Genomic DNA, 72,089 nt, shown 5'->3' on the forward strand with positions numbered 1-72,089 from the left:
GTACATAACACTTGTGTTGAAATTCTTTGCGTTACTTTTGCTGAATTACTTCAAATAAAATATAAACTGAATATTTTTTCTAATTCTGAATGATCTGGTCAAGAATGTATCGTACATGGTCTTGCCAATGTAACAACAGTTTCTGAAGTTCATGTAGTCCTGGATTTTACTTGAATATTTATGAGTCATTTTCTTCGGACAGTTTTTCTTGGAAGTTTAGGAACTATACACTCGGGGCAGTCCTGGCACAAAGCACATACCAAACTGTGATTGCCACGGGGTCAAAAGTAGGGTAATCCAACAGTAGCAACTATTAAAAATCATCCTTAAAGCTGTCTTATCACTGCGGAGGGAATAGTTGAATGCAGACAAGGTGAGAGAACAGCACCATGTGGAGGCCCTACATTGGAGGTCCTGAGGAAAATGACTCTCTTTCTAAGTGTGGGCTAGCCTCCAATATGGAGCAGCTAGATCGCAGACAAAGACAGTGAATTCTGTTTCACCTGTGGCTCAAACTTGGCAGCAGGTGAGCAAGAGATTTGCTAGGCTATTTACAAGGCTGCCAAGGTAACTGTGCTGACATGTGGCTTGATTTTATGATCTTAACTGCACTTCACAACTACATTTCATAACGGCAGTTCATTCTAAATTTTGTGTACCAGAGGGAGGATGGAACTGCATATTGCCAACTGTTTCTTCAATGCATTGACATAGTAGTCATATCCTGTGGCCAAATAAATGTAACAACCACAAGTACACAAGGTACTGAATGCTGCATGGTCACACAATCACATAAGGTGGTCTGAGCACTTCGATGGCACAAATCGCCTCTTATATTCCTCTTTCCAACATAATTCCCTTTTATATCTGTCAAGTATCAACACAGGTAGATCCACTCCAGCGGGGAGGGAGGGTTCAGTTAATCAGTTTCAAGAGTGAGCATTTAGTAGAGAGCATGTCTGAGGAAGAGCAACTGCAGGTGGAATGGAGGAGACACAATCTATTGACAAGAGGGCCACCTCTGGGGCACCGTGAACTGCTAAACTCAGGGATTCCGTCCGATCTCATAAAGCCTTCTCACAAACACAGTTTAGTATTCAGTATCAGTACTTCAGCGAGTCATTTGAGACTCCAGTTTGGGGAGACTGTGAAAAAGCCACAATTGCATTTGTATATTGCTGCATGACCACGGTGGAGAACTGGGCCACTCCAGGGCCCTCTGCAGCGGAACCCCCCTTGGCTGAGACATAAGTTCAGACACTGCTGTCATCACTTTGACTGGGGCTGTACAATTTTGCATTTCAATCTGCAGCAATATTTTGCCTGGATTCACCATATTGATGAATGAGAGTCAGACAGCAGTAATGCAGGACTTCGGCAACTTCATAGCTGTCTGAAAGTCTGCCCCCACACAAATCTCCAGGATTTCCCCACAGTAGGAAATTACAGGAGCTGGCACAGATGTTGGAGATGCCTGAAAGGGTGACCTCACATTCGTAACACTTCCTCCTCCCATAGGGGAACCACTTAGAAGGAAAAGCCATTTAGGAAATAGAAAATGCACTTTCAATAAAAGAAAGCATTGGGAAAAAAGCACACTCTACCACACACTGTTATGATTAATAATATTCAATTCAAATACTACTGTAAGATGTCGGAAAATTAATTTGAGATGGTGCAGAATATGATAGTTGTGCACAAATGCTATGACATTCTTGAGTGCTTATAGTCATATCATAGGCGGTCCCTCGAACAAGGATGACTTGCTTCCACACCAAAAGGGATGAGTTCACAGATGTTTCAATGAAGGACCCGATATTCCAGTCCTGAACTCCAATTGAAGGGGTGGAAGATGCCTGTGCATGGATTTTTTTAACGTGTGGTGACTGTTGCACAACAGCCACCACACGGGCTTGACAGAGCTAGGCCTTTATCCAGTGGCAAGGGTTAACCAGGACGACTGGAGACCTGCTCTGCTGCATGAACCTAGTGTGCACATATGTCACAGTGCGGGCTGGCCCGTGCTACCCCATGGCCTTTGGCTCTTCTGGGCCCCGTACCCTCATTTGCCGCGCCTCCGCCACGATCTCTCGCCGCTCCTCCACCACAAACATTCGCCGCATCTTCGCCACGATTCCTCGCTGCTCCTCCACCACAAAACATTTGCCGCACCTCCGCCACGATCTCTCACCGTACCTCCGCACCTAACATTCACCACACCTCCGCCACGATCACGCGCTGAATCTCATCCACGATTTCTCATCGCTCCTCTGCCCCAAACATTGTATAGTGCACTGTACATGGTATAGTGCACATAGTTTAGTGCACATGGTTTATTGTACATGATATGGTGTACATGGTATGGTGTAGGTTGTGAACAATGACAGGAATGGTTCAGATGTGCAGTGCAATGAGCATGGTGACTCCTATGGTCACACCATCTTCACAGAAGCACTGGGGGTTCAGGCTCATTTGGCACGAGCATTACCAATAGTGTCATGCACTTTAGAGAATCCCAAAAGGTAGTTCTCCCATTTCTAACTGCTTCCCATTAGGAAATAGGTGAATTGACTGGCTCTAATAAACAAAACATCTATAAGCAGCATCATGCAAATGTAACTGTGCTGTACAACTTAGGAAATTTAGCAGATATCTCCAAAGATTGTTTGAAAGGGTGTAATGATGCATAAATTCAAGGTTAGCTGTCACATTGAATTCCTGTCGTGGAATTGCATTCTAGGTCTGGTTGTTGGAATGTGTATAGTTTTGCAGTCGTCTCCTTCAGGACTCATAGGGGTGATTTTCATTCCCATTTTCAGATGGGAACAGGATCATAGTGAACCTAAAATAGCAGTGCACCACTTACCGCCCCATTCTTACCACCATCCAGAGCACCGTGATCTTGGAGCAGGCTGTAAGACAGGCACGTACTGCTCTTGCCGAAACAAGCAGGACTGTACTCAAATGTGCAAATTGGGGTCTGACGCCAGTTGTAGGACCCCAAATGCAATTTTCAGGTAGCAATGGGCAGAGTGAGATGGCCTTCCCACATTAACTTCCAGGCGGAGCTGCAGGGTTTCCTACTTTCCCCACTGTCCCCCATCAGTGAGCTGCCTGTGAGTGCTGGTTCAGCAATATACAAATGAGGTCAGACCATGATAACTGGTTGGGTCAGGCCTGCCACTGTGCTATCAGGTGGACAGCACAATCATTCCATCCACCCGCTGAGTACCAAAACTGAAAATCGGCCCCACACTATTCGCATGCAGGGGTTTTCTTATATGTCCAGTGAAATTGTCTTGTGCCAAGTGGCGGTGTAAGGACATGACTTAGCTGCCTAAGGTGCCTATTGGGCACCCTACATCTTAACTTCTATTTCTTTAGACTCCGGGAGACTGCCTAAGAAGAAGATCCAAAGGGGCCCAGTAGCTATTATCACTGGAAAAATGAGCAAATCTCGCAAATATAATACTTTTAAGAAGCTGACTGTAAACAATTTCTGTGCCATAAAGCAGCTAAATAGCAAAACACTTCAACTTAGGTCAAATAAATACAACCGGTACAGCCAGTACTTCAGAAACCCTGAGGCCCTTTAAGAGCGAAGAACCAACATAAGGAATGGAGTTCCTTGCCAGCGCCCATTTAGCTGAGCGTCTGATATGCTGTTTAGGCATTACGTGCGCATTATGGAGTGTGCTCATTAAACTATTTTCTGAGGGTATAGTCAGAAATAACACATGTACAGAATACAAGCTATTCTGGGCACATTATCATGCACAGTGCCCATTGGGCACTCTGTTGGCTTCAGGTCTTCTTCTTCTCCTCCTTCTTAGGCAGTCCCTTGGAGTTGAGAATGACTTGCTTCCACACCAAAAATGAGTTCTCAGGTGACTGAATAGTCCGATGTGGAACCTACAGTCTCTGTCATAGGTGGGGCAGACGGTGGTTGAGGGGACGTTAGTTGAAAGGGCGGGTGGGTGGCGTGCTTGGGTTGTCGAGCGCTCTTTTTGCTGTTTGCGCTTGGCCTCCGCTTGCTCCCAGCGAAGAGACTCGAGGTGTTCGGCGCCTTCCCCGATGTTTCTCTCCACTTTGAGCAGTCTTGGGCCAGGGATTCCCAGGTGTCAGTGGGGATGTTGCACTTTTTCAAGGACCGAGATGAGGAGAAACTTCTTCACTCAGAGAATTGTGAACCTGTGGAATTCTCTACCACAGAACGTTGTTGAGGCCAGTGAATTAGATATGTTCAAAAGTGAGTTAGATGTGGCCCTTACAGCTAAAGGGATCAAGGGGTATGGCGAGAAAGCAGGAATGGGGTCCTGAAGTTGCATGATCAGCCATGATCATATTGAATGGTGGTGCAGGCTCGAAGAGCCAAATAGCCTACTCCTGCACCTATTTTCTATGTTTCTATGTTAATACACATACGGCACCATGACAGGTCCTAATGAGAACATTATATGCTTCTCCATCATTTCTGTTAATAAATGTCAGTGTCTGTGAACGAAAAATGTACCCATAAGATGGATAAATACAATTGAGTCTCTATGTAATACATTAATTCTGCATGTTTACAGACAATCATCCATGCAACACGTTTTTCTGTGCATTACGGATATTTCATAGTTTTCAGTTTTCATTAAGAAAAACAGTCTGGTCAGCAACTGAATTATTAAGAATGAAATATGTGCAACACTAAATACAATTTAGTACAAGATCTCCACAGTGGCACAGCTGGTTAAGGCAGTGAGTAGTTAGCTGATTTTACCCGGGGTGGAAGGAGGTATATAACAATAGGCCTCAGATTTAGAAGGGGAAAATAAGCCAGTGTGGATATTGGTGGAGGACAGGTAAGGGTTTGACTGTAAAGCTCTTTATAGCTAAATAGCACACTGATACTATCTTGACTTATACATGTTGAATGGCCAAATGGTGAATTACCAAAAAACAACTATTGGCTGTGAGATCATATCCCAGCAAAGAATTAACAGCTTTAGCAGGGGTGGGGGGTGGTGGAGCAGAGAAAATTGGCAAAATAACAAAGGGGCATAAATAATTAAGGAACACATATTTTTGAGTTACAAGCTTTTAGAAAATTAGGTAGGTCATGATTGCCCTGAATTCCACACAGCTACCACAAGTCTACCTTCCCGACTCTGGAGGAAACCCCAGAGAAATGGTACAAATAGTTGAAAATGGTAATTTACGTTGTGTCTCCCAGGGTTCCACTGTCTCTTGCCAAAGTTTCAGTGGGAAACCGTGAAAACTGCATGATATTTCTGGACCGATTGTTTATAATTGGTAACAGAACCTTCACAGCAAATTTTTAGAACTGGAAGCCTGATTCTATGAAATCCTGCAATTAAGCTTTTGCCAATAAATTTACAAAAATTTGATTTTAGCAGATCAGCAAAACTGTTTTGAATGGGACTGGGTGGCGGGGTGGGGGGGACTTAAAACAAACATATATCTCCATAAAGTGGACTAAATAAAATTTGGGTGAAATAACTATTGTTTGGGAGGGCTTCCTCTACAGTTTTCACTCCTTATTACGATGATATCCAAGATAACACAAATTAGAGCATATTTGTCCTGTGTGCAAAGCAAAACACACAAAAAGGTATAAACACATGGTAAATACTCAAAGGATCACAGACATCTTAACCAAATATGTAATTCATAGTTAGTTTCCAGTGATATACTTATATAAATACATTTATTGTGATTTGCCCATATTGTTTGATTCTTGCTTAAAATAACTAAAAACACAAAAGTCTGTGAGTATGTCATGTATGGAACAGTATCAAAGCTTATTTTCTTCAATTATTCTAGATACATCACAAAATATCTTCTGTAACTGAAGGTTCCAGGATATGTTTACTTTTTAGATTTACCATTTTGTAAGTGTCCTGCATACTTATGTGCCATCTCGGTTTTTTTTGGTTATAAGGGCAGTCGAGGCTTAGCCGGCTTGTGTTGCCATGTCTGATAATAAGATGGATGGTGTGTCACTTCTTCCATAGTGAGATTCCTACTCCACAAAATCAGAGGCATGGCGGAAAGCCGGCAAGAAATGAACTTCTGAACACTCAGACTGGTCAAATCTAAATCTTTTCCGAAAATCATGAATATATTTATTGTAGAACTAACCAAAAGACACCATCACGGATTCAATGACGAATGAGTGAAAATGTAAATGTTTGTAGATCATATCAGGGAATGAAGCCCAAACAAACAATGGGCCTGTCTAACCATTTCTGGAACTGGGATTGAATCTTGTTGGAAAATAACATTAAAAATATATTAATGTTGGTAGTTTAGTTATATTTACAGAGTTTATCTTGTGTTGTCAGGGTTAGGACTATAATGTAAATGTGTCCATATCACACAAACAAAACACAAATCAAATAGGTTCCAGGTTTGTACGTCATGAAATGCATGCTCCAGTCATTGAATGTGCAACTTGGGGTTTGCTTGTAAAAAAACCCAAAAATGTTAGGCTGCTGTTGTTAGTTATTGGATGCAGCTGTGTTAGGTTTTCACTCTGCTCTCTTATCGCATTCACACCAAGTGTCTGGACAATGGGAGCACGTCTGCTGCTGCTACTCCTGGGGGTAAGTTAACACTCACTCAGAGGATAGAAGAGTCACACAGTTGAACATTGTAAAAATGAAGTAAATGCACAGAAAGCTGAATGAGTAAATTTAGAATTTTTTCTTTAATTTTCCTCTTTATCTTAAGAAAAGTTCTGGATTTTTGGTACTGCTATTAAATATCAGTTGACCGAATTTAGAATTTTTAGCACTGGGCTAAAACCAAAGTGAAATAACTGAAGAAAGTCCTTTCATGCTGTGGGCTTACAGCTTTTTTGAGGACATTTTCATACTCCCATGTAACTTTTGAAAACTTAAGAGAAATGTGGAATGCTATCTATCATGGTGTAATAAATTCTGGACTCTCCGTTTTACTGCACCTTTGAGTTAAATTCCCAAGAGGAAAGGAACTGATGGCACTGCCATGTATCAATAAATTTAATTCCAAGCAATTTTATTATTTGGTTCAGTATAATGGTGAGGATTATTTTCAATGAAAATGCTATCTATTGTGGCATACCTAACTGATTATTACTTCAGGAAAGGATTGTGCTTGATTATAGAAAATAAGGGACAGATGAATATTACTAAGTCAAAAATATTGATGATTTTTAGGAAAGTAATTTATTTCTATATAAATTTACTTTTCAAATTCATCAGTCTTCAGAATTTCCATATGCATTATCCATTTCCTTTTTGCATAATCTTACACTGGATTGTGAGATGGTTGTCAGCATATACAGTGTTATTCTCAGTTCTTGCATTAAAATAATTGAAAAACATGATAAGGTCCAGATATGTATAGTTCAAAAGTTTTGTTAAAACTGGATGGCAAATTTGTATGGGTGCATTAAAATAATATCTCTCCAAAGCAGTTGGGTTTATTTGTTAATCACATGCAATAATTTCATAATTCTAAACCATGTATTATGTACTTAAGAGAATTTATTAGCTAATTGTTGTTAGAATGCAATAAATGTTGTTAGTTGTTTGCTTAGATGACAACTGCTGTAAAATATTCTTTGCCACAGTGGCTTATGTGCATTTGATTTGACACTGTATAAATGCAGTTTGTACGACCATGCATAGAGTGCTGCCTCTGGCTAGTACATTTTAACTGTATTGAGAGCATCGGTGGGAGCGCCTGCAGTCTCAAAACAATTCAGCGAGCTCTGCTTCCGTTTATAAAGTTTTCAGGAGGTCCCAAGCCCCTGAGCTCTTTTAAATTGTGGTTGACATTACAATGGACTTACACTCTATTTAGTGCCGAGTGGAAATTATGTGAGGCCACCTATCCAGGTAATCTGTCATGGCTCAACCTCGGAGTCATATCCAAGTCATACTATCATTCTTGTGTGCAAAAGTGGTTATATAACTGAACTCTTAAATTCTGCAATTCTCACTGATTGTTTCCTTCACAAATTTTTACCCCAAGCTCTATTAAGATTAAGACTTTCCAGATGGAATTTGCAGGGTACATTTGGCCAATTTGGGGGTGTGGCAAGTGTGGGGGGTGGGGGGGGGTGGCATTGCTGAGCTGACTATAATGTTCTGCTTGATACTCCAACCCCTAAATATTATGGTACATTTTCAGAAAGCATCCAGAAGCAAAAGCGAACCCATGCTACTGTTTGTGTTAGTATTGATCAGATCACCCTTGGGCCTCAAACATTGTTGGTCACTGCAAGATCTGACACCAATTGTATTCTGCTCAGATTTTACAGATTTATATATGGAAAACATTGGCTAAACATTGTATCCTCTGGCAGTTATTTAAACTATATGTCTTACCCATTTGACCAGAAAAGTTTTTACAATTGTCTTTGTAAATATATAGAAGGGTTATCCAACAAAAGTGGATTTCCCTCATAAGTAGAAAAAACTCAGTGGTCTAGAAATTGGATGGAGCTGTGCCAGTTTTACAGACGTAAAAAGGGCAACAAACTGTCCAATATGGTGGGTGACGAGCGCGCGCACATTCTGTGCCAAAGTGCACCATCCACCATATTGGTGCAGATATTACAAGAGACGTCCAGGGCACGTGCCTGAAACAGGCATTAGATCCTTAAATAAGATGCTTACTTCCTGATATAGGCCCACTCTCTAAAATTAGGCAGCCCCAAACGGAGCCAGAGCTGGACTGGCTGCGTTCAGGAAAACCAGGTCCACATGCGGCCTAACCAGTGCTCCCTAAAGGAACACATGCAGGCTGCCACCAAAAAGGTAAATTAAAAAAAATACTTACCTTGATGTTGAGCCAGGAGGTGTAGGAGTGCTCCTCCCAGCCATACATTAAATCACAGGCCAGTCGTTGCCTCCCTCTCCCGATCGCTCCCTCCCTCACTCTCCCGCTCCCTCCTTTTGGTCCATAGCCCTGTAGGTTGTGGCACTTTAAGTGCACATCCAAGTATTTTTTGGGAACGGGTGGGGAAGTGGAGTTGAGGCCAGGAACAGATCAGCTATGATCTTATTGAATGACGGAGCAGGTTTGAGGGACCAAATGGCCTACTCCTGCTCCTATTTCTTATGTTCTTATATCCCTTCCTCTGGCTCCCTCTACCACTCACTCCCTCCCTCTCCCGCTCCCTCCCTCCCACTCCCTCTCTCTCCTGGTCATTGCCTCCCTCCCTCTCCCGGTCATTTTCCCCTTTCTCCTAAGATCTATCTGAAATTGAAGTCAGGTTAATACCTTGTTTAAAATAGCAGAGAGAGGAGTTTGAGCTTGAATATGTCAAGCGTTTGCACAATAACATCATTCACAGTACTTTTCATACTTATGCACTTCCTACCTTCTGCATGATCATTTTGCGTAGCTTGATTGTCTTTCACTCAGATTGGATTCATGAAGTTTGCCCTAAGTGTTCTCAGCCAAATCTAGTCCACATCGACATCCCTGGATAGTCAAGAAACATTAGCAATGAAGGCTGTTCAGAAATATGTTATGCTTTTCCTACACCTCCATCTAACCAACTCTGATCAAAGCAGATTTTGCTGAAAATAAAAATTGCTGATTTTTAATCCCCACAATTAAGAAATGCATGTGGAGGGCAAAAGTGATATAAAAATATATTAAAACATAAAATTAATGTAATTATAATATAAAATCAAAGATTAAGAATAAAAACAATGAACAATCTTCTATTTTCAAATAATAAAATTCATAAACTTTGTGACATACTTGGTAAAAATGTAAGACAAAACCGTATGGTGTGCCTGTTCTGTGACTCCAGTTGAAATGGATGACATCTCTATAGTGACCTGTAGATGTCCCCGTTTATACTTGAAAGTGGCACAGTATACAATTTAGAAGAGAGTTGCTTCAGAAGGTTCAATTTAAAAAAAGACTTGCATTTATATAGCGCCTTTCACGAACATCAATTTTGCACACAGTAAGCTCCCACCAACAGCAATGTGATAATGACCAGATAATCTGTTTTTGTTATGTTGATTGAAGGATAAATATTGGCCAGGACACCGGGGATAACTCCCCTGCTCCTCTTTGAAATAGTGCCTTGGGATCTTTTACGTCCATCTGAAAGAGCAGACGGAGCCTCGGTTTAATGTCTCATCCAAAAGACGACATCTCCGACAGTGCAGCAGCCCCTCAGCACTGCAGTGGAGTGTCAACCTAGATTTATGTGCTCAAATCCCTGGATTGGGACTTGAATCCACACACAACCTACTGACTCAGAGGCGAGTGTGCTACCCACTGAGACACAGCTGACACTGTGGCATGTAATTAACTTTCATGTTATGGAATTATTACTCTAATATATATAAATGCATTCATTTTTTATTTTCCTATTTTTCTCTGACCCTCTCATTCATTCAAACACCTTTCCTGAGCCAAAAAGATTTGAAGACATTCCATTTTTGGGCTTTAGCAATTCTGTTTAATAACCAGTTGCCCCAGTGGGTACACAGGAGAGGTCTGCTTTGACTTACTTGAATTTTTCTTTCTCTCGTGGTTTGTTTAATACTTTCTCAGATGAGACAGCTGAGATCAGGAACTGACTAGTTGGTGATTATTGTGATAATTTAACCATTTATCACTACATACTGACCTGCATTGCACTGTTCATTGCTAGAATACTGAAACGAAAAAAACAATGCACTAAATCAAGTATCATTAAACGGATGAAATACCATTACAATATAGCCAGACAGTTTTATTTATAGCCAGAAGCCCCAAGTATATCTTTTTGTTACTGATACACAATGCTTTATTGATCCCTTGTGTTTATGCAAAGTTCTCATTCATTCAATAAATACTGTTTGTTTTGTGTAAAGGGACACTGTCTTCATGAAAAATATGTGCAGGAAACCTTTTTGTTTGGAGAAAGAAATGAGCCAAAAGAGCCATGCATCATTTGACATGGTTTTCCGCATTGTGCCCCGTGTCTGCAAACAAACAGGAAAAAAACATTCCCAATAATTTTTCCTGAAGAAAATGGCCCCAAATTTTATGGATCGGCCTTGTGCAAAAACTACACCGAAACTTACACCAGTTTCTGCACCGAGCTCAGCGATCAGAACTTGCGTCCAAATTTCCTGCGGAGCTCATTTTGCCTAACAGCGGCATAAGACAAGCTCAACGTGGGTAATATATCGGGCTTCTGGAATGATGTCTCTCTCTGAGCTTCTTGCCACTCTTCCTCTTCTATTATTATGCAAAGCACTAAGTCATTCCAGCTGCTGAGTCCTTTGAACGCATATGGGGAAGGGGGTGGGGGGTGGGGGGTGGCGATGTGTCCAAAACATTTCGAGTGCACTAAGGTGGACAGCATTTTTATTAAGTGTAGCGCAGGTTTCAGTAAGAATTTTTTTTTAAATGTGAAGAAAAATGCTATTAAACTCCAGAAATCTCAATATCAGGTGACTATGGTCCACTGTCCTTAAACTGTGGGTGTAAATCTACGCCAGTGCATAACTCTAGGAAACTTGCTCAAGCAAGCCTTTTTGTATGAGGGTGGGGCTATGTAAATGGGCAGCAGAGAGTTATGGCAGACGTATCTCGAAGTGGCGCAAACGATCAAGGAAATTTGCGCGTAGCGATGTTTCGGCATAAAATTGTCGTACACCAGCTATATGCAAATTTGCTTGGAAAAAGCAACGCAACTCTGCTCTTACATCCTAGTTACATTGGCTTATGATTTCTTAGGAAGTTTCAATGTCCTTTTAAAATCAATTTACAGTGTCTCTGCATGCCTGCTAAAATGTATTTCTTAGATTCTTTGTAACAGTGAACTGTGCTGATAGTCATTTGTGACTTAATGTAACCTAATGAAAAAAACAGATTTGATATGGTGAGGTTCACGGTCTTATCAATATGTATGAGACCAATCATAGTGCTGAGAATTCATAGTTTTACAGATGAGATATTAACATTACATAAGAAATAGGTAGGCCAATTGGCCCTTCATGCCTGCTTTGCCATTCAATAAGATATGGCTGATCTTCTACCTCAACACCACCATCCCGTAATATCTCCATATCCCTTGATCCAAAAATCTATCAACCTCTATCTTGAATATATTCAACAACTGATCAGCCACAGTCCTCTAGGATAGAGAATTCCAAAGATTCACAACCATTTGAGTGAAGAAATTTCTCCCCACCTCAGTCCTAAATGGTCGACCCCTTATTTTATGACTATGACCCCTACTTCTAGACTCTACAGCCAGGGGAAACATCCTCTCAACATCTACCCTGTCAAGCCCTTTAAGAATTTTATATGGTTCAATGAGATCACCTCTCATTCTTCTAAGCTTTAGGGAATATAGGTCTAGTCTACTCAATCTCTCCTCATAGGACAACCCCTTCAGCCCAGCAATCAGTCTAGTGAACCTTAGTTGAACTCTCACTAAGACAAATATATCTTTCCTTAGGTAAGGAGACCAAAACTATACACAGTACTCCAGGTGTGGTCTCACCAAGGCCCTATATAATTGCAGTAAGACTTCTTTGCACTTATACTCCAATCCGTTTGTCATAAAGGCTAACATACCATTTTCTTTCCTAATTGCTTTCTGTTAACCATGTGAGCCTTAATCATGCGTCATATGTTTCATGCACTGAAATGGTACACTTTTTTCTTCTCTTTCAGATGTATATGGCAGTAATGATGGAAGATCTGCAGTTTGTCCCTAAAAGATATCCATCTCCTTTTATGATGAGTTTTAAAATGATTCAGTCATATTTGGCTTGCAGAATGTTGTTGCCGTTCATCAAGAATAACTTTGCATGCCTCTGAAGGAAGCTGGAGTAATTTAGTGCAGAGGTACTGAGACAATAACAAACTCCCAGTTTTGGTTTTGATATCATGACGGGAGACGCACAGCATGTTTATGCAATTAAAGATTCGGACACTGATCCCAAACAGCAGCAAAAGGAGGGTGTTTTTGAACATTTCAGTGAAAAAGATCCTGGAAAATTGAACAGCAGTAACAACAGCATATCCGAAAGCTGCAAGACTGTGTTGAATAATAGTTCCTTGAATCATTCTCATCTCCACAGAAAGAACAAGGAAAGCTATAACCAGAGAGAGGCTGTAATTAGGCCTCAGCAAGCTGGAAGAATTGACTTTAAGTCTCTTCAGAACAGACCAAAGTTTTCTAGTGAAAGAACATGGTCTTCATCCAGCAGTTCAAGTGGCAAAAGCAGTCCACAGTCACCTACTGGGAAAAACAAAGGAAGAGACAAAAACAAAAGGTATGGGAAAGGGCCACATCATCTTTATAAACTTAGTATTGTTAACTCACGATCCAATCCCACTATTGGAATTGCATATCCACAACAAAAGGTTACATCAACAAAGAAACTAGAAGGAAACAGAGAACTTGTAACAGGAAGCTATCGCTTCAATGTGCCCAGCATACCTGAAAGAGAGGCAGAGCTCCAACAAGAGGATCTCAGCTTCAACAGACACTTTCAGGAGGATTCTGCAAACCATACCTCCACAAGTTATACCTCACATACTACAGTGGTCACATGCCAGCACCAAGCATTAAAAGCACAATCACAGGTAAATGTTAATGCTCCCAGAGACAACTCCAACTCCAATGGCCAATTACAATATCCAGAATTCCATGGAAACCGAAATAACTCTAACATTTCAACTTTTTCAGTGGATTGGCATTCTCTAGACAAGACATTTGCAGGTACTAACTTTGGAATGCCCTCTCATAAACAGAGCACTTTTCCTGTAGCAGCAGAAAGCAATAAACCTAATGCACAGGGCTTTAGATCAATTCCATTTCAGTATCCACTCCCACAATTGCATGAGGCAGGTGTTGATCCATTCAACAGTGAGCACAATAGTCAATGCCACTTTCAACAAGATTATTTAGACGTTTCACTGCCCAACAGCCAGGTAGCACATAGTGGTTTTGTCTTTCAGCTTTCAACTGATGGACAAGAGGAAACTTTAAGCAATGGTCGGTATGGTACTTCATCGGATGGGAGAAGCTATACACAGCCTTCCCACCAAACTCAGTTTGTGCGTCCATCCAATCAAGTTACTCAACAACAGTCACCTTTATCTCGTTACAAAGGAAGAGCAGATCATCCAAATGATACAAATGGTGCTACATCTTCCTCTGGTGCTATATCTTCGTCTGGTGCTATATCTTCAGCTGGTGCTATTGAGCAAAATCAGAGCACTTTCCAAGAAAACCAATCTGTTTGTTCATCAGACATGTTCAATTTGCACAATAATGGTGTTGGATTTGTATCTATGAACAAACGGTGCTCATCTTCAAAAGATAACCAAGGCGCTGAAAGAATGGTTACTCAGGGGAAACCCCTGAGAAGAAACATAACTCATGGTTCTTTACCCCAAATGCACTTTCAGGACAAAGTTTACGGTGGTTCTTCCAACAGCAGCGTTCCTGATACTTTAGTGCCATTTGACAAGAACCTTTCAAATAAAATCCACAGTCACCCCAGGGTATCACGAGTTTGGGAAGGAAGCAACAAGATGTTTCCTACGAAGGACCAAAATTCTGCACCTTACTCTTCATCAGTTGCAAACCAATTTTCATATCCATGTCAATCTGTTACTAATTTGTCACATGCTGACCACAGGCAGCATGTCCCAAGAAATGGTGCTTCCAGGTTGCCATGGCAACAAATTCACCTTACATCTGCTATGCCAAACCAAAATAGAATAGAACTTTCGAGGCAACTCAGTAGTCAACAGCTTTCTTTTCCAATTGGCACCTCAGAGTGGCAAGAATGTAAGAAAACACAGAAAAATACACCTAATCCAGCAGCTTTTCGTAACAAAAACCAGGTACATAATGAAGAACTTCAAAATGCTAGAAATGATGGGAGCAGACAAAACTGCAACACAGCTGTTGCTTTCCCATTTCAGAATGGTCTCGACAATACTAATCCTTCACTGTGTGAGTCAAGAAATGCGAACACGTTCTGTGGCTTGAACCAACCAGTTGTACCAGCATCGACAAGAGGTGGTGGTCATGTAACCTTATCAATGCCAAAAGTTAATTTGTCAGCCTCTCCATACCAGTCTCCACCACCTTCACCAGCTCTCAACCCTGGATCTACTAGCACGTGCTCATCGCTCTCTCCAGTGTCTACTGTGTACAGCACCAACAGTCCTCTTAATCCCAATTCAGAAGACAGTCAAGTGCCTATTGTAGCTACACCACCCAATTTCTACCATCAACACTGCCACACTAAGGAAGGGAAAAACTTCAGTTCATCTGAACAGATTAATGCTGACCTTCTGCACCATCACTATGATCCCATCAGAACATTCACATTTTCCTCAGCTGATCGTTCTAGGGGAACCAAAGACAACCATCTGTTATATATCCAGGACAACTCATTCTCACAGCAGAATGCTGAAAGCAATGGATGCACAAATAGCTTTGATACTGAGTCACAATCCTTCTCAGAACAGCAGCTTTTTGCTAATTCCCTTCGCAGTGCAAATCTTGACCAACTTGATGTGCTTCTTACATGCAAACAGTGTGACCAAAATTTTAGTAATGTTGCTTCATTTCTTGATCACCGTCAGTATTGTGGACTCCATTCAGCTTGTCACACGCAGCTGCATGAAGCATCCAGGATGGTGGAGAGTAGAAGGTTCCAAGTGGAATCAGCAAAAGCAGCAGTTCTTCATTCAACCCGAGGTGGAGTTGATCTACACCAGTCTTTACTTTGCTTAAGCAAGCCTTGTGACTTATTATCAGACAGTGAAGCTGTAGGTGAGTCAAAGGATGACCCATTTAAACTTAATATTTTTAGTGGAACAGGATCCAGTTCGATGTCATTAACAGCTTCTGATTTAGAGATTGATGATGCAAAACTCGATAGCTTAATCAATGAGACCCTGAACGGTCTTGACTATCAATCCGATAATGCTGAAATTGATAGCAGCTTCATAGAAGCTTTTGCAGACGATGAGCTTTCTACAACAAAAAATGCAGGAAATGGGTTGGCTTTTAAGACCAAAGACTGTACACCACTAGAAAACAAAATTATTACCAAGCTTACAGAAACAGAAGATAAACAGGCTGTACAAATGAAGATTATACATAACAATGGGAAAGGTGATAGAAACATACAGAGAAAGGTGAGAAACAAGCACCCTAACAGGAAAAGTGAGGAAAAAGACTCAGTTACAGCTCTTTCGTCTAGGGCATATTCCAAAAGGGTGGATAAATTCAGTATTAAAAATTTCTCTCATGGTACTTCTTTTGATCCCTTAGCATACAGTAAACCTAGTGCAAAAATCAGGAAGCTAAGAGGGGGAAGAAAGCTTAGTACTGATGCAACACTTCAGCGCAGAATAAGTGAGGTTTTATCTCAGCCAGCACGAAGTGGGAGAAAGAACTCTGAAAGAGACAAGCACAAAAATAACTCTGATGTGCGGGGTACAGTTCGCCCGACTCCTTTAGAGGTTCTTACTGTGAATAGTAGCTCCAGGTTACGCAGACCTGCTGTAAAGGATATTAAAAAAAGAAAGTCAGGTAGCAGAACTTGGAGCAAGGAATTGATTCATAAGATTGTGCAACAGAAGAACAAACTGCACAAGTTACATGTGAAAGGCAACAAGAATTTGCAGCTTTCTCTAGTAACTGAGCGGCTACTGCCACCTCAACACAACAGTAAGTTGGGAGAATATGACTATATTTCAGATTCAGATCAAGAAACAGAGCCTCTGAGCAGCAAGTATCTAACTCCACGCTTGAATCGACTGGCTAAATATAGCATCACAAAGGAGCGTAAAACGAATTGTGGAAGAGTTAAGGCTGAAGAATCCTGGAGATACATTAAAATCAGAAAAACTCCAGAACGCAGCATGGAAATAGAGAGTCGTAATCAAACAAAGGGATACTATTGCAGTAGGTTCAGAAGGAGAAGCAGCCGATCTTCTACCAGCAGTGATTACAGCAACATTACCAGTAGCTCAAGTGAAAATGCCACAAGCCCTAATAGCATTGAACGAACTGACTCAGATAGTGAGAAAGGCAAAAATACTGCTGAAAGCAAACATTCTAATCTTACTTCCATTGCTGGTCATACCATGCATTTAGCATTAAATGTAACGGGCACTTGTACAGGTAAACCAGCAAGAACTGTAAAAGATAGTCCAATTAATGATTCAGCCCTTTCAAGAAGTACAAAAAAATTTGGTTCAGCAAAATTTTTACTTTCAGGAAGAAGGTCCCATAGAACCAGTCATAACATGATGCATTTCGGTTATTACAATGAGCCACACATAGCACAAAAAAGGGAGATGGAGAACCAGTGCACAGCAGGTTCTAACACAAATCATATGGAGCTTGGTTGTGATGAAAACAGAACACAGACCATTAAGTCCTTTGAAAAACATGTTCCGATGACAAGTGCTTCCACTGCAGCACCAAATACTGAATTAACATTTGATGAAAAGGTTATGGAAAATTTCTCCTCTTGTGAAGACAGCATTGTTGAATATCCTACAGCCAGTGTAGGTCAAAACAGTTCAACACATATTACTGAGCTGACTCAAGGTATGAAGGATGAATTAACAGATATCAGCAAAAAAATGAAAGGCAGTCTGGTTGGATCCACAGTTGTCTATGAGCCAAATGTTGGATGCTTTCGTGATAGTTCATCTGGGTTTAATATTCAAGCTCTTGATGATACTGCTCAGAATGGCATGAATAAAATTTACTGTGGGCACAAAGATCTAGAAAATCAGCACCATTCAGATATTTTTTCAGAATCTCTGCCTGATGGTTCTTCACATCTGGAAGATATTTTTTTCTGTCAAAATGAAAGCAGTGACAATTACTTACAGAAGGATCATGTCAAAAAGTTCATAAATGCATATCCAAGAGAAAAATACCAAGCCAAAATCAAGTCTCCGGATTCTTTTAATACAGCAGGAATATTTGGAGACATCCCAATATCAAACTTTGATAGTCAGCTATACACAGACGCTTTAGTCAATAAAGGAAACTATTATGCATTTTCTTGCAGTGCAGAACAAGTAGACAACAGAGCAGCCTATCATCTGCAATATCCACCATTCCTGGAGCACAAGGATTGGAATTTGTTGCAAGACATGACCACAGTTTTACCAGAAGAGATTTCGCATTTTGAGGATCTCTCCATACAACCAGCACAGAATAAGAAATTTTCCCATACAGCAGGTACATCTCCTATTGCAACTCCACCCCTTTTGCCTGAGAAGGTTAATGATCAAAATAGTTCTTTCACAGCCTCTTTATCAGATGATGATCTAGAAATAAAAAGGTTAGTGACGGAGTTGGAAAATCAGCTTCAGATCCCTCGAAGGAGTGATGAAACTACTGTTGCCCAAGTAAGCACTGAACAATACATGAATGTAAATTTAAAAAATCAAACTAGTTCGCTTACATCTCTGCATCTAGAGCAAGACAATGGCAATAGAAAGAATATATATATTCCAAATAATCACTTTAGCAGTGGAAGTACTGATGTGCACACAACAGAATATTGTACTGATCAAATATCCAATCCCCCTAAAGTTGCAGCCCATAGTACTGTTGGGAGCATTGAAGATAATGAAGACATTTGGGCCTGCTCTTTCCAGCTTGTGTCATTAGATGCTGAGCCAGATTTCCAAACACCTAATAAAATTTGTGAAAATCCAGGTTCTCCTCCTAAGGATAATCAACCCCACTATCAGATGGGCCTAAAAGACTCAGAAAACACAAAAATAAATGAACGTAGCCACAGTAATCAAGAAGAAAGTAGTGAATCCCCTGGGAGTTACACAGAAAAATCAGAGGAAAAATTAGAAAACCAGCATTACACAGAAAATCTAATTGCAAGTCTTGCAATAATGTCAGATACTGTATTAGGCAAAAATTCATTGCAACAAAGTCCAGCTGGGGAAGAAGGATCTAATACCCTAAGCGAAAATGAAAACTGCTCTAATTGTAACAGCACAAACCACGACAAGTTATTTAACCTCTCTCCTCCGTACGGATCTTCTGAATGTGATGTTGCAGAGAAACAGCCAGAGCACGAGCGTGATGCAGTTTTGTTCACATTTGGGAACAGTGCGCCTTCACCTTGTGTGAAAGCAACTGTCTGTAGTACAGAAAATGATTTCAGTTTTGTTCATGCTGATGATTCACAAGAGGAACTTTTTGTCAACCATAAACAGCAAAGTACAACCAGCAACCAGTCAAGTAGCAAAACTGAAGTATCTGCCTTACACTCAGAATCCGTAGAAACTGAACAATCACTGATCATTACAAGTCAAATTATTTCTTCTGGAAGTTCTCCACTGACAAAATATAAAGAAAGGACAAATGATAATGCTAATCCATCATTTGTTTTAACAAGCTCTACTGAGCAACATAGCAGTGCAAAGAAACCTATAGATGTTTCCCAAGATTCAACTGCAAACCCCTTGCAGCAACTGCAACTCTTTGTTGCCCGAACAGTTCGATGCAATGAAGAGTTAATGATGATGCCTTGCTACCCAGTACCACATGCTCTAACAAACCAGTCTTCAAATTGTAACAGCAGTTCTGAGCAAAATGAAGAAGTTTTCAACAGCACTCACAACACAGAAACTACTATTAATGCTAAAGACAAAACTGTGTATTTACAAGGCATAAGCAAAAGCGAAGGTCAGATCTCGGATGTTGATGCAGGTACCAAGAGTCGAGACCGTTTGCCAAGTGTGCCATGTGTGTCTGAAAACATTGCTGAAACAGTGACTGAAAAGGTCAAAGAAAATTCTAGCTCATGGGAATATGAAAATGCTTGCAACAGAAGAGCTAATAGTGAAGTCCACTCTATTGCTACACTTCAGCTATTAACATCACAGATCCCTGGATCCCACCATTTAAAGAAAATTCCAGAATCCAAAGATGGTGTTATTGGCAAACCTAGCCTTACAGAGGACCAGTGTGGCTTGTTATCACTGAATGTGATGACCGAAAACCCAGCAATAGTGCAGGGGAAACATTTAATTGAAAATACAAACAATTTGCAAAATTCCAATCAAAGCTCTGTGTCACTGGTTTTTAAAGGGCAAGAGAAAACAGAAAAAGTAATTCCTGCTGTTTTAAGTAGTGATGCTGTAAGGCAATCAGCAGAAAAAGGCAAACAGTGTTTGGATGTTTTGGAGAAAAACTTGCAGTCTGATCAGTCAAACTGTCCTTTGCCTCAGTCATATGCTGGTGAAAATAACTGTGATGAGGAAAAACTGGTAAAACATTTAGCCATAGATGACATTCCTCAGTGCAAATCTACATTAGGCATTACTGACCTAGTGAAAAAGCCGAAATGTCAGATCTGTACAAATGAAATATTGCCATCCGTTGATGGGAATTTAGCAAACACCAGCAGAAGTGACAATTTACCTGGGGTTTGTAATTTGACGCAACCTTCTGAAATAGACACAGTTTGTTCCAGGAGGAGTAGCATTTCAGAACAGCTGCCTCTCAGCATGCCAGGAGATTATTCTGATGTTGCACCTATGCAAAATAACAAATTTGAGCAGCAAAAACTATCAAACATCTCTGAAGACAGTTTTCTTCCAAAGGATGATCGATGTAAAGAATCATTATCGTTTTTACATTTGCCATACAATTCTCAGACTACAAAGATAACATCCCTTAGTTGTATAACTGAACCTCAGGAAAATGTAATTGAACAAGACTTTGAATTAAAACTAGCAGGGAAGCAAGTTCATGATGGTCACTCTGCTTTAAAAGTTGTCTCAATCGAAGAAAATATTTCTGATGACATAATCCTATTGTCTAAAAGAAATGAAGAATTGCCTACCACTGTAACACCCAGTAATTATGCAGCAAAGGATTCAGATAAAAATACTGCTGACAATGACAATCGATCATTTTCTGGGAAAGATACTACAGGTGATAATAGATTTTTTGAACAAACTACATCAATGCTTACCAGTCCGCCCATTTACATGCAAACCAAATCTAATGATTGTATTAGATCTGAAATGATGGCTAAATCTCCCACATCACATCTAGCTTGCAGTGTAAATTTGGAAATCAATAATCTGTGTACGCCTTCAAATGATTCAAGTGCCTTGGTTGAAAGTGAAGAGCATTCCAAGTGTGCCTGTACTGAGATTTTGTGCCCACATTACAATGAAAGTATTATCCCTTCTTTTCATGGACAATTGCTTCAGCTACCATCACCTCCCCAAAACATTCCAGATTTAAGTGTGCATTGCTCACCCCTTGTTGATTCAGTTTCCATGGAAACCATAAGTAAATACTCAAACAGTGATAATAGTGACAACTCTGCCAAAAGAAAATCAGGTGATGATTCAAATGCCCAAACAGATTGTCATACAGAGAAAGCCCCCTTAAAGCCTGAAGAAAACTTACAAAACTATGTACAAGGTGAATTATTTCCCAATGGAATTAAGCAAATGGAAGGTAATTTATTCGCTGACAATGATATCAATTCAGAACCTTTGACTGAAGACGATAAACTTTGTTGTATACCTATAGACCGGCAGAAGCATGAAGCACCTGGGGGTTCAGATAATGCTAAACAATTAAAAGAGTGCTCAGATGGCAAGACTGCTAACCAGTTAACAGAGATTTCTGAAGAGTTTAGAGATAAAGTTGTGAAAGAAAGTGATGTCTGTGGGAATTTAGGCTTATTTCATCTGAGTGAAGAAAGATCACAGCCAGTAATGAACATATTGGGAAGGGATGAGAATGGTGAAAAAGATGGTATGAGCAGGGACGATGTACTGAGCAGCTTAGTATCCAAGACACTGAGTAATCTGCAAAGCAGTAAGCGTTTAGATTTGGTAGTTAACAATTTATTTTCAGAAAATGCTTCAAGAACTGATTCACAGAAATTAGTTGAATTTTCCACATCTGCAACAGAAAATAATCCACAAACTGTCATAATGTGCAATGTATGTTCAGCATCTTTCAGATCTAAACAAGGCTTAGTGAGACATAAAGCCATCAAACATCGTTTAAAAGATGAAAACACATTAAGTCAAAATAAAGTAAGCATAATTCAAGCAAACTGTATTCAAACCGAGGATGCAAATTCGGTTTGGAAACACGACATTAAAAATATCTTGTGTTGTACATCAGAAAAGAAAACCCACGCAGAGGACAAAGGAGCACCATGTTCTTTGGATAACTCTGTAAATAAAGAAATTGTTCAGTCTGACCAGCAAATTTTCTTAAAAAGAGATAAACACATCAAAGGAAATAGTTCTTCATTCACATCAAATGAAATTGTTTTACGTTGCAAAGAAAATCAACATCTTAGCAAAGCAGCTGTTAACCCAGATGAAATCCACTATGGCAGCACAAAGGAAGAAGCTAAACCTTGTGTCATACAGTCTGGTCAGGATACTGGTATAATGGCTTGCACAGAAAAAATTGAAACAAAGCAACTTGCTAAGGTAAACATTTCAAAATCTAAAAAAAACATTGGATATTGTAAGGGTGAGAATACAAAGCAAATGCCATATTCAATAAGCACAAAAAACAATGCAAGGCAAGGAAAGAAACGAAACAACATGCCTAATCCCACAAAAGACGAGAGTAGCAATGTTGGAAAAGATGAACCGGAACTATTTTTTGATGCTATTACTGGTCCTGACTTTGTACAATCAGTTGCACAATCTGGGCAGCAGATGAATGTCACTTGTGGAGAAAAAGATAATGAGGCCTGCCCTCTATTACAGCTTCAGGTAATGGCAGAATCATGTGACAGTACTGTAAGTCAAGAGCAGACAGAAGATGCATTAACAACAAGCAAAACAATCAAAATGTGTATTACATCAAAAGAATGGGCGTCACAGGAAAAGTTTAAAAATAACAAAACAATGATTGTAGAAGAGAAAGAATGTGACCTAATCAGTGTTTTATTGAAAGAAAAAAAATATAAGGAAGAGTGGAATGCTGAGCTTGAACCCCAAATTGATGGTACTGAAAAGTGTTTTGTGAATAAAAGCATTCAGAATGACAACCATATAAAAATAGAGCAAGAGGCAAGTGAAAAAGAAATGAATTTACTGCAAAGGAACATTGAATGCCAACATTCTGATCGAGGCATTCCTTCAGTACTTAACAGTTCAGTGCTCAACCAGGTTAATGCGTCTCCATTAAAAGTAACAGAGATGGTTCCTCAAGCAATGGATCATGATACAATAACAGTTACGAGCAACGATGAAAAGTCTTTTGGTAAAATGCAGGACATTACAGCATCAAAACCCTGGGATGAGCCATATTCTATTGATCTTGAGCTACCAGTTTTAGAGGTAATTCATCCAAATTCAGAATCACAACATCTTTCAAATATGAACAGCACAATGTCACAAATATTTCCAGAAGAAAATACAATCGTCAGAAAAAAATGTCCAAGGGTTTATAGAAAAAGAAGCAAAAATTGCAAAGTGGATATAGAATCAAATACATTTAGGATGTTTTCTGCAAATTTTATAATGGAAGACAGTGAACAAGTTCCTATGTCCTGTAGAGATGATCTTCACAACATCAAAAGGTCAGAGCATTATGAAACCATGTCAAGAGATGATACCATCATGCTGCATACAAGTCATAACAGCAAAACAGTGGCCAATAAAAATATTTCTGTCTGTGATGAACTTAAAAGACTTAAAGATGACACACATGAATGTAGAAGTCAAGATGTCCTAGAAAGTACAGAAATGTCTGAAAATGATAGCAGTAATATAATGGGGTTACTGTATCAAAACTGCAAAATAGAAACAATGTCTGATGCTGTTCTAAACTCGACAGGATGGAGCAATCCTCAAGAAGCAGTAGGCATCTCAACACATGGCGACATTACCTCATTTGATGTGTCTTCAGAAAAAGTGCCAGACACACACACTCGGATTTCAATCATTAAGAGTCAACAGGAACTATCAGAATCATTACCTTCCCAACTGTTAGAACCTTATGATAGTTTGGCCTCTGATCAGTGCATTCTGGCAAGTTTAGATGCCAGTGATATCCAAGTCTTGAACCGAGGCTATAAAATTCCAGATAGACATCTATTTAATTCCCCTGGGAATAAATCTTCTATTGCTAATGTTGAAAACAGTATGAGTGAGGAGAACATAAAGTTACCCAAGGTTAGGTCAGAGGAGGGGAAAATGGCAAAAAACCGTAACGACATCAAATCCAAAGATAAGCAGTACAAGTGTAAAGTTTGCTTTCAGTGGTTTCTCACTCTTGGAGAACTCGACTTTCACAAACTCTCACATAATCCTTCCCCTCCCCCAACATGTTACATGTGTGTTCAACGGAAGTTTAGTTCCAGGGAACAGCTGAGGGATCACCTGAAGGAAAAGCATGCTAAAAATAAAGCAGGAATATGGACCTGTGGCATGTGCCTGAAAGAAATCTCTGATGTTTGGATGTACAATGAGCACTTGCGTGAGCACGCCACACAGTTTGCCCGGAAAGGGCAAGCTCAAAAATCAGTAATTGGATTGTCTGGCTATTTTAGTGAAGATAATGCTATGAAAAACTTTTTTAACACACTCCTGAATAAAAAGCATGGGAAGTCAACAAAAACAGTTGATTCAGTGACCAGGTCCCTTATTAAAGAGACCAAGGTCCCGAAAGAAAACCAAGAACAAACGTGGAAAATCAAAGAACAAAGTGAAACAAGTGTTAAAAATAAACTGAATTTTACAAGTGCACTTAAATTGTCAACTTCCTCAAATCCAGAGCCTATGCAAAAAATTGAACCAACACAGAAGAACATTTCCATCCATCCTGATTGCAAGGACCCTTCAAGAGATTGTCATCATTGTGGTAAACAATTTCCAAAACCATTTAAACTTCAAAGACACTTAGTTGTTCACAGTTTGCAGAAAATTTATCTATGTTATAAGTGTCCCATTTTCTATTTGGAAATGCCGGAGCTGAGAACCCATCTTAAAGGCGAACACAGAGTAATAGAAGAACCTGAAGTTAAACATACAACGCTGTATACATGTGAGCTGTGTGCTGATGTTATGCATGTCATAAAAAAGTCTTTTATCTGCAGCACTTGTAACTACACCTTTTCGAAAAAAGAACAGTATGACAGGCATATGGAAAAGCATCTGGCAGGGGGAAGTAAGACCCATAAATTCAGAGGAGTGATGAGACCACTTGTTCCTTTGCAGGATGGGAATCTTGATCCACAGGGCAGTCTAGCCCAGTCTTACTCAAATATTTCTTTGCCACCCAATAAAAAACAGAAGACCAATCACAACGCTCTGATTGAAATTAATACAGAAAATAATAATCCAACTATTTCTTCCAGTCATTTTGAGCACAATATTTGTGAAAGATCATTGCATGGGCCTCCAGATTTCTTACCAGACATAGTAAATGATACAACAGCAAAGCTAAATGATTTGACACCAAAACATACAGATACTGTAGGTGACTATTCTGAGCTTCTGATGGAACTGGAGCAATCACAACCAAATACTGCTACTTCTCCACCATGTCTCTCCCCAGCTGTTTGTCATCCATTATCTAATGACCTGCATTTAGATGATTTAGCTGTCCCACCCATGCCAGATGTGTACAGTCAGCTCTACAATATGACATCTTCTGTGAGCTCCATAAACACATGTGCATTTAAACCAAATGTCAATGTTGTCCAGAGCAACCATTCAGCAAAAGAAAAGCTAAAACAAGCCGAATCATGTGATAGTTTTAAACAAACAAATGACCTCCAGAAAGGATCTTACAGTAGCCATGTAAAAATAGCATCTACTGAAAAGACAAAGCAACATTCCAGTGAATATAAGCCTTCAGAGAAGCTGGTCATAGATTTAGAGGCAAAACTCAGTCAGAAAAAGCGAAAAGAGCACAAACCTTCCAGTGTCAAATACAGTAGTAGCTACAGAATAACTGTAGATGAGGGGAGCAAAAAGAGAAAGCAGATGAGAACTGACTACATGAGGAAATCTGACATTCCACTAGATAATCAGGGTATTACTACTTCCAGAGATGAGACAACAATCAGCCATCTGACCTCCAGAGCAAAGCCGTGGACAAACAGTTGTCAATCTAAAAAAAATGGAATGAATTTCTGTCCACCTAAGCAACCTGAAATGCGATCATTCAATGGGGAATTCAGGCACAAGAAGGAGTTAATCTCAAAACCTCTGCTTTATTCAAAGGGAGGAGCTCAGTCTGTGAACAGTTCAATTAGAAAACATAGATTGATGCAAGGCGTAAAGCCTATTGAATCCCATAATTATCGGACAGCAGAATCACAAAGTAATCTTCTCAGTCAATTATTTGGACAAAAAATAACCAGCTTCAAGATTCCTTTAAGAAAAGACACCTCAGAGTGAATTAATGCAGCTGACTTATGGGGATATTGATAATTGAATTTGCTTCCAGAAAATTGTGGAAAAAAATTATCAAAGCCTTAGATTTCTGCAGCATTATTTCTGCAAATAGCTGGAATGGCCTTGCACAGACGTCTCTGTGAAATACTATACTTTGCTTCCGTAATAGCATACTTTGATTCACCTGTTTTATCATGTAGATATTATGACTTTGATGTTGCTAATAAGAAAATTGAATTGCTTTGGGCAGATTGAGTTCTGATGGGTAATTGCCTTAAACATCAGAGTATCACAAAAGTACTGATAAAATGTGCTCCTTCAAAATGCTAATTCTTAAAACTGTCCATTTTATCTTCAGACAAACTTGAAGAAAGGCAACATCAACTTAAATCTTTTTGTTTATGTAGATTTCATTGTTGGTGTTATGAAAGGAACAATGTCATTTTTGGTTATTCTGCATAGACTGAAAAACTTAGAATCCTAATGCAATATTTTTTTCAACTAGAGGCATACTTTGACCTTATTAAAATGGCCACATATTGTATGTTTGATTTGAATTGATATGTGTTTAAAAGAACAATGGAAATCCCCAGACATAAAGGTGGCTGACAAAATTTACAGTATGTTAAAAATATGGTAACTTTGAGTACAAGGTCTTTGAAAATCTGTGTAACTTTGTAAGAAGCTAAAGTAAGGCATCGTACAGCATTTCATTTTACAGAATTGCTCATTTTTTCTCTATTCTCCTTATTCCCCTTCCCCATTCAGTTAGTCAAAGTAACCAGACTAACTATTAACTGCATTGCATCATCGTGCCCTCATCACTGTCAGCTTCTAGGGCTGTCTGACTATTGTCAATCTTTCATTGATCCCACTATGACCATCTCAGCTTTGGTCTTTTCCCTTCCAACACCTATTGAGAATACCAATCGTCTGCCTTTCACATCCCCATAACCTTCTCATTGTGTCATGCTCTGCAACTCCACACAGGCCACTCTTTCTCATAACTCCAGTGTTGGTCGCATTTTCCTCCAAGCTGAATCCCGTAAATCTCCTTATGCAAAACATTCCAAAAGTACCCAGTGTCTTCTTTGTCTTCATCAGTGACCAGCACTATACAGAAGTGTTGTAACGTTTCTTTTCTCCGACAAAGTATTTCCTTCAGTCCATCAAAAAAATGCTTCAAGCCAGTACAAAAAGAAAAATCTGGAAATACTCAGCAGATCAGGCAGAATCTGTGGAAAAAGCAGCATCATAGAATGGTTTTTATAAAATTTGTGAGACTTTGGGTGAGGGTGAACTTGTGGAAAGTAAATATCATCTTGAAGTAGTTCTTAATGGTGTAATTTATTAAACCAGCATCATCAATTAACTAAACGTTGAATAGATAGATAACTGTTATGACACTTTTTATATGTACAGGTTTGAACACACTCCCACATTTTACCCTGTGAAACAGTTGATAATTACTTTGATGCTCCTCATGTATATAGTCGAATAAAAGTACTAAAGCTTTAAATTTGCTACAACCCCAAATTCTCAGTTAGTACATCATAGACACACAGACAATGTTATTGCAAATATGCTCCTCCACTCCTTAGTGAGAGGAGTGGACTTTACGTCAGCTCTGAACAACTCAAACAGTAATTGGTGCTATTTTCGTAATGTGAATACCGTCTTCCCAAAGCAAAACAATTGGAAAGTCGCTTTACCTGTTGGAAACACAATATGCTGTTACGTTGAATTGAAATTTTGCATATTGATTTTATCTTATGTGTTAGTCTTAAAATTGTATGCTTATTTCATTTGGAATACAAACTCAGGTGCAAGAAAAGATATTTGATGTTATTGATGAACTCCTTGATCAAGGAGATATAATGTATGCACTGAAGTTATGCAGACATTTGGAGTATGTTATGGCTGTCCTGCAAATTTTAGATCAAAGGTGCTTTATTCTGTTTGATGTGTACCTTTATATCATATTGTAAAATATGTAGGTAATTTACTTTTGGGTGCAATGCATATTTCAGAAATTTATTTTAGTATTGTTCAAAAAAAAACATGTTTGCAGTCTTAATTTGTAAGTGGGTTGCAAAAGTGCCTTTCAGTATCATATAAATGTTGGTTATTATAAACCAAAGATGCATTTGTTTTTTTACAGTATTGTATACATGTATTGACTGTGTTTTAAAAATCTTTATCTGGAAAGTTAAATAATTCACATTACGCTTAAAAGCAATTCATTGTGTATATATTGCAACAATAGTTTGCTGACTTTACACAAAGCAGAAATGCTTAAAAACGACTTATATTGGACTTTTCGACCAATTTGCCTTTGCAGCTTTCTGTAAATTCGCAGATGATATTTGCACGTGCACTTAAATAAATATTTTCAGCATGTTTAATTCTAGCAGGAAACAAGTGTGAATTAATGTGCTGTGTTTTTTTATATATTTTATTGTTTGAAAAATGTTAAATTATTGATATTTTTATTAATGTTTTGAAAATGGGTTATAGTGATAACCTGTAAAAGTTATTTTCCAACTTTGCACTCCTAGTAGGAAGCCTTGCCCATCGGGAGCACATTTTGGAAATTTGGGTATTGTAATTTTCAAATCATTTAAATCGACAGTTGAACAGTCACGCATAACAGCATTCAAATTTCCAACATACACTGCCAGTGGTATAGGCTTCCCACAAAAGACCAAAGTCAGAAAATTCCCCCTTGTATGTTTGTCAAAATGCAATTAATTCTGTTCTAAAATTCTTTACATCGATGGCTCTAAAATGTGTGTAGTTTAAAAACAAGATTAGTGACCAGCTGATAGTGAAGCCTATTTCTGTGGGTGCCATTTGCTCTCTATCTGTTTGTGTATCTATATCTCTTCAAATTATTTAATGACTCTAATGATCCTCTGTGTGTGTGTGTGAGAGAGAGAGAGAGAGAAAAACTAAGTGAGGAGAGCTCTCTTATTTCTCTTTATCTGATTCCTCTCATTGTCTTTCACAGAATGTCTTCCTGACCCTATGATTATTTCTTTACTTATTCTCATCTATTTAACATCTGGCTCTCTTTTCTCTTTCTGTTTTTGACCTTTTTTATAGTTTCACTTATTCGTTCCTTCCTCTCTATCTTTCCAAGTTTTTCTTTTCACAATTTCTCCTTTATATTTTTGTTTCTCTTGTTTATTCTCTTTTTTTCCGCTCTGCTGGTGCTCTTTCTCCATTCTCCAACTCTAAATTGCAATCATATTGGCCTTGAGTTAGCTTATTAACGCTGATACATGTTCTATAAAAAAATTTATGACAGCTGCTGTTCCCACCAAACTGTACTGCCCTTTAACCTGAGGTTTACATTTTACCCAGTATATGTTATACATAACTGAATATCATCAGAGCTTAATATCAGTTTTTGTATTACTGACACTGGAGGTTGCCATCTGTTTTGAAGTTGATTATTTAGTTAATATATGCAGGTTATTTGAAACTGTTACAGGGGCACACAGATAAATACGCAAAAGCAATTTTCAGACCTCACTAAATATAGTCAACAGTATCCCAAACTACAGAAGAAATGATTTATATATCCAGCTACTTGTCATGTGTATCACTGAGATTTGTACTGTGTTCTGTTATTCTGTTAAACTGTAAGGGCCACAAATCCAGACTACAATTCGTACCTATATTGTAGGATAGATGATCCAGGCCTGCCTCTTCAAGCCACTTCAAGACTTTAAATCCTGCAGCAGTACGCAATTTTCTTTGCACCAATGGGCAAGTTTCCAGTCACATGGGTCAGCTAGGGATTCACCCCAATATTAAAATTAGGATTACCCCGATATGTATGGTACTTGCATTTTGTTAACTGAACACTAGATGGCCCCCTGATGAAAGTAAGCACATTATTGCAATTACACTTCTCTTGTATTGTTTTGTTATTCTTTGACGGAATGTTCTATAGGGTCTGAAAATAAAAAAAAACAGTTAGTTATTACTACACCAATTCGAGTATTTATTCAAACATGAAAATCCAGATATATGCACAGGATCAGTGCACTATGGGTCAGGTGGGTACAATTCTCACACTGTTGCACATTCAGGTTTTTTTGTCCAACTTCGAGACTGGCAACATAAAATTAAGTTCTACTTCATTCTGCCATAATGGATTTAACCCTCATCTTATTTCATGGTATAACATTAGACTTTACCTTCCTATTCACAAGTTATTTTGTTAAAATGTTATGGGGCATAAATTGGTCACCGATAAGGCCCGGCCATTTTTCGGCAGTCCCTGGGCAGCACCTACCTTTTTGGCGCTCGCTCCCACTGGGAGCCACTTTCGGCTACGTTGTGTGGGCGGCAGCGGGAGTCGGTGGGCAGGAGCAGGCGTCAGCAGCCGGCGGCATCAGTGGACGGCAGGTGCAGGCCTCTCCACTTGGAGAACTTCGGAGGGCCTGCAACACGCATGCGTGAGACTTGGTGAGGTTTTTATTTGTCGTCTTCTCACCCATCTGACGTCATTTCGGACGCGTTTGAGACTGATGGGACATCTGCTCATGTGCTTAAAGGCACAGTACTCTCTTGCAGCTGTGAATAAGAGAGGGGAGAGTGTGAGTTGGAGATTGGAAAGGGCAGAGTCTGAGCTGGAGAGGGGTAAATTGAGAGCCACAAAGCTTGAGCAGCCATTCCTTTAATCACTGAAGATGAGTGGGCAAAAATCTGCAATGAAGACTGTCAAAACTAGGCCCAGAGCTTCCTGGTTTAATGAAGAGGAATTGGAGGAGCTAGTAATGAAGGCGGAGCGCAGGTATAAAGACCTCACCCAGGATGGTCGTGGCAAGCCTCCACCAGCACAATACCGATGCATTTGGAGCGAGATCGCGTCTGCAATGGGCAACGTTGTGCAGGATGGGGACCAATGCGGGAAACGTTGGAACGAATTGGTGGCAGCAGCAAGAGTGAGTAAAAATGTACTGCCCCCTCCTGTTCAACTCCCAAAAGGTTGTGCGCCAGATGTGTGTGTGTGTGTGGGGGGGGGGGGGCATCAGCAAAGGGACTAAAGGCTGCAATGTTTCTTTGTGCAGAAGAAAAATGTATCCAAGGCAGCAAGCCTGATTGCGACGTGAGGGGGCCCAGCAGAGGTGGTAAAGTTGAACAGGCTGGAGGAGCGTGCATTGGCATTGGTGGGTGACCACCGCTGTGCAACCACAAAGGTAGATGCAGATCCCGTGCTACAGGATGGTAAGGTTATACTAATCTCCGGTGTGAGCCACGCTCATGGCATGAAAGGTCATGCAATGTTAAGACGATCGCTGTTTAACGCACACATTGATGCCCATTATGGGTGTGCCATGTAGAGATGGAACTCCTTGCTGGCACACTGTGAGATGGCATGGCTCACATGTCGGCTTGACCAGCACCACCCCCACCCCCTACAGACTGAAATGTTGTCCTCTACTTGCAGATAATGACTCACACAGCACGGATCAAGGCACACCATACACCTCTGGCATTCAGAGGAGCCGTCAGACCCCAGCATCTCCCACCCCGACGTTGTCCCCAGCTCAATACAGCGGCTCCTTCATCCACTCAGCACCATGATAACAGGATGGACCGGCTCATTACTGTGTTGGAGTGCACAACCGAGTCCGTTGAGGCGATGAGGCAAGAGATGGCTTCGGGCCGTGTTGTGCAAGCCCCCGACACCACACCCTCAAGGCAGACAGATCCGGAGGAGCAAGAGATCGCGATGCCTTCGGTCACGCCCCCTAGCTTCTCACCAAGATGCACACATCTGTGGAGATCCCGCTGCCCTCCTGCACAACCTCGTCAACCAGAGGCAATGAGGGGCAAGGGAGCAGGACTCCATGCTGTGTGCGGGGCGAGCAAGAGGAGCTCGAACATCGCTTCGGTGGGGGGGGGGGGGGGGGAGAGGTGATGGTGCCGGGTAGAGGGGTGGGTGTCGGTGGTGTTAATGTTATGTAACCTTTGTTATTGTGTACTTGTAAATACACTCACATTGTTGACCCTCTCTTGGTCAGTGTCTCATTTTAACGTCATGTGTAGTGCCTTGTGAGAAACACACATCTGTCCCTCAGGTAATCTGCTTTATCACGAATATCTTCCCATCTACATAGGACCCATTGTACAGTGCAGTCATATCATCAGGCCATCGCAACACAAGGAAGGGTCACCAATGCAGGAAGGCTGCCATTCAATTACTCTCACTTTAGCTACTTGCAGGGCAGACCTGAAGGCTTGGACTTCAATCCTCTTTTTCCAAGGCCAAACATGGCGGAGTGCGACCCCTGAGATGACATGGTAATCAGTTACATTGCTGTACATTAAATGTATTTTCTCGTGTTCCATACCTCATGTAATCCTCTTCTGAATATCAGTTGCAGCGATGCGTCATTTCTTTACATCTTCCAACTCTCACTTATTCAGCTTGACATAATCCCATACATTATGTGCCTGAATATGTTCCGCATTGAATGCTCGCAAAACTCTTGAAGGGCATCTCCACTGAGCCTTTACCATCTTTCGTTACTCATTGCTGCTTCCTCTACCACATCTTCCCTTCAACGGAGTCATATGGAGAAACATATCTGAACTCTTTCTGTGCAGGTTAAGGTCCATCACATTACTTTTTATATGCTGTGAGGGTTATTCGATCTGTCAGATTTATTAAATCTCTCAGAATAGAGTTATGTCCATAACCACAACAAACACGCTGGGTTTAGGTATTTTATAGTTAAGCAGAACAGATTTTATAAAGTAGTTTCCTTGCCGTACAAAGAAATAAAACTTAATAAGGCGATAGTGACAGTCTATTCGTTGAAACTTCCAACGGTAGGCCACTGAGTCACTGCGGCGCTTGTTTCTTGCTGTGTTCTATTGACATAGTCCTTCCTCAGTTTCCTGTGTAATAGCGCTGCCCCTAAAGTCAAATAGCTGTAACTTTATACCCTTTTCCTCCCATACAAATGTTGAGAGCCTGCAGCTGTCTCAGGCTTACAATAGATCATTCTAAGTGTGTGCCTCTGAATTTCCATGTTATAGGCAGTGCTGCCCTGAGAACATTTCGAAGGACTGTGTCACAGAATTAATTAATGAGCTTGGCTGTACAAAATATGACATGCTGCATACTTTTCAGTTCTTGATCATTACTTGGCCTTGGCCGTTGTGGTTCTAAATGAAAGTGTTTCAGCAAGGTAAAAAAAAAGTTTCCATCAGCTTAGAAGCTTAGACACATTTTAGTCACTTTTATCACATATCAATTAAACATGAGCATGATCAATAAACTAAAGCAACATCCAGAAAACTTACTTCGAGCAGTCCCACTCATAATGCTGCAGCATCTGCACCATAGCCACGATGTGCAGCGCTGCAGCACTCGGAGCCCTTCTCCCTGCTGCCCGACTCACGGCCAGCTCACACCTGCTTTTTGCGAGCGCTCCTTCTGGCCGGCGGCAGGTTGATCTGAGGCCATCATCCCTGACCAAAATGGGCAATTTCCAGTATCCGGCATGGGCAGGCGGCATGACGTCATGCCAGTGGAACCCTTCACAACCAATCTCCTGCCGGGCGGAACATGGACGGCAGGTGGGCGGTTCCGGAGCAATCGCTCCAAAAAACATTTCCTGCGGAACCTCGGCGGCTCAGGCGCAACTCCCACCAATTTTGACCCCTTAAGCTTTTAGTCTCTCTCAAAAAGGCTGGATTTTTCTGTCAAATTATGGAAAATTACATTTTCAAAGAGCAAAATAGACCAAATGGCAACTCCTGCGTTAAAAGTTCTGTTTCTAATTTGTAAAAGCCTGTGAATTATAGCATTTGACAGCAATAGTACAGCATGTCAACATGCCAGATTAGACTCAACCAATCCATATTGGTATCAGCTTATCCCCAGGTACCAAGTTTCAATGTAAATACGACGAGGTAGTAACAATTTAAAATCTACATGATTTAATCCATAGATCATTTTTTAATAGGCAGATATACTAGGGTTTTCATGCTGGACTTAAAATTGCAGTGGCGTAAGTGTGGTGCAAAACTCCAGATCCAAACTGGCCATAATTATCTTGCTACCACCAAGATCATGAGTAATGTTATGTTGGCGTGAGTGGAATACCAAAAGCATTGTCCTATATTTGGTGTCAACCATGGCTCAGTTGGTAGCACTCTCGCCTCTGAATCAGAAGGTTGTGAGTTCAAGACCCATTCCATAGACCTGAGCACAAAAATCTAGGCCGACACTCGAGTGCAGTGCTGAGGGTAGGCAGCACTGTCAGAGGTGCCGTCTTTCAGATGAGACGTTAAAACAAGACCCCATCTGCTCTCTCAGGTGAATGTAAAAGATCCCATGGCACTAGTTCGAAGAAGAGCAGGGGACTTATCCCCAGTGTCCAATATTTAGCCCTCAATCAACATCACAAAAAAACAGATTATCTGGTCATTACCACAGTGCTGTTTGTGGGAGCTGCTATGCACAAATTGGCTGCCGCGTTTCCTACATTACAACAGTGACTACACTTCAAAAGTACTTCATTGGCTGTAAAGCACTTTGGAGCACCTGAGGTCGTGAAAGGTGCTATATAAATACAAGTCTTTTTTTTCTGCCAATTTGCCCCACAGTGTGCAGATGTGCCATCAGTTATGCCTATCTTCAACTGCAAGTCAAATTCCTAGAATTAAACGGCAATATATTGAGGCTATGCTTGTATGTACAGGTTACACTGTACGATTTCAGCTTATCTTTTTGGGGCAGGAAGCGTTGGACCACCCAGACACCCTGACAAACCCGCCACTCTTCCTGTGACTTACCTGAGGCTTCCAGGCCACGCAATTTCCAGCTGGCCAGCTGACTAAGCTGACTATGCCCATTTCAGGTGGGCAACTGGTTGGTGGGTGTAAATGAGGCCTGGGCTTCCCACGGAGGCAATCCACATCCAGGAGTTAAAATCCTGCTGCAATTATGAAATTAAAGTTAGTTCAGAAAGTACATTGTAATAGGAAAGAAACAATATAGAATGCACAATTCTGCTACAGTTGAAGAAGTAGTCCATGAGACTGTAGCACTGCATTTCTTCTGCAAAATCAGTGGCAAGAGAATACTTTTTTTTAAGTTAAACTTTACCACTAATTGGCATTGAAGTGAATTTACATGAAAAATGTAATCTCTGATCACCTTTCACTTTTTTTAGTTAGTTGGTTGGTGTAGGGGGGTAGCAGAAAGGCTTCTCTTTCCACGAGCGGACCCCCTGATATAAGGGGTTGACATTCGTCCCAATCCGTGTAGTAACCCTCGAAGTTAATAGATGGAGACGGAAGGCATGGTTCAATGATCTTTAATCACGCACGATCTGGGAGCAATTTCTCAACACAGTCGCCTGTGAATGGAAATGCTCCACGAACAGCAAATTCATACATTTTTTATACAATTTCAAAGACCCCATTACTTCCCCAATACAACCTCCCACGACTCCTGATTGGCTACCTTATCAGTAATACCTTGGATTGACAGACCAGTGTGTTAAGGCAGCTTCAGGCCTTCTCTAGGGTGACCTCATCTTGTTAGAATGTGCTGATCTGGCGGCCTTCGGCTCGGGTTGGTTATTGGGGCTAGTGGCGAAAGCTTCTCCCATTTTGTGAACTGGTCTATTATTACCAGGCAGCACATTTTTCCCCTTTGGCTGGGCAGTGGCCCAGTAAAATCTATTTGTAAGGCTTCCTAGGGCCCCTTGGGGTGCGTTTGGTGTCCCATCCGGACTTTTATCATCTTCCCTGGGTTATGTTTTGCGCATGTTATACTGTCAACTAAACTGTTGGTGTATAGAGCAGTCGTTCTCTCATCTCTCCTTTGTGGATGTGAGACCTGGACACCCGACAGGCGTCACATCAAAAAGTTGGAAGCTTTCCATATGCGCAGTCTCAGATCTATACTCCACATACGCTGGCAAGACCGGGTGTCAAACTTTGAGGTTCTGGAGAGAGCACAATCAACTAGCATCGAGGTGGTGATCATGCGAGCCCAGTTCTGGTGGGCTGGACATGCCATCCACATGGATGAGTCAAGGATCCCTTGTCAGCTTCTTCACGGTGAGCTCTGTGAAGGTCAAAGACACCAGGGGCGCCCCCGCAAGCGCTACAAAGATTGCATTAAGGCTAACCTCCAGTACTCTGGTATCCGACCAAAGGACCTCGAGAATACAGCAGCTAATAAAATCCAGTGGCGAACCCTCACCAGGACTGCCTGCCAGACCTTCGAAGAAAGCCAATGTCAACGCCTGCGGGACACGAGAGATAGACGACATCAGGTGGCAGTACTGTCAGCATCAGGCACATCGAACATCCCTTGTCCGACGTGCAAGAGACTATGTGCATCCAGAATTGGCCTATACAGCCACGTGAAGATGCATGCCATTGATGATTAGCACATCAACGTCTTTGTTGGATACGACAAACTACCAAGACATCCCCTACAATGGTTTTCTATGTCTCTACCCATTCCCTTCCACCACCAGCATCGCGACATGGAGTTGATCGTGCCGGTCCTACCGGTATGGGTATATCCGTGATAGAGACTCACTCGGTTCTGTTGGAGACACTCCGGGGCCACTACATTCTTATCTTTCCTCCAAATTCCATCCACCTCTTTTTGAGCTCCGTTCTGTTCCCATTCCTCCATTTCTTGTGGGGTGGATTTTCCCTGTACCTTGAGTATGTTTACCGTTTGGGTAGTACAGGAGCCAATTGGGGTGTTATTAGTCATATCTAGTCCAGTTGTCTGTTTGGCAGCTTCGTCTGCCCAGGCCTTTCCCTGCTGGTGATGGTCAGTGATTTTCAGATGCGCTTTAATTTTTATTACTGCACATTCCTCAGGTAGGATGAATGCTCCGACCTGTTCCTTAACTATCTCTTCATGCCTGATGGGTCACATAGCCACGCCTCCTCCAAGCAGTCGTGTAATCGTGTACCACCCCGAAGGCGTAGCGGCAATCAGTGTATATGTTGACCCTCTTTCCTGCTGCTAATTTTAGCGCTTCGGTGAGGGCTACCAATTCTGCTACCTGAGCCAATAGGTTTCCCTCTAAGTGTCCCCCTTTCCTGACTCGTCCATTGTTGTCCACTACTGCCCACCCTGTTCGTGGGGTTCATCTACATATCGACAGGATCCGTCCACATAGAGGTTCATATCTGCTTCTTCAAGCGGGGTTTCACTAATCTGACTACCTTCCCCGTCATTTCCTGTGAGGCTACACTGGTGTTCTTTACCTTTGGTGACAATCCACCCTGCGGAGTGAGAGGAACTTCTTGTACAGTGATGTGAATGGGTTGCTGCCTGCGTGTGGGGACGGTGGTAGTGCGTACAGGAGCTGCCCGTATGTGCCTGTCATATGCCGGGGGTCCATTCTGGGTCTCGTTATTATATTGAAGCTCTCCCGCCTGTACTTCTTCCAGGGAGGTGTATATTGGGGATACTGGGGGGGTTATTATTAGTCCGGGTGCTACAGATGTGCATTGTAGGGTTCGTCCATTCTCTGTTGCTGCCTCTTCTAACTTTGTTATTTTAGGTTTTAGTTCCTGGATCAATTTAGTGTGGGTGTCTATTGCTCCCGATAGTAGGTGAGGATAATTACTTGGGCTATTTGAACCTTGTGTTTGGTCTGACTATCCCACTACTTTTTCTGTCTATCGGGGCGTCCTCGGGCTGCCACCCTTTTTTTTCATTGTCTCTATTAGCTTTGCGTATTTTTTGCCTAGCAAATCTAATAGAGACCTTTCTGGTCCCCGGCTACGTTCTTCCTCCTGTTCTTGGCTGGCCTGGGGTTCTGTTTCCTCATCTGTTTTATTCACCTTTTTATTCGCTTTTTTACCCATCTTGAGGAAAAGTAGAGCGGTTTCTGGTATTCCCTTTAGTTTATGTTCAGGATGCAGGACGTCGCCTGTATGTCTCCCCTTTGCACTGTACACTCGTACTGCCACGCTTCTCGGTCAATATGTCTCTTCTCTGCGCCATACGCCCGTACCGCTTCTGAGTCAATATGTCTCGTCCCTATGAGGACGTCGTCTATATAGTCTTCCCTTTGCGTCGTACCCTCGCACTGCCGCGCCTCCTACACGCGCGCGTCTCAGAGTATGCCCTCAACCCCCCCTCACTCCCTGATCATCCTTGTCCTTTGTCCCCGTCCCTCCGGAGCCTGCTACAGTTGGGACAGCGGTCTATGGGCAGCACAGCCACCATCACTGTCAACCTGCCTCAGATCGGCCCTACTCCCCCTGCCCCCCAGCCACCAGGGCCAGCACCGGGAACAAGAGGCCAGTACCTCCAGCTTTCCCGACTGAACCTGGGATGACCAGACTTCCACCACCAATGGAGGACAAGGAGGCCACACCACCCTGTGGCCCTACCCACCACTAAATGCCACCACCTACCCATTCTACAATGTATGTACCTTACCCATAACAACATGTACTTGCTCCACTACTGCGAAATCCTCCAACAGTGACATCCACATGGTCTATGTATGGAGGTGGGGGGGAAATGGATGTGTGCAGCCACAAACACATGGATCACACCCGGCACCCACACAACCCTCACCACAACCTCCCACCGTCCACTACTGATCACCTCCCCATGTCAGGGCAATAAGGACTTGGGAAAGGCTTAGGGGGGGGAGTGTTGTTATGTATGCATGTTAATGTATGTACTGTAACACTAGACCACTGAATGTACCTTCACCCTGTATACACTATACCTGTACCACCAGAGGGTGCTGCTGCTGGAGACCTAAGGGTCACCTGTACACTGCTGGTAACCAAGTATAAAAGGGAGCTCACCTCTTGGTGTCCTCACTCTAGGAGCTGCAATAAAGGACTAAGGTCGCGACAGTTCAAGTACTATACCCTTACCTTGTGAAATCGTTATTAGAGTGCTTACATACACAATACTTTCATACAGATGTTCTTCCCTCTCGGTCTACAATGCCACAGCTCTAACTTGAAGGTGATAAGTCAAAATATACTCACCCCAACAGCTGGATCATTGTTCCGTTCGGGAAGTCTGCACCCTGCTCGCAGCACCAAATTGTAGGGGATAGCGGAAAGGCTTCTCTTTCCACGAGCGGACCCCCTAATATAAGGGTTCGACACTCATCCCAATCTGTGTAGCAACCCTTGAAGTTAATAGAAGGAGACGGAAGGCAAGGTTCAATGATCTTTAATCACGAACGGTCCGGGAGCAATTTCTCAACACAGCTGCCGTTGAGTGGAAATGCTCCGCAAACAGCAAATTCATACATTTTTTATATAATTTCAAAGACCTCGTTACTTCCCCAATACAACTTCCCACGACTCCTGATTGGTTACCTTACCTTGGATTGACAGACCAGTGTCTTAAGGCAGTTTCAGGCCTTCTCTAGGGTGATCTCACCTTGTTAGAATGTGCTAACCTGGCGGCCTTTGGCTCGGGTTGGTTATTGGGGCTATCGAGCTGTTATAATTACAGAGTTAGGAATGGATCTCGGACATAGGCCTTTGTAATGGTCACTTTTATAAGAGTGTGTAAAGGAAATAACATATCCGAATGATTAATTACAGGAGGCCCCATCACAGGAAACCCAGAGGGGCAGATAAACAGGACAAGGGGTCTAAAGTGACAATGGAAAAACTCCATCTGGTCAAGACAAGAGAGATAAGATAATATTCCAATGTGCTAATAAACCGTTGAGACACAGTGAGGTTTACTGGAGATAGGCGTGCCCTAATTGTACCTTTACTTTGAATGCCAAGGATTTCAGCTATACACCTTTTCTGGCTACCTAACTTAAAACATTTCATGTATAACCCTAATGCCAAATCTATTTTTCCTCTTACAGTTAACACAAAGGGGATCCCATAATTAGTTATACAAAATAAATGTTTTTATTGCCACTTTTCGATTAATGTTTCTGAGCAAAGACTGGCCAATTAGTTCAGAGTTCATTTCTGTGTATTGTATACCTTTTGGATCTGAAAGATAGCATGGGACAGTCAAGACTTTTGTCTTATTAAGGAAATAGGCAGCAGCCATTGCCAGTGACGGACTGTGTGAGGCAGGTGTGAGGTGAATTTGGTGTATCCACTTTTATTGATGGAAAGCACTGGCTATAAGTTGTGTCCTTCCTTCTTTGGATGCTGGCTTGACTGCTCCTCATCCTCTCCTGCCCGTGCAGACTGCTCATGCTGTACAAATTGAGTTTCTTCCCCATCATCATCTTCACCTTCATCTTCTGCCATCTGCAAGCCTTTCCATATCACCATGTTATGTAGAATGTAGCAATCTACAATGCTTCTGGAGATGCTTGCTCAGCTGTATTGACGAGCTCCATGTGATTTATCCAAGCACCTAAAGCAGGTAATCGTCCCTTGAGTTTATACGGTTGAGGGTCGATCTAATTGAGGTGTACAAAACGATGAAAAGATTCGATAGAGTAGATTCAGAGAAGCTATTTCAAAGGTGGGAGAATCCAAAACAAGAGGGCACAATCTTAAAATGAGTGCTAGGTCATTTAGGAGTGAAATCAGAAAGCACTTTTTACACACACAGGATAATGTAAATGTAGAAGTCGCTCCTCCAAAAGGCTATGGATGCTGGGTCAAATTTCAATTTTTAAGATTGAGGTTGACAGATTTTTTATTAGGTAAGAGATTTAACCACCGAATACTACCAAAGTCATCAGAGGTGGGAAATGGAGTTGAGATACAGATCAACCAGGATCTAACTGAATGCCGGAACAGACTTAAGGGGCTGAATGACCCATTCCTGTTCCTATGTTCCCCTTTAGTATGTTTATTTCTCTTTTTCGATATTGTAAGACTAATGTCATACAGCTAAAGAATGTCTAAATGGCATCACTGTCATAGTCACATTTGTGTTTTCCTCCTTAACATCAAACAGAATGACAGAATATCAAAAGGGTGGAGATTCTTTCAATGAGAAGTGGGAGAATACCTGTTTTTATCAATAATTAATGACTCACAAATGAAATTGAGGGAATGCCTGTGATATCGGAAAATGCAATAAAAGCTGATTTTATAGTTTGGATTCCAGGAGACTAGCACCCATGAGCTGGCTGCCAGCATTTACACTGCTAAATCCGACTTATCTCTGCAGAAAACTCATAGGGCCTGAAATTGATCATTACATAAGGTCCGCCCATTTCTCAGCAGCATGCCGGCGGTGCGTCGTTTCAAACCGCTGGCATACCGTCAAGACCGAACAGGACAAAATTGATCGATTTTTTTTTGGCGGTATGTCAGCGGTCTGCAGCGGGCGAAAGGTAACATAGTAGTCGATCCAAATTGACTTTCTTTTCGATCGATGGTGTGGCACCAAACTACGCATGCGCAATTTTTTAGCCCATTATTTTACATATGCGTTTCACCCACGATTTCCGGGGTCAGGGGTCACCTGTGCATGCGCGGTGAGCTGAAGTCGAGGGAGAGAGAGTGAGAAGGAGCAGCAAGCTAGTCAACGGTCAGTTACTTTAAAAAGAGTTTAAAAATATTCATAACAAATAATAATTCTACAGTTTGAAGAATAAGACATATTTTACAAAGCATAAATCATAACATAAATATTATGGAAATGTTAAAAAAGAAGTCGAAGCGCAGGAATATTGAAAAGGACGGAAGTTTGAGGGCGCCCACCTTAGACGCTACGGAGTTCCGGCCCTTCTCGAGAATATTACACAGAGGTACTCACACCTAATGAAGGATGGTCATGGAAAGCCCCCCCCAAAAGGAGTACAACAGGATATGGGACGAGATTGGGGAGGCTGTGTCCTCCACAAGTACCATGGTATGCACCGGGGAAAGGTGCCGTAAGAGGTGGAATGACCTGGTGAGGGTAGCAAGAGTAAGTAATGATTTTATTTATGCACTCCCCATGTGCCATGTACCATGTAACTATTGGTTCAATGTCACATGGATTATGTTATTTATCTTAAAGTTACGGCGATATATTCATGCTTTTGGGCAATGATATCAGGCAATGACAAGAGGATCAATGCAGTATTTTAATGTGTGTTTGTGGCCCTGTGTGTCTGCAATGTTAAATGGATTTAAGATTTTTACTTTCATTTACTTCACTTTCTGTAGAAGATGACATCTGCAATAGCAGCCGATCAGCAGCATATGGGGGGAGGACCCACAACCCAAGAGCCATTGACAGAAATAGAGAACCGTGCCCTGTCCCTGGTCGGGGATAGCCAACGTGCCACCACCGGCATTGGAGCTGACCCACTCACACAGGATGGTAAGTTGAATACAATCCCCGGTCGGTGTTGCTGTCCTGTCATGTAATGTAACTATAACTGTAATGTTGACCTCATGTAATGTAATGTAAGTTTATTGCACTGTAATGTTGGCCTACTGAAATTTTGGGGGCATGTAACGCAATACATATATGCATTGTCTGTCTGCGATATGTAATGGTGGACATTTAAGTAAGCCGGCTCTAAATCACTGTACTATGTACTAATGTAACCCTCACCCCTCTCCTGGTGCAAAGCATTTTAAAATGTTATTTTGTACTTCCAGATTCGGATGATTCAGACCACACCTCCACAGAGAGACCCACTGCCTCCACCTCTGGCATCACCCAGCCCTCTCCCGACTTCACCCCTGGCAGAGATGAGGAAGACGAAGAGGAAGAGGAAGAGCTGATGATCCTGGAGCCAGTGGAAGTGGGGGTGGAGATGGAGGAGGATTCACCAGTGGCTCCTCTGATTCTGCCGGACTAGGTCGTGCGCAGCAAAGCACCCCCAATGTTGCAGCGCCTTTGCCGCAGCGACGGAGGTTGGTGCAGAAAAGGTTGGTTGCTGCACGATAGATAGGTGTGTACCAGGACATGGTGCATCTGTCACAGGCCAGCGTCGACATAGGTTGAGAGCTGCTCAAGGCCATGGCTACTAAACATCGCGGCTCTATCAGCGGCAGTTGGAGGATATGTCGTGTATAATCACTGCGATGGAGCAAATCGGCAACTCTGTCGAAGCCATGCGGCAATCGACGGGATTTGGACATGGGGCAGAACCGCTCCCCCCCCCCCCCGTGCCACAGTAGTCAGGTCGACAGCACCTGGTGGGAAGCTGACAGCACCTTCCAGCCCTGAAGCCGTGCCTTCCACATCATGAGCTTCTCCTGAGGCCCCATTTATTGCGCCTGCAATGTCTAACCCCCACAACAGCAACAGCACTCGGGGTGTGGTGCTGCACGCTGGCTTGGTACCACCACAGGGAGGTCCGGGCTCAGGGGCAATGGAAAAGGGAAGGGCAGGAGTAAGAAAGGGGGGAATAGTCCCAAAGGTGGTGTAGCTCGCGGTCGAGGTTGTGGTTTGAGAACAGTAAAAGTTCTTTTGTTGTACTTGTTCATTTAATAATTGTAGTTTGATTTTTTTAAAGTTTATTCAATTTGTTAAAGTTTTGTTAAAGTTGTTATTAAAGTTGTTAAAGTTGTTTTATAGTTATAAGTTTTAAAAAGTTTTAAAATTGTATATTTTTGAAGTTTTTACATAAACGTTTCAATTGAATTTAAGCACTCTCTTGTACAGTGTCAAACTTTTGGGGTAACAGTCATCAGGGTCCCAAAACGCAGCTCTCCGCATTCAAGCAAAGCATTCATTTATGAGCTGCTGATGTAACAATTTTGCAATGGCATACGTTCTACATGCTCTCCGCTGTGGTGTTGGGTGGGGGGAGCGGGGGGAGTGTGGTGGTGTCATGGGTTCATCTGGAAGATCCTCCTCATCCTCCTCCCCCTCATTTTCCTCCTCTTCCTCCTCCATCTCCTGCACTCTCTCCTCAGGTGATTCCGCAATCCTCTGTGGCAATTCCTGTCCCCGCATGATTGCTAGATTATACGACATACAGCACACCACTGTGAACTGAGCAACCTGTTCAGGGTGGTATTGCAGCCTGCCTCCCGAGTGGCCCAAGCATCAAAAGCGCTACTTCACCACTCCAATTGCCTTTTCGATAATATTATATGTGGCTATATGGCTCTTATTATATTGTTGCTCGGCTTCTGTCTGAGGATTCCACGGTGGGGGGGGGGGGGGGGGTCAAGAGCCAGGTGGTGAGACCATACCCTTTGTCCCCCAGCATTTACCTTGTAGCTCAGACTTTAACAGGTCAGACGCAGTGCTCCCACGCAAGATATGCGCATCATGGATGCTCCCTGGAAAGTTGGCATTCACTGCCATTAAGCGCTGTGTATGGACGCATACGTGCTGCAAGTTGAGAGAGTGAAATCCCTTACAGTTTTGGTACACCTCCGCCTCCTGTATTGGTGCTCGCAGGGCAATATGGGTACAGTCAACAGCACCCTGCACCTTGGGGAAGCCGGCAATGCATGCAACTCCCAAAGCCCTGTCACTCTGTGCCTCCCTGGTCATTGGGAAGTTTATAAATTCCATCCGGCGTGCATACAGTGCTTCAGTTACCTGTCGAATGCACCGATGAGTAGCGTACTGAGAAATACAGCATATGTCCCCAGCTAATGCCTGAAAAGAGGAAAGTGCTGCAGTCACCTTCATCTCGACAGAGAGTGCAGTAATGTTGGTGGTACTGGGCTGCAGGTCTGCCTTAATGAGCTGGCAAATCTCATTGATCACCTCTTTTCGGAAGCGCATCCTTCGAACACACCGTCGATCGGTCAGGTCCAAGTATGAGCACTTCTCCCTGAAGATCCTTTGGGGGTAAGGCCTCCTTCTGCGACGTCCTTCATTACCTTGATAATTCTGCTCAATAACCTTCTCCTATCTGGATCCTCCATTAGACAGGTAGTCAGCAACACAGGCTGAGATAGTACAGGTCCCATTCTTTTTAAATCTCCAGAATATTTTTCAATGAAAAAAAACTAAAATACCTTTGATCTTAATAAGTTACTCAGTACCAATAAAAATACCTTTTCCACTGTAAATCGCACCGTTAAATCACTGTTCATCTCAGAAATACAGAGGTGCTGCTTTAGCTGTCTTTTTCCGATTTAAAAATGGCGACTCCAAGCACTACCGCCCATTCCCGCCCACTTAACATCACGTAAAACCACCTTTTACAGGACAGTATGCAGCTCCGGTGGTGTGTCGGCGGAATGCCATGAAAATCGGACTTTTAGGGCAGTATGCGGGCGGTTCTGCTCAGCGGTATGTCAATGATGAATGGTGTTTCTTCACCAAAATCGCATTTTTGGGTGGTGAGCGGGCAGTAGTGGGTGGTATGTCCATGAATTTCGGGCCATAGTCTCACCAGGATAAGACAGTCAGTTAGCGGATACTGAAGAACAATCAATCTTCAGTATTTTATTAAAAGAGGAATTTCACTCCAATGATTATAGGAATAAGTTCAATGAAAGTTGGATTTCACAACACGGTGGTTGACTTTGGTAGTATTCTGTGGGTAAAAGTATCTGGATAACATTATTTTTCATCCTGTAGCCTTCATTTAAGTAAAAATGTCCTCACGAAAAACTGAATGTACCAGAATGATAAATAACAGCAGCCAGTGGTTGAGTTTAGTGGTGTACCAATGTGCTGCAACTACACACAGAGTCCTGATCTCTGCCTCTCATCTCGGTAGGACGGAAAGTTAAGGGACGACTCAACCTCTATATTTATGTGCTGCCAAGCAGCTGGATCAAAAGCAGAACAGCCTTGGGAAAAGGTTACCTATCAAATGCAAGGATATATTATAAACTTTGCTTCAGCCAACAAAAAAGCAAAGAAACATAACATGCTGCAAGTTCAGGCCCAACAGCTTCAGATACAACAGAAAAAGGGCCATTTTCATTTCCCAGCCGCCCTATTTGAGCCTGAAGAGGTGGTGGGACAAAAACCATGATTTGACTTGAAGCGCCGACTTACTGCTTATTGTCCACCTGTTCCGAGTTTTGGGCGGACCTCAATCTATTAATAAATGCAACTTGGGGTTGGATGTCATAGTTATAAACCCCAATTCCATTTTCGTATCTGCCTGTTGCTATTGACATTTTACTAATACCATTCAAACTCTGGGTGGTGCAAGTCGGGAGGTAGCTATTTCTAGCAATATTTAACGGAATCCTCAGCTGCTTCCACGTAAAGTGCAAGAAAGTGTAGGGAAATCTTGTATTACATTTTGTTTTGCTACTTGGATGATTTCAAAGTGCTTTTATTTGCTGTAGATTGTTCTGAACTTTTAGCAGGCTTCCAGCAATGCCTTTTTTCATTGAAGTCCTTCTGGTACGAGGAGGAGGAAGAGGAACAGCAGCAGGAGTAAGGAGCAAACAGAGTGCAGGTGCAGGAAGAGCAAATAGAAGGACACATGCTCACAGGAATTCTTAACCTCCCAAGACAACATACTTGCAATTCTCTGAGAAGCTGTGCACAAGGAGGCTTTGCTTCTCTAAGGAGGCTGTGACAAGAGTTTCCCCACCTCCTGCAACCAATTGCCACAACTAGTACAGCATTTACTGTTGCAGTGAAGACCACTGCAGCCTGAACCACTTTGCCTCCGACTGCTTTCAGGCTGACACAGGGGATATCAGCAACATCATGGTTGCATTAAACAGGTGATTAATATCTTATTTGTTAGAGTTAACATTCTGCTTGAACAACCAGAAGCAGCAGGATAGGACTTTAGGATTTGCACAGATTGCAGGGTTCTCCCAAGTCCATATCTTCATTGATATGCCCGCTTGATTGGCACCCATCCACCACCTTCAACATTCACTCCCTCCATCACTGGCGCACCGTGGTTGCAGTGTGTATCATCTATAAGATGCACTGCAACAACTCGCCACAACTTCTTCGGCAGCACCTCCCAAACCCACGACCTCTACCACCTAGAAGGACAAGGGCAGCAGGCGCATGGGAGCACCATCACCTGCAAGTTCCCCTCCAAGTTACACACCATCCTGATTTGGAAATATATCGCCGTTCCTTCATCGTCACTGGATCAAAGTCCTGGAACTCCCACTGTGGGAGTACCTTCACCACACGGACTGCAGCGGTTCAAGAAGGCGGTTTACCACCACCTTCTCAAAGGCAATTAGAGATGGGCAATAAATTCTCGCTTTGCCAGTGATGACAACATCCCAGAACGAATAAAAAAAATATATCCTCATTGACTGCAACTACATCGCCCTGTGGGAGGCCTCACATGGCCCCACTGCCTTCATGAATCTCGAGGGCTTCCGTTCCATTAATGAGCAGCAGTGTATCATGCCAGTCTGTGCCTGTCTTCCTGGCAATTCCCACGATGCTATTATATTGCAGCATTTCTCTATCCTCTCCGCTCCCTTCCCCATTCTTTGTCCCTGCACAGCAATTGAGAGGCTGGCTGCTTGGGGACAAGGGCTATCTCCTGCATACTTAACTTATTGCTCAGGAACCCATACTCAGTAGTCGAATTGAGCTACAATCAATTCCATGGTTCAACTACAACCCTCATTGAGCACACCATTGGAGTCCTCAAGTAATGATTCCTATAAGTCTGGACAGGTTTGGTGGGAGCCAGAGTGCTTCGGCATTGGCTCATCAAAGAGCACTTCAGCTGAATAATCCTTTCTCTCCTGCATTAATAGATAAATCCAACATCTCTCTCAGTCCTTCCACCTGCAAATAAATTGCATCCGCCCAAAGGCCAACATTGATATTCATGTCAGCTAACATTGCAGGGTCCCCAACTACTCCAGGAACACTTTCCAAACACACAGATTTCAAAAAAGAACCCTAATTTTACAGCCTTATATGAATGTCTAACACAAATTATCACCCTGGTGTAGTGTCTGTTTTAAATGCTTTCTTACCTACTCAAATGCTTGTGCAGGGTTCTGCCCCAGAATGGGAAGTAGAAGACGGCTATAGCTTAGTCAAGGGCTCTTGAGATTACTGTGGTTGATGGGCTTGACTGCACACATAGAAACATAGAAAATAGGTGCAGGAGTAGGCCATTCGGCCCTTCTAGCCTGCACCGCCATTCAATGAGTTCATGGCTGAACATGAAACTTCAGTACCCCATTCCTGCTTTCTTGCCATACCCCTTGATCCCCCTAGTAGTAAGGACTTCATCTAACTCCTTTTTGAATATATTTAGTGAATTGGCCTCAACAACATTCTGTGGTAGAGAATTCCACAGGTTCACCACTCTCTGGGTGAAGAAGTTCCTCCTCATCTCGGTCCTAAATGGCTTACCCCTTATCCTTAGACTGTGTCCCCTGGTTCTGGACTTCCCCAACATTGGGAACATTCTTCCTGCATCTAACCTGTCTAACCCCGTCAGAATTTTAAACGTTTCTATGAGGTCCCCTCTCATTCTTCTGAACTCCAGTGAATACAAGCCCAGTTGATCCAGTCTTTCTTGATAGGTCAGTCCCACCATCCCGGGAATCAGTCTGGTGAACCTTCGCTGCACTCACTCAATAGCAAGAATGTCCTTCCTCAGGTTAGGATACCAAAACTGTACACAATACTCCAGGTGTGGCCTCACCAAGGCCCTGTACAACTGTAGCAACACCTCCCTGCCCCTGTACTCAAATCCCCTCGCTATGAAAGCCAACATGCCATTTGCTTTCTTAACCGCCTGCTGTACCTGCATGCCAACCTTCAATGACTGATGTACCATGACACCCAGGTCGCTTTGCACCTCCCCTTTTCCTAATCTGTCACCATTCAGATAATAGTCATCCTGAGAGATGGAATATAATCCATTCCCATTGCTGGACAGTCCCTGCTATTAGGCTGAGGCTCAGCACACACTGACTGATCTGTGGGAGAACAGACTGAAGGACATTCTTGATCTGATTGAAGCACCTATCCACTCAGTGTCACACGGTGAAGGAAATGGTTGAGCCCAGAGCCTGCATGGCCCCAGTGGGTGCATCCCTAAGAGATGCTGCTACTGGCTCCACAGACTCCTGCAGGGAGGGCCCAGCTGCAGCATCCATTGGGGTTACCATATTCTCCTTGGATGAATGCAAACTGTTATGCACCAAAACCCCATGATGGTTGGTAGTGGACTCCTTTGACACTCTTCGACATGTTGCCGAAGCTTCCTGACAGGAAATTCAATTCATTGAACAATGGCTAGTGCACAAGAATCATCTTTCTTTTAAAAGCTGGGCCACTAAAGTTATGTTTCAGGAATGAATACCCAGAGAATAGACATAAAACAGAATACAAAATATCTAAAGATTTTAGAAACTGGATTTTACCAGGAGGTTTGAGTCACTATAGTAGAATAAGTATATCATATGCGATACCCTATTATGTTCTCTGTTGTGCCACTGGGGGGAGGTGCTGAGCAGGGTCTTCAGCAGAGGGACTGAACAAGATGATGAGTCACCTCACTCTCATGCACCTCTCAGTGGCTGACTACAGAGCATGTGCAGCAGAATCGTCTGTGTGCCTACTTTCCCATCTGGATGTGTTGAGGGACACAGAAAGGGACAAAAAAAACCAGGGAAAAATACATTTTAAAATGGAGCAATATGTACACATATAAAACATAACTTTAATGAATTCTAGGAATTAACTCCCCAAAAATAGGCACAAAAACTTCAATAAAAGTTATGTTTATGCATTCAGGTTGTCATTGTATCCTAAATAACTGTTATTGAAACAATTCTTTTTGCAGATGACCATTTATTAGATTTTTTTTAACAAAGTACTAATTTTGTTCAATTTATGCACGTGTGCAGTCTGTCAAAAGAAACTGAAAGATCTGCTGCCTGAAAATACTATGCATAGTGTAAAAATCATGGAAAATTGTGAGCTTGAAATTGCGCTGTTTCGGTTACAGTTCTAGCTTGCGCAAATATTAATCTGTAGAATCACAGATGTAAAATCGTCAAAGAACCATCCCAATTGGGCAGCGCAATCAAATGTATTTTACCCCCCCCATTAAAAAGTGTTCCTTTAAGGGTGGGAACGGTGCAGTTTTATTAATACAGCTGAAAATGGGTTTATCATCAAAAATAAGCTTTCTTAGTAAGGGTGTCCAGCAAAGTTCCCTATTAGCCGCTCAGCTCTCTGCAGGTCCTGTGCAGCCGGTTAGCCGGCTTTTGAATAGAAAAACCGCACATACAAAGGTGCCATGCAGATCAAAGAAAAATTAGAGGGTACATTGGTGTCCAGTCCTCCAGCTGTGTAAACGGATCTAAAAACACTGAAAACGACTTCGAAAAAACTATACTAAACTATTTAATAGTTGAATTGGTATATACTGGAGAGTTTCTTTGTAAATTAAATATTTTTTGATAAAGAACTTTTAAAATGTGCCTACTGGTGCCTGAGAAATTAAGCGGAATTTACTTGCTCCTCTTACTTGCTATTGGTGATGAGGGTAGAGGCAGCAGGGGAGAGGGGTTGGTTGTGGAGGAAAGAAGCTGTAGATTATCTTTGCTATAATATGAGGCAGGCCCTAATTATATTTGAGCTTTTTATATATTTTTGAGGCTGAACACCTTGGTTCAGCTGGGAGAGAATCCCATGTCTTTCTCTCGTTCCTCTCCTGTCTTTTATCATGGCTCTTCAATTTAATCTTATCCATGAGATCCATCTCATGCTTCTTGACCACATTCCCACTAAACTGCAGGTCATCCAACTTCTCTTCTTGGCCTCAGTGCTAGCTGACATTGTAAATGATTCCCTCTTATGTACTGTCCCTCTCTCTTTCAAAACATGCTGTTATTCGCTCCCCTTGCAAAATACTGCCCCATCTCCAATCAGCAAAAAACAACAAAAAAAATGATAAAGAGAGGGAAGATAGATAATGAAAGTAAACTAGCACGAAATATAAAAACAGATAGTAAGAGTTTCTCGAGGTACATTAGAAGGAAAAGAGTGGCGAAAGTAAATGTTGGTCCCCTAGAGGATGAGCCTGGGGAATTAATAATGGAGAACAGGAAAATAGCAGAGACGTTGAACAAATATTTTATATCCGTCTTCACGGTAGAAGACACTAAAAACATCCCAACAGTGGATAATCAAGGGGCTATAACGAGGGAGGAACTTAATACAAACACTATCACTAATGAAGTAGTACAGTACTCAGTAAAATAATGGGACTAAAGGCGGACAAGTCCCCTGGACCTGATAGCTTACATCCTAGGGTCTTAAAAGAAGTGGCTGCAGAGATAGTGGATGCATTGGTTGTAATCTACCAAGGATTCTGGGGCGGTTCCAGAGGATTGGAAATCACAAATGTAGCACCCCTATTTTAAAAAAGAGGCACACAAAAAGCAGGAAACTATAGACCAGTTAGCCTAACATCTGTTGTTGGGAAAATGCTGGAGTCCATTATTAAGAAAGCAGTAGCAGGACATTTGGATAAGCATAATTCAATCAAGTAGAGTCAGCATGGTTTTATGAAAGGGAAATCATGTTTTACAAATTTGCTGGAGTTCTTTGAGGATGTAATGAGCAGGGTGGATAAGGGGGAACCAGTGGATGTGGTGTATTTGGATTTCCAGAAGGCATTTGATAAGGTGCCACATAAGAGGTTACTGCACAAGATAAAAGTTCACGGGGTTGGGGGTAATATATTAGCACGGATAGAGGATTTGCTAACTAACAGAAAACAGAGAGTCGGGATAAATAGGTCATTTTCTGGTTTGGCAAACAGTAACTAGTGGAGTGCCACAGGGATCGGTGCTGGGGCCTCAACTATTTACAATCTATACTAATGACTTGGATGAAGGGATCGAGTGTAATGTAGCCAAGTTTACTGATGATACATAGAAACATAGAAACATAGAAAATAGGTGCAGGAGTAGGCCATTCGGCCCTTCGAGCCTGCACCGCCATTCAATGAGTTCATGGCTGAACATGCAACGTCAGTACCCCATTCCTGCTTTCTCACCATACCCCTTGATCCCCCTAGTAGTAAGGACTACATCTAACTCCTTTTTGAATATATTTAGTAAATTGGCCTCAACAACTTTCTGTGGTAGAGAATTCCACAGGTTCACCACTCTCTGGGTGAAGAAGTTTCTCCTCATCTCAGTCCTAAATGGCTTACCCCTTATCCTTAGACTGTGACCCCTGGTTCTGGACTTCCCCAACATTGGGAACATTCTTCCTGCATCTAACCTGTCTAAACCTGTCAGTATTTTAAACATTTCTATGAGAACCCCTTGCTATGAAGGCCAACATGCCATTTGCTTTCTTAACCGCATGCTGTAGCTGCATGCCAACCTTCAGTGACTGATGTACCATGACACCCAGGTCTTGTTGCACCTCCCCTTTTCCTAATCTGTCACCATTCAGATAATAGTCTGTCTCTCTGTTTTAAAACCAAAGTGGATAACCTCACATTTATCCACATTATACTTCATCTGCCATGCATTTGCCCACTCACCTAACCTATCCAAGTCACTCTGCAGCCTCACAGCATCCTTCTCGCAGCTCACACTGCCACCCAACTTAGTGTCATCCGCAAACTTGGAGATACTACATTTAATCCCCTCGTCTAAATCATTAATGTACAATGTAAACAGCTGGGGCCCCAGCACAGAACCTTGCGGTACCCCACTAGTCACTACCTGCCATTCTGAAAAGTACCCATTTACTCTTACTCTTTGCTTCCTGTCTGCCAACCAGTTCTCAATCCATGTCAGCACACTATCCCCAATACAAAGATGGGTGGGAGAGCAAATTGTGCGGAGGACACTAAAAATCTGCAAAGGGATATAGACAGGCTAAGTGAGTGGGCAAAAATTTGGCAGATGGAGTATAATGTGGGAAAATGTGAGGTTATCCATTTTGGCAGAAAAAATAGAAAAGCAAATTATAATTTAAATGGAGAAAATTGCAAAGACTTGGGGCTCCTTGTGCATGAAACACAAAACATTAGTATGCAGGTACAGCAAGTAATCAAGAAGGCTAATGAAATATTTGCAAGGGGGGATAGAGTATAAAAGCAGAGAAGTCCTGCTACAACTGTACAGGGTATTGATGAGGCCACACCTAGAGCACGGCGAACAGTTTTGGTCTCCATATTTAAGGAAGGATATACTTGCATTGGAGCTGTTCAGAGAAGGTTCACTCGGTTGATTCCGGAGATGAGGGGGTTGACTTATGAAGATAGGTTGAGTAGGTTGGGCCTATACACACTGGAGTTCAGAAGAATGAGAGGTTATCTTATCGAAACATATAAGATAATGGGCCCAAGTTTCGGGCCGCGCCTAGAATGGCGCAGCCCCGACCTGGACACCCGTTTTTCGCGCCACAAAGTGCGCTTGAAAAAATCTTCCAGATTCTCCAGCTCCCTGCAGGTCCTCTGGCCCTCGGCGCGGCGCAGCAAAAGCTGTAGGGGGCGGAGCTCGGTCCCTGCGCTGAAAACAGTGCCGGGACCTCCGCACATGCGCGCTACAGTGGGCGCGCAAATGCAGTAGCTCTAGGCGCCCGAAACTGTGTGGGAGGGGCCCGAAGCACGCAGCCCCGAGCCCTGGCCCAATGGCCTCACTGGGGCTGCGTGCATAAGGCTGCCTCCCACGCCCAGCTCCTGCTTCCTCCGGACCGGACCTGACCCGACTTGACTCCCGCTCCCACCCCCCACCCACCGGACCGCCTCCCCCCCCCGATCCGACCTCCGCTTCCCCCGCTCCCGACCTTCCCCCCCCCCACCCCAACCGACCTCCACTCCCGACCGATCTACCCCCCCCCCCCCCCTCCGCCCCGACCCGCGCTCCCCCCGATCCGCGCTCCCAACCCCCCCCGGACCCCGGACCCGCCGCCACCTACCTGTCAATCCGGCAAGTCTAAGCTCGAAGTCTTGGGTCCGGCCGGGCCCGGCCCGTTCAGCCTCCCTCTCCTTTCTTTCTCTCTCTCTTTCTCTCTCTCTCCCTTCTCTCTCCCTCTCTCTCTTCCCCCCTTCCCCCCTTCTCTTCCCCCCTCCCCTCCCTCCCTTCTCTTCCCCCTCCCCTCCCTCCCTCCCTTCTCTCACCCCCCTCCTCCCTCCCTCCGTTCTCTTCCCCCCTCCTCCCTCCTTTCTCACCCCCCCTCCCCCCTGCCTTTCTCACCCCCCCTCCCTTCTCACCCCCTCCCTCCCTCCCTTCTCAAACCCTTCCCCTCACCCCCCCTCCCCTCCCTCACTTGTCACTCCCATCCCCGCCCACCCCGTCTTCCCCACTCCACCACCCCATCTCCCCTCCACCCCTCCACCCCCTCCTCCCCATCCTCCCCCTCCCCTCCACCCCTCGCTGTCAGAAACACAGACACTGACAGACAGAGAGTGAGAGACATACACAGACACACAGAGAGATAGAGACAATGACAGAGACACACTGGGGGGGCCGTCCCAGCACGCTGTTGGAGGGCTCCCGGTGCTGCAGTCGGTAAGTAGAAAATGTTTTATTTATTGATTTTTTAAAAAATTATTCCTTATTAATTTTTTTTGATTGGTTTATTGGTTGATTTATTGATGCTTTTATCATTTATTATTGATGATGGCTCTTTATTTGTAAAACTGAAGTGTTTAATGTTTGTAAACTTCCCTTTAAACCCCCCCCCCCCATTCCCTTCGCCTGATTTGTAACCTTCGCCTGATTTTCTAAAGTGTAGACAAGGTTTTTTCGAGCGTACAAAAATCTTCACTTACTCCATTCTATGTTAGTTTGGAGTAAGTTTTCACTGCCGAAACTTTGAAAACAGGCGTAAGTGGCCGAACACGCCCCCTTTTGAAAAAAAAATTCTGTTCCAAAGTGAAACTGTTCTAACTGACGAGAACTGGAGCAAACTAAATGCCGAGAATTTGAATTTCTAAGATACTCTGTTCTAAACCAGTTGCTCCAAAAAATCAGGAGCAACTGAGGCCGAAACTTGGGCCCAATGAGCGGGCTCGACATTGTGGATGCAGAAAGGATATTTCCACTCATAAGGGAAACTAAAACTAGGGGACATAGTCTCAGAATAAGGAGCCGCCCATTTAAAACTGAGATGAGGAGGAATTTCTTCTCTCGGAGGATTGTAGATCTATGGAATTCTCTGCACCAGAGAGCTGTGGTGGCTGGGTCATTGAATATATTTAAGGCGGAGATAGACAGATTTTTGAGCGATTAAGGGAGTAAAGGGTTATGGGGACCAGGCAGGGAAGCGGAGCTGAGTCCATGATCAGATCAGCCATGATCTTATTGAATGGCAGAGCAGGCTCAAAAGGCAAAATGGCCTACTCCTGCTCCTATTTCTTATGTATTGTTCTAAAGCTTCTGAGCAGGTGTACCAGGTGTCGCCCTCCCAACATTCCTCCTATCCTCAGGGTGAACCCTGCCAAGCAGGACTCTGCAGCCCACAGGACTCCACTAAAGAGTCAGACCTGAAAGTTGTACAAAAGTACAGAGGTATGTGCAAACCTCTGAGCAGCACTCAGCCGGTTGAATAGAGCCCAAACAATTAATAAAACTATTAAGAGATGTACAGTGGATGCTGTAATCTTAAATAAAAACACCAATAATTAATAAAACTATTAAAAGATAAATACAGTGGATCCTATAATCTTAAATAAAAACACTAATAATTAATAAAACCATTAAAAGATAAATACAGTGGATGCTGTAATCTTAAATAAAAATACTAAAATTAATAAAAACGATTTCCTTACCAAAGGGCCTTACCGATCGCGGCAACACTCCAGCGGTGTCCTGTTCGAGCACTGACTCGAATATCTCGCAGGGGCACTGCTTGGAAACATAGAAACATAGAAACTAGGTGCAGGAGTAGGCCATTCCTGCCCTTCTAGCCTGCACCGCCATTCAATGAGTTCATGGCTGAACATGCAACTTCAGTACCCCATTCCTGCTTTCTCACCATACCCCTTGATTCCCCTAGTAGTAAGGACTTCATCTAACTCCTTTTTGAATATATTTAGTGAATTGGCCTCAACAACTTTCTGTGGTAGAGAATTCCACAGGTTCACCACTCTCTGGGTGAAGAAATTCCTCCTCATCTCGGTCCTAAATGGCTTCCCCCTTATCCTTAGACTGTGTCCCCTGGTTCTGGACTTCCCCAACATTGGGAACATTCTTCCTGCATCTAACCTGTCTAACCCCGTCAGAATTTTAAACGTTTCTATGAGGTCCCCTCTCATTCTTCTGAACTCCAGTGAATACAAGCCCAGTTGATCCAGTCTTTCTTGATAGGTCAGTCCCGCCATCCCGGGAATCAGTCTGGTGAACCTTCGCTGCACTCCCTCAATAGCAAGAATGTCCTTCCTCAGGTTAGGAGACCAAAACTGTACACAATACTCCAGGTGTGGCCTCACCAAGGCCCTGTACAATTGTAGCAACACCTCCCTGCCCCTGTACTCAAATCCCCTCGCTATGAAAGCCAACATGCCATTTGCTTTCTTAACCGCCTGCTGTACCTGCATGCCAACCTTCAATGACTGATGTACCATGACACCCAGGTCTCTTTGCACCTCCCCTTTTCCTAATCTGTCACCATTCAGATAATAGTCTGTCTCTCTGTTTTTACCACCAAAGTGGATAACCTCACATTTATCCACATTATACTTCATCTGCCATGCATTTGCCCACTCACCTAACCTATCCAAGTCGCTCTGCAGTCTCATAGCATCCTCCTCGCAGCTCACACTGCCACCCAACTTAGTGTCATCCGCAAATTTGGAGATACTACATTTAATCCCCTCGTCTAAATCATTAATGTACAGTGTAAACAGCTGGGGCCCCAGCACAGAATCTTGCGGTACCCCACTAGTCACTGCCTGCCATTCTGAAAAGTTCCCATTTACTCCTACTCTTTGCTTCCTGTCTGACAACCAGTTCTCAATCCATGTCAGCACACTACCCCCAATCCCATGTGCTTTAACTTTGCACATTAATCTCTTGTGTGGGACCTTGTCGAAAGCCTTCTGAAAGTCCAAATATACCACATCAACTGGTTCTCCCTTGTCCACTCTACTGGAAACATCCTCAAAAAATTCCAGAAGATTTGTCAAGCATGATTTCCCTTTCACAAATCCATGCTGACTTGGACCTATCATATCACCTCTTTCCAAATGCACTGCTATGACATCCTTAATAACTGATTCCATCATTTTACCCACTACCGATGTCAGGCTGACCGGTCTATAATTCCCTGTTTTCTCTCTCCCTCCTTTTTTAAAAAGTGGAGTTACATTGGCTACCCTCCACTCGATAGGAACTGATCCAGAGTCAATGGAATGTTGGAAAATGACTGTCAATGCATCCACTATTTCCAAGGCCACCTCCTTAAGTACTCTGGGATGCAGTCCATCAGGCCCTGGGGATTTATCGGCCTTCAATCCCATCAATTTCCCCAACACAATTTCCTGACTAATAAGGATTTCCCTCAGTTCCTCCTCCTTACTAGACCCTCCGACCCCTTTTATATCCGGAAGGTTGTTTGTGTCCTCCTCAGTGAATACCGAACCAAAGTACTTGTTCAATTGGTCCGCCATTTCTTTGTTCCCTGTTATGACTTCCCCTGATTCTGACTGCAGGGGACTTACGTTTGTCTTTACTAACATTTTTCTCTTTACATATCTATAGAAACTTTTGCAATCCGTCTTAATGTTCCCTGCAAGCTTCTTCTCGTATTCCATTTTCCCTGCCCTAATCAAACCCTTTGTCCTCCTCTGCTGAGTTCTAAATTTCTCCCAGTCCCCGGGTTCGCTGCTATTTCTGGCCAATTTGTATGCCACTTCCTTGCACCACCCGCTTCTCCCTTAAGACACTTCTTAAAACCCACTGCTTCAATTAAGGTTTTAGTCACACCTCCTAATAATTTCATCTTTGGCTCAACATTCATTTTTTCCTTGTGCCTCTGTGAGGCGGCTTGGGGCATTTTTTCTGTGTTGAAGGCGCTATATAAATGCAAGTATTTGTTCTAAAGAGGATAGCCGTATTCATCATTCAAGGGTACCATCCCCATAGCTCAACGTGTAGCATGCCTGGAAAAAGGTGAAGAGAGATTTGAGACTGCAGCAGATTGTCACTGTCACTGACTGGACCAGCCCAGTTGTGTGTGTTAGCTGCAGGGTCCCTGCAGCAGATGGTACAGTTCTGCATGTAGTTCTTGCTGACCTAGAGCCTGTGATGCCTATTCCCATGGTTGCAGTCAGGGCCTGCAGATATGGTTAGTGGCATGGCATATGCGACCAATCAGGTTTTGCTGAATATTAATTATGCTGGTATTTCTTCTTCCATCCAGTACCACATAAAACATCAATGAACTCCCACTCCTCCTGCCCCCACAAAAATAATGTTTGGAGCATTTTCTTGAGTAGCCATCAGTGGTCCCTTTAAGGAACATTGGTTAGGCTATTTACATAGGATTACATCGTATGTACGGCACAGAAACAGGTCCGAGGGGGAGTGTTTACTAGTGCTGTTGGGGAGGGGTTAAACTAATATGGCAGTGGGATGGGAACCTATGCAGGGAGACAGAGGGAAGTAGAATGGGGGCAGAAGCAAAAGATAGAAAGAAGAAAAGTAAAAGTGGAAGGCAGAGAAACCCAAGGCAAAAAGCAAAAGGGCCACATTACAGCAAAATTCTAAAGGGGCAAAGAGTGTTAATAAGACAAGCCTGAAGGCTCTGTGCCTCAAAGCAAGGAATATTCGGAATAAGGTGGACGAATTAACTGCACAGATAGCAGTTAACGGATATGATGTAATTGGCATCAGGGAGACATGGCTCCAGGGTGACCAAGGCTGGGAACTCAACATATAGGGGTATTCAACATTTAGGAAGGACAGACAGAAAGGAAAAGGAGGTGGCGTGGCGTTGCTGGTTAAAGAGGAAATTAATGCAATAGTAAGGAAGGACATTAGCTTGGATGATGTGGAATCGGTATGGGTGGAGCTACGGAATACCAAAGGGCAGAAAACGCTAGTGGGAGCTGTGTACAGACCACAAAACAGTAGTAGTGAGGTTGGGGACAACATCAAACAAGAAATTAGGTATGTGTGCAATAAAGGTACAGCAGTTATCATGGGCGACTTTAATCTACATATTGATTGGGCTAACCAAACTGGTAGCAATGCGGTGGAGGAGGATTTCCTGGAGCGTATTAGGGATGGTTTCCTAGACCAATATGTCGAGGAACCAACTGGAGTGTTGGCCATCCTGGATTGGGTGATGTGTAATGAGAAAGGACTAATTAACAATCTTGTTGTGCGAGGCCCCTTGGGGAAGAGTGACCATAATATGGTAGAATTCTTTATTAAGATGGAGAGTGACACGGTGAATTCAGAGACTAGGGTCCTGAACTTAAGGAAAGGTAACTTCGATGGTATGAGACATGAATTGGCTAGAATAGACTGGCGAGTGATACTTAAAGGGTTGACCGTGGATAGGCAATGGCAAACATTTAAAGATCACATGGATGAACTTCAACAATTGTACATCCCTGTCTGGAATAAAAATAAAACGGGGAAGGTGGCTCAACCGTAGCTAACAAGGGAAATTAAGGATAGTGTTAAAGCCAAGGAAGAGGCATATAAATTGGCCAGAAAAAGCAGCAAACCTGAGGACTGGGAGAATTTTGTAATACAGCAGAGGAGGACAAAGGGTTTAATTAGGAGGGGGAAAATAGAGTATGAGAGGAAGCTTGCTGGCAACATAAAAACTGACTACAAAAGTTTCTATAGACATGTGAAGAGAAAAAGATTAGTGAAAACAAACATAGGACTCTTGCAGGCAGAATCAGGTGAATTTATAATGGGGAACAAAGAAATGGCGGACCAGTTAAACAAATACTTTGGTTCTGTCTTCACGAAGGAGGACACGAATAACCTTCCGGAAATACTAGGGGACCGAGGGATTAGTGGGAAGGAGGAACTGAAGGAAATCCTTATTAGGTGGGAAATGGTGTTAGGGAAATTGATGGGATTGAAGGCCGATAAATCCCCAGGGCCTGATAGTCTGCATCCCAGAGTACTTAAGGAAGTAGCCCTAGAAATAGTGGATGCATTGGTGATCATTTTCCAACAGTCTATCGACTCTGGATCAGTTCCTATGGACTGGAGGGTAGCTAATGTAACACCACTTTTTAAGAAAGGACGGAGAGAGAAAATGTGTAATTATAGACCGGTTAGCCTGACATCAGTAGCGGGGAAAATGTTGGAATCAATTATTAAAGATGAAATAGCAACACATTTGGAAAGCAGTGACGAGATCAGTCCAAGTCAGCATGGATTTATGAAAGGGAAATCCTGCTTGAGAAATCTTCTAGAATTTTTTGAGGATGTAACTGGTAGAGTGGACAAGGGAGAACCAGTGGATGTGGTGTATTTGGACTTTCAAAAGGCTTTTGACAAGGTCCCACACAAGAGATTGGTGTGCAAAATTAAAGCACATGGTATTGGGGGTAATGTACTGACGTGGATAGGGAACTATTTGGCAGGAAGCAGAGAGTCGGGATAAACAGGTCCTTTTCAGAATGGCAGCCAGTGACTAGTGGGGTGCCGCAGGGCTCAGTGCTGGGACCCCAGCTATTTACAATATACATTAATGATTTGGGTGAGGGAATTGAGTGTAATATCTCCAAGTTTGCAGATGACACTAAGCTGGGTGGCGTTGTGAACTGTGAGGAGGTGAGGAGGACGCTAAAAGTCTGCAGGATGACTTGGACAGTGAGCAAACGCGTGGCAGATGCAGTATAATGTGGCTAAATGTGAGGTTATCCACTTTGGTGGCAAAAACACAAAGGCAGAATATTATCCGAATGGCAGCAGATTAGGAAAAGGGGAGGTGCAATGAGACCTGGGTGTCATGGTACATCAGTCCTTGAAAGTTGGCATGCAGGTACAGAAAGCAAATGGTATGTTGGCCTTCATAGTTGGATTTGAGTATAGGAGCAGGGAAGTCTTACTGCAGCTGTACAGGGCATTAGTGAGGCCTCACCTGGAATATTGTGTTCAGTTTTGGTCTCCTAATCTGAGGAAGGACGTTCTTGCTATTGAGGGAGTGCAGCGAAGGTTCAGCAGACTGATTCCCGGGATGGCTGGACTGACATATGAGGAGAGACTGGATCGACTGGGCCTGTATTCATTGGAGTTTAGGATGAGAGGGGATCTCATAGAAACATATAAAATTCTGACAGGACTGGACAGGTTAGATGCAGGAAGAATGTTCCCGATGTTGGGGAAGTCCAGGACCAGGGAACATGATCTAAGGATAAGGGGTAAGCCATTTAGGACTGAGATGAGGAGAAACTTCTTCACTCAGAGAGTTGTTAACCTGTGGAATTCCCTACCACAGAGAGTTGTTGATGCCAGTTCATTGGATATATTCAAGAGGGAGTTAGATATGGCCCTTACAGCTAAAGGGATCAAGGGGTATGGAGAGAAAGCAGGAAAGGGGTACTGAGGTGAATGATCAGTCATGATCTTATGGAATGGTGGTGCAGGCTCGAAGGGCCGAATGGCCTACTCCTGCACCTATTTTCTATGTTTCTATGTCGGCCATTGTGCCCAACCAGTCCATGCCGGCTTTTATGCTCCACTCAAGCCTCCTCCCATCTAAAGCTATCCACATTATTCTCTATTCCCTTCTCTCTCAGATGCTTGTCTAGCCTCCCCTTAAATGCATTGGTACTATTCGCTTCAACTACTCCCTGTGGTAGTGAGTTTCACATTCTCACCACTCTTTGGATAAAGCATTTTATTTTGAATTCCCTATTGGATTTCTTGGTGACTATCTTATATTGATGGTCTTGAGTTATGCTCTTCCCCACAAGTGCAAACACTCTCTCTGCATCTGTTATGTATGTAAATATTACCAATGTGTAAGACTTGCCACCAGGGAGCGCACCTGTAGGAGACCTAAGCGTCACCTGCACACCCTGGGCAAGCAGTCTACCATGCTGCCTCCTCACTCTGGAATTACAATAAAGAGACCAAGTTTGAGCTTAAGATATACAGTCTTGTGGAGTTATTCTAAACGTAATAATTGGCGACGAGTAACAGATCACGAACTTTCATGCAGTTATGGCTGCCATTGGTATTCTTGAGAGATTTGTTGAGGGTGATGATTGGGAAGCCTTCGTTGAACGTCTTGACCAGTACTTCGTGACCAACGAGCTGGAAAGGGCAGAAACTGTGATCAAGCGCAGAGCGATTCTCCTCACCATTTGCTGGTCCACGATATAGGCCTCGTCAAAAATCTGCCGAAACCAACAGACAAGACATATGAAGAGTTGTGCACGCTGGTTCGGGAACACCTCAAGCCAAAGGAGAGTGTCTTGGTGGCCAGGTATCGCTTTTATATGCACCAGCGCTCCGAGGGCCAAGACGTGGCGAGCTATGTCACTGACCTAAGACGCCTTGCGGGACCGTGCGTATTTACTGGGTTTTTGGGGGAAGTGTTGCAGGACTTTTTCGTACTTGGAATCGGCCACAAGGTCATTCTTCGCAAACTGCTGCCTGCCGAATCCCTAGATCTGAGCAAGGCCATCATGATAGCCCAGGCTTTTATGTCCACGAACGATAACACTAAACAGATACCATTGCAGCATCAGAACTCACCGACAAGTACTATGCATAAAATAATGCCTTCAGCAGGCAAAACTGTACATGGCAGGGCCTACATGCCCGCAGAGGCCAGACCTAGGATGACTCAGAGTCCGCCGTGGTGCGTGAATGCGAATCCATTAGCACCGTGTTGGCGCTGCGGGGGTAATCATCGAGCCCATCGATGTCGGTTCAAGCACTATGTGTGCAAGGGCTGTGGAACAATGGGGCACCTCCAGCGAATGTGCAGACGTGCTGCAACTCACCACATGGCAGAGACGGTAGAAGATGACCGATCCAGCGTGGATCACGCTGAATGAATAAAAGAGGCAACTCAACCCGAGGCTGAAGAGGAAGTGTATGGGGTACACACCTTCACCACCAAAAGCCCTCCGATAATGTTAAAAATCAAATTAAACGGCATTCCAGTCTCCATGGAATTAGACACGGGGGCGAGTCAGTCAATTATGAGCCAGAAGGCTTTTGAGAAACTGTGGGGTAACAAGGCACAAAGGCCAAAACTAAGTCCGATCTACACCAAGCTGCGCACTACATCAAAGAGATCATACCAGCCACTGGCAGTGCGGCAGTGAAGGTATCGTACAATGGAGCTGTGCATGATTTACCACTATGGATTGCACCAGGCGATGGCCCAACACTGTTCGGCAGTAGCTGGCTAGGAAAGATCCGATGGAACTCGGACGACATCAAAGCACTGTCTTCAGAGGATGACGCCTCGTGCGCCCAAGTGCTAAACAAATTCCCGTCGTTATTCGAGCCAGGCATCGGCAACTTCACAGGCACCAAAGTGCAGATCCATCTAGTCCCTGATGCATGACCCGTTCATCACAAGGCCCGAACGGTTCCATACATAATGCGAGAGAAAGTCGAGATCGAGCTGGACAGACTTCAACAAGAGGGGATCATATCGCCAGTCGAGTTCAACGAGTGGGCCAGTCCAATTGTTCCGGTGTTGAAGAGCGATGGGACGGTCAGAATCTGCAGGGGACTACAAGGTAACGATCAACAGAGTCTCGTTACAGGATCAGTACCCACTACCCAAAGTGGATGACCTGTTTGCAATGCTCGCAGTGGGAGAAGTAATTCACCAAGCTGGATCTAACATCTGCTTACATGACACAGGAGCTGGCTGAACCTTCGAAAAAATTGACGTGCATCAACACGCACAGAGGACTGTTCATATACCACAGATGCCCCTTTGGGTCACAACAATTTGAGCTTAAGATATACAGTCTTGTGGAGTTATTCCAAACGTAACAGTATCCACTCAACCTCAACATCTGGTACAAGTAGATGACGTGTCTGTGGCACATTCTCTGCCCATTTGTACCTAAAATTGTTAATGTGGTCCTACAACCATTGTAGGATCCCAATTTGCAGATTTAAGTGGCCTCACCCCCAATACGGGCGTGCTGCTCGCTCATTTACAGGCCTGCCTGAAAATTGCATCAAGCAAGCCTTGGGCATTAACGGAACGACCGAGGTGCCCCAACCTCCCTGGAATATTAGCTGCTGGCCTCCCGTTTATCAGGTGTGAGAAAGGAGTCCCGGCACTTGAAAATCGCCCCCAGTCTCTCCTGATCATCTCAATCAGAACAGCAGAAAAAGAAAAAAGACTAAGAAAAAAGGCGGAAAATGGTATGTAAATGGCAATTTTCAGGTAAGGCTCTTAAAATTCTCATTCACTTGTATTTATAGCTGCCCATCCTGGACAACCATGTTCAATAGTTAGGAACATGAATCAATGTTATGTGGATGGGAATGCCAGAAAATTATGTTCCTGCCTAAATTATGTCATGGCCACCTCATTTTCCAATCGGTAACATCCATTTTACTCCTGGAAATTTGGCATTACCAATTGGAAAATCTGCCCTTTCCAGTCTAGTAGCAAATATTCCCCCAATGCCCACATGTAACAAAGTTTTGTTACTTTGGATTAAGCTGTGTATTTTCTCCCTGAATCACTTGTTTGAGCAAAATGCATTAATCATGAAGCAGTCTTTACCAAGACTCTGAGTCAAGATGAGGGAATCCGTTGAGCTCATAAGGTTCTGAAACAGAAACCTCGTATAAGTGATCTATTACACTCCACTAGTAAAAGCATAAATTCTAGCTATTAAAAACAAAAATAAATATCCTATCGAACCTTGAACTGAGAATAGCTCAATTTTATCTCAACTGAACCAAATTTACCAAATCCAGATTTATGGCTCAGATCCATTTCATATTTTCAAAATTACATTAATCTTGGAAAAAATATCACTGTTATAGTTCAACATCCCCCTAGGACATGCAAATCAGCCAAAACAGATTTGGGCACAAAGCTTACTTCTGTTAAAGGAATCATTTAAAAGACTTGTCAGATCTGATGTAGACATAAGGAAGCCATAGCATTTTGTTTTTCACTATAGGATAGGTCTTGGTTCTTGTGCAGAAAGCTGGTTAAAGTGTAATATTATTTTTTACCTAGGTCTACTTGGAGGCCTGTTTTTAGAAAAAGTAACCAAGAATTGTATGGAAGAATAAGATCAGAATGATTCAAGCTTAGAAAAAAGTGAGTCATACTATTGAAACAATATAATGCTATCTCTTGAAAGAACTGTGGTGATTATAGAACTATGAGTTGATAGATTTATGCTACCATAACTACATTTAATTTTACTTATGTCAATATATTCACCCAATGCAAGTATTAAGTGCAATTTCCAAAGTGAAAATGCTGAAATCATGTCTCCTTTTACTGTTTTGTGTAATCAACTAAGTGAAAGGAATATAGCTTTATATAGAATATTTCCCACATTGCAATAGTGATTACACTTCAAAAAGAACTTAATTGGCTGTAAAGCACTTTGGGATGTCCAGTGGTCGTGAAAGGCACTATATAAATGCAAGTCTTTCTTTTTTTCTTAATACACCGACTGATAGTGAGTCAGAGAGTAACAAAAAACTTCTGAATTACAGAGCACCAAAGAATTTTATCATTGATTGCTCAAACTTTGATAGAGATGTTTATTTTATGAACTGTTTCAGAAACAGATAAAATTAGCAAAGATTCCTACAAGGCATACTTAATGGTGCGCACTGGAACTGCAGGCTCAGTTTGTAAATAACAGTGACTGTTTAATTTGATTAATTGATATGATCATTTGGCCTGCAAAGGCTTTTGTTTCTGCAGCCTCAAATGATTCACAGGTTTTTGCCATCAGCAATGAACTGCAGAAGGAAGATAAAGCACTGTGTTCTGGAAAATGAATAAATATGACATAATGAGGCTTAAATGGCTGTCCAACTCCTCCTCCCTTCTTTTCATTTACTAAGATTATGCTGCTCTGTTGTTGAGTAAGTTGGTGTCTTCCTTGCTTTGAGTATTGTGCAAATTTATCTATCTTTAGGGCATCTTTGGTTCAGCCCCATATTCATGAATATTTATTAGACCAAGGTTCGGATAAACAGTATTTTCCTGCTCTAAGTCTAGTCTGTCTGGTTATCAGGCTCTTTCATCGTAACTTGTCTATTCATGGAAATGATTCAACAAAAATATCTAAACTATTTTGGTCTGAACGAACATACACATTGCATGTTTTTAAATTCATTTATTTTGAGCATGTGCAGAATTAGCTGTTTGGTACCTCTCAAACTGGCATGTTTCCTGGATATGCTAGATATCTGTTGCAAAAATATTCAGCCTGCAATAAATATATTTTTATGTATGATAAACATGTCTAAAAACAATATGAGGAGATGTTTCTCCTTATCTTCTGTTCTTAACTATAAAGCACCTGTACCTGCTCTCTTTTTCAAGGTTACTTCCATACCACTACTTGCTTTTCCAATTAAAATTGCTTTCTACCATTTATTGTGACAATTCTCAGGAGTCTTCTGTGCACTCCTACATTTTATATGATTGGCTGAGGGCCCCAACTTTCTATCCAACATTTTAAAACAAAATGTAATCTCTTAACTCACTCAATCCACTACCTTCCATCTGGTAATAAAATTATATTTGCTGATTTGACTGTGATCAGGTGACTTGTTCTTGATCACTATCCAGTAACCCCTGAGGAGAGGTGCAGAGAAAATTCAAGAAAGAAATCTGTTTAAAAATTGTATAGAAGATGATAAAAATAAAGAATCATATACTGGCCCAAAGATTGGTGCATGCAACGCCTGTTTTCTGGGCACTACTTGGACAACTAAGGCCCCAAAATGGCAGGCAAGATGCGTGCGCACATTTACGGCCGGAAGCGCGCCGCCTGCCTTATTGGGTAAGGACAAACAATAGATGTGCTTTACCCATGCTTGAAACAGGCAATAGATTGCTTGCACATGCATTAGCGCCAGCTGGACTCAAGGAAACAAGGCCTAGGGATCACCTGCTGGGCTAAACCAACAAGGTAAGTAACTTTCCTGAATGTTAAGCCTGCTTTTTCCTACTCCACATTAAAGGTACCGATCACCATCGCTTCCCCCCATCAACCCCCATTGCTGTCACACCAGACCTCGGACCCCGATCTCCCATCCAGCTCCCATGATCCCACGAATACAGACACATACTGTTCCTGACCCCTGCAATACCCTCGCCACCCCGCCCCCCCACCCCCCGCCTTCGCCGGCAAGCTCAAATCGTCACACCATCTCCATTGAAATCAGGCCCGAGATCCAGTATCTGGTGAGCCTCAGGACTCGCCATTCAAATGCAGGGAGCGTATCCTATGTCCCCAGTGTTCCCAAAAATGGCGCGTCCAAATTTCTGAGCCAATGATTTTCAGTGCTGCTAGCATCATGGATGTGTCAACTGTGAAATGCAGCTAATCTGTGATCTGGGATGGAAAGTTGAATTGATGCACTGGAATTTTCTTTAATTAATTTTGGCATTAAGGATCGGAACATATGAGTTGCTAGATGAAGAAAGATCACGGTCCATTTGGTTCGCCTAGTACTACTCTGGTAATTGCATGATACAACAATAATGGAGTTGTTGTCTAAACAGGGCAATCACTCTCTATCAATTAGTCTGCAACAGACCCAGACATGAGGTGAGGAAAACCCCCAGTGGTGGAAAACGTTGGAAATCATGGTTCCAGAGTCACCTCCCAAGCATGCTACACTTACCATATGTCATATCTCAAAATACTCACATACTGTATCCCAAAATATTATTTTGTGTAAGAAATCTATCTAATTTTCTACTTAATAAATTAACACTTCTGCTTCCAAAATCCCTCTAGGGATAAATTGCACAAAGCGTTATTTTCTTGAAGGTCCAACATCTGTTTCTGGAGGCTGTGAGTTGAGTGAATTTAATGTGAAAGAAAATTATACATACTGTCTGTAAGGAATATATTTGATAGGCCAAATAACCTTTTACATTGCCATAATTTTCTTTGCTCTTTTCTGTACCATTTGGAGCACTTACATTGCCAATGTTATTGTTCCTGCACGTTGTAAGGGAACTCACCTCAAGATGTCAGTTTCATAATGAAATAATAAGGATCCTGAAGCCACTGCCTGGGAAGTGCTCACCTGTGGTTTGGCCGAGAAGCTGTCAATCAGACACTTTGACCCAAAGGGATAGACATGAAACTTACGGGCTTGGAAATTAGTTTGCCCCTGAAAAAAGGCACGGGATTGCGATGTGCTGGTATCTCGCGCCTGTTCGGAGGACTGCAGGCAGCATGCAAAATTTGTGCTGCCTGCTCATTTGCATGATTATGGCGTTCAGTCTAGTGCTGAAAACGCTGCTGATTGGCTGAACGCTCAGCAGGGAGCCCAAGTTCATGTGAGGTTAGCACCAATTAAAACAAGCCAGCACTACTTAAAGTTAGTCTGCACCTCTTAAAGGGGAGATGCATTCTACCTGAAGATCATCATTCAAGAATTAGCAGTGTGGTTGATAGTGAGGAAGAAAACTGTAGACTGCACAAAACTCCCCTCGGGCTGTACTTGTAACTTCTTTTTTGTGTACATGGAGCACCATGATCTGTAAACACCTATGTAGTGCCATGTACAATGCAAAGTCTGTTTCGTAATGCACGTTGAAAAGAAAAATGTAAATGTACCGTCACCCATTCTGTGTACTGTATAGTGATACATGTAATGTAATTTGTTGAATGTACTACAATGTATCCCATATTGTACCGAATTGTACGTGAACTGAAAAGCAAGGAAATGTATCGAACGGAACTGCTGCCAGCACCCAAATGTAGTGTATGGGATTGCTAACCGCAGCTAAATGTACTGAACTGCTTTTGAATGTACTGTACAAATTTTTATATGAATAAAGTATATTTGAAATTTAAAAAAAAGAAAGCTGTAGACTGTAGGAAGATATATAAGGACTGGTCAGGTGGGCAGAAAAATGGCAAATTAAATTCATTCCGGAGAAGTGTGAGATAATGCATTTGGAGAGGGCTAACAAGACGAGGGAATACAAAATAAATGGTAGGATACTGAGAAGTGTAGAGGCACAGAGGGACTTCGGAGTGCATATCCACAGATCCCTGAAGGTAGAAGGATAGGTAGATAAGGTGGTTAAGAAGGCACACGGGATACTTTATTAGCCGAGCCATAGAATATGAGCAGGGAGGTTATGCTAGAACTGTATAAAGTAATAGTCAGGCCACAGTGTACAGTTCTGGTCACCACATTACAGGAAAGATGTGATTGCACTAGAGAGGGTGCAGAGGAGATTTTTGAGGATGTTGCCTGGACTGCAGAATTTTAGCTATGAGGAAAGATTGGATAGGCTGGGGTTGTTTTCTTTATAACTGAAGAAGCTGAGGGGAGATTTAATTGAAGTGTTTAAAATTATGAGGGACCTAGAAAGAGTGGATAGAAAGGACCTATTTCCATTAACAGAGAGATCAATAACCAGGGGGTATAAGAACAAAAGAAATACCCTTGAGCCTGCTCCGCCATTTAATAAGATCATGGTTGATCTGATCATGGACTCAGTTCCACTTCCCTGCCCGTTCCCCGTAACTCTTTAATCTCTTATCGCTCAAAAATCTGTCTATCTCCGTCTTAAATAGATTCAATGATCCAGCCTCCACAGCTCTCTGGGCAGAGAATTCCACAGATTTACAAGCCTCTGAGAGAAGAAATTCCTCTTCATCTCAGTTTTAAATGGGTGGCCGTTATTCTGAGACTATGCCCCCTAGTTTAGTTTCCCCTATGAGTGGAAATATCCTCTCTGCATCCACCTTGTCTAGCCCCCTCATTATCTTATATGTTTCGATAAGATCATCTCTCATTCTTCTGAACTCTAATGAGTATAGCCCCAACCTATTCAACCTATCTTCATAAGTCAACCCCCTCATCTCCGGAATCAACCTAGTGAACCTTCTCTGAACAGCCTCCAATGCAAGTATATCCTTCCTTAAATACGGAGACCAAAACTGTATGCAATACTCTAGGTGTGGCCTCACCAATACCCTGTACGGTTGTAGCAGGACTTCTCTGCTTTTATACTCTATCCCCCTTGCAATAAAGGCCAACATTCCATTTGCCTTCCTGATTACTTGCAGTACCTGCATACTCACTTTTTCTGTTTCATGCACAAGGACCCCCAGGTCCCTCTGTACAGCAACACTTTGCAATTTTTCTCCATTTAAATTATAATTTGCTTTTCTATTTTTTTTGCCAAAGTGGATGACCTCACACTTTCCCACATTATACTGTATCTGCCAAATGTTTGCCCACTCACTTAGCCTGTCTATATCCCTTTGCAGATTTTTTGTGTCCTCCTCAAACATTGCTTTTCTACCCATCTTTGTACCATCAGTAAACTTGGCTACATTACACTTGGTCCCTTCATCCAAGTCATTAATATAGATTGTAAATAGCGGAGGCCCCAGCACCAATCCCTGCGGTACCCCACTAGTTACTGTTTGCCAATTGAAAATGATCCATTTATCCTGACTCTATGTTTTCTGTTAGTTAGCCAATCCTCTATCCATGCTAATATATTACCTCCAACCCTGTGAACTTTTATCTTGTGCAGTAACCTTTTATGTGGCACCTTCTAAAATTCCTTCTGGAAATCCAAATATACCACATCCACTGGTTCCCCCTTATCCACCCTACTTGTTACATCCTCCAGGAAATTTGTCAAACATGATTTTCCTTCCATAAAACCATGCTGACTCTGCTTAATTGAATTATGCTTTTCCAAATGTCCCACTACTGTTTCCTTAATAATGGACTCCAGCATTTTCCCAACGACAGATGTTAGGCTAAATGCTTTTTGTGTGCATCCTTTTTTAAATGGGGCGTTACATTTGTGGTTTTCCAATCCGCTGGAACTGCCCCAGAAGACAGGGAATTTTGGTAGATCACAACCAATGCATCCACTATCTCTGCAGTCACTTCTTTTAAGACCCTAGAATGTAAGCCATCAGGTCCAGGGACTTGACCGCCTTTAGTCCCATTATTTTACCAAGTACTACTTCTTTAGTGATAGTGATTGTATGAAGTTCCTCCCTCCCTATAGCCCCTTAAATTATCCACTATTGGGATGTTTTTAGGGTCTTCTACTGTGAAGACCGATACAAAATATTTGTTCAACGTCTCTGCCATTTCCCTGTTCTCCATTATTAATTCCCCAGTCTCATCCTCTAAGGGACCAACATTTACTTTAGCCACTCTTTTACTTTTTATGTACCTGTAGAAACTCTTACTATCTGTTTTTATATTTCGTGCTAGTTGACTTTCATAATCTATCTTCCCTCTATTATTTTTTTAGTCATTCTTTGCTGGCTTTTAAAAGTTTTAAAGTAATAAGTAGAAGGATTTGAGGAGAATTTATTTCACCCAGGGGGTGGCGAGTGTTTGGAATTCACTGCCTGAAATGGTGGTGGAGGCAAAAAACGCTCATCACATTTAAAAAGTATTTGGATATGCACTTAAAATGCCGTAACCTACAACACTACGAGACCAAGAGCTGGAACGTGGAATTAGGCTGGATAGCTCTTTTTTCAATCAGCACAGACACGATGGGCTGAATGGCCTCCTTCGTGCCCTAAACCTCTATGATTATATTCTATGATTCAACTGGCTGAGGAAGACAGTCCAAAAACCCAAATCATGATGGTATAACAGGGGAGAGA

General features: G+C 42.6%; 1 protein-coding gene across 1 annotated transcript; it reads left to right on the forward strand.

The window, feature by feature from the left end:
* Positions 1-12,912: 12,912 nt before the first annotated feature.
* znf469 (zinc finger protein 469) lies at positions 12,913-26,481 on the forward strand. Its single transcript, XM_070896849.1, is given in 1 exon segment — positions 12,913-26,481. A coding segment is annotated over 1 exon segment (13,569 nt).
* Positions 26,482-72,089: the final 45,608 nt, after the last annotated feature.

This window comes from Pristiophorus japonicus, chromosome 13, assembly GCF_044704955.1.
Source record: "Pristiophorus japonicus isolate sPriJap1 chromosome 13, sPriJap1.hap1, whole genome shotgun sequence".
NCBI lineage: Eukaryota > Metazoa > Chordata > Chondrichthyes > Pristiophoridae > Pristiophorus > Pristiophorus japonicus.